At 45.4% G+C, this 67,820-nt stretch overlaps 1 protein-coding gene and 1 long non-coding RNA gene across 2 annotated transcripts; one reads left to right on the top strand and one right to left on the bottom strand.

Moving 5' to 3' along the window:
- The first annotated feature begins 7,080 nt into the window (after window positions 1-7,080).
- LOC124659868 (casein kinase 1-like protein 3) lies at window positions 7,081-13,514 on the top strand. Its single transcript, XM_047197689.1, has 13 exons — window positions 7,081-7,251; window positions 7,376-7,416; window positions 8,073-8,142; window positions 8,238-8,386; window positions 9,063-9,158; window positions 9,249-9,319; window positions 10,015-10,076; window positions 10,161-10,224; window positions 10,948-11,032; window positions 11,118-11,244; window positions 11,621-11,685; window positions 12,063-12,191; window positions 12,615-13,514. Exons 1-13 carry the CDS (start codon window positions 7,176-7,178, stop codon window positions 12,813-12,815), a joined length of 1,236 nt encoding a protein of 411 aa, XP_047053645.1. The 5' UTR covers window positions 7,081-7,175; the 3' UTR covers window positions 12,816-13,514.
- A 20,494-nt stretch (window positions 13,515-34,008) lies between these two features.
- Window positions 34,009-35,727, bottom strand: LOC124659003. The gene is made up of 3 exons (XR_006989413.1): window positions 35,650-35,727; window positions 34,300-34,396; window positions 34,009-34,193 (listed from the first exon to the last, which is right to left on the bottom strand). It is a non-coding gene; the product is annotated as an uncharacterized LOC124659003 (long non-coding RNA).
- Window positions 35,728-67,820: the final 32,093 nt, after the last annotated feature.

Here is a 67,820-nt window from a genome sequence, read left to right as displayed (position 1 = left end):
CTCTAATAATGTGTGTGTGCACTCAATCGATGATCCCTAAACCTGAAACCCTAAAACCCTAATCCCTAATCCCTAATTATACCCTAAACGTACACCCTAAACACGCTAAACACTAAACCCTAAACCCTATACCCTAAACCCTAAACCCTAAACCCTAACCCTAGACCCTAAACCCTAAACACTAAACCACAAACCCCAAACCCCAAACCCTAAACCCTAAACCCTAAACCCTAGACCCTAAACCCAAATTAATTAATCTTAACCCTAACCCTAACCCTAAAACCCTAGCTAGCTAATCCTAAACCCTAAACCCTAATTAAACCCTACATATATATATATAGGCCAACGACACTTAATTGCGCATCAAGCAGGCGACCAACTAATTAGCGCTGATAAATTAATTAACTTGAATCTTGACAAGTTCTTTCGAATGAAAACACATTTGATTAAGTTGCCTCATAATATATATACAATTAGTGTGCATGCGCGCATGGCGTACCTTGCACATATCATTTGTGCATATATTTCAATATATATCTGAACATATTCTTGGGGATAAATATATATATTTCAATCTTTCTCTCTCGATCTATATATATATCGTTGGTGGCCAAAAAACACACTTATATATACGCATGCACTTTATGCGCAAAGGCGCGGGTACCTGTAATAATGTGTGTGTGCACTCGATCGATGATCCCTAAACCTTAAACCCTAAAACCCTAATCCCTAATCCCTAATTATACCCTAAACGTACACCCTAAACACCCTAAACACCCTAAACACTAAACCCTAAACCCTAGACCCTAAACCCTAAACACTACACCCTAAACCCTAAACCCTAACCCTAGACCCTAAACCCTAATTAAACACTAAACCCCCAAACCCCAAACCCTAAACCCTAAACCCTAAACCCTAATTAAACCCTAGACCCTAAACCCTAATTAATTAACCTTAACCCTAACCCTAACCCTAAAACCCTAGCTAGCTAATCCTAAACCCTAAACCCTAATTAAACCCTACATATATATATAGGCCAACGACACTAAATTGCGCATCAAGCAGGCGACCAACTAATTAGCGCTGATAAATTAATTAACTTGTTGAATCTTGACAAGTTCTCTCGAATGAAAACACATTTGATTAAGTTGCCTCATAATATATATACAATTAGTGTGCATGCGCGCATGGCATACCTTGCACATATCATTCGTGCATATATTTCAATATATATCTGAACATATTCTTGGGGATAAATATATATATTTCAATCTTTCTCTCTCGATCTATATATATATATCGTTGGTGGCCAAAAAACACACTTATATATACGCATGCACTTTATGCTCAAAGGCGCGGGTGCCTCTAATAATGTGTGTGTGCACTCGATCGATGATCCCTAAACCTGAAACCCTAAAACCCTAATCCCTAATCCCTAATTATACCCTAAACGTACACCCTAAACACTAAACCCTAAACCTTAGACCCTAAACCCTAAACACTAAACCCTAACCCTAGACCCTAAACCCTAAACACTAAACCCTAAACCCCAAACCCCAAACCCTAAACCCTAAACCCTAAACCCTAAACCCTAAACCCTAGACCCTAAACCCTAATTAATTAACCTTAACCCTAACCCTAACCCTAAAACCCTAGCTAGCTAATCCTAAACCCTAAACCCTAATTAAACCCTACATATATATATAGGCCAACGACACTTAATTACGCATCAAGCAGGCGACCAACTAATTAGCGCTGATAAATTAATTAACTTGAATCTTGACAAGTTCTCTCGAATGAAAACACATTTGATTAAGTTGCCTCATAATATATATACAATTAGTGTGCATGCGCGCATGGCATACCTTGCACATATCATTTGTGCATATATTTCAATATATATCTGAACATATTCTTGGGGATAAATATATATATTTTAATCTTTATCTCTCGATCTATATATATATCGTTGGTGGCCAAAAAACACACTTATATATACGCATGCACTTTATGCGCAAAGGCGCGGGTGCCTCTAATAATGTGTGTGTGCACTCGATCGATGATCCCTAAACCTTAAACCCTAAAACCCTAATCCCTAATCCCTAATTATACCCTAAACGTACACCCTAAACACCCTAAACACTAAACCCTAAACCGTAGACCCTAAACCCTAAACACTACACCCTAAACCCTAAACCCTAAACCCTAACCCTAGACCCTAAACCCTAATTAAACACTAAACCCCAAACCCTAAACCCTAAACCCTAAACCCTAAACCCTAGACCCTAAACCCTAATTAATTAACCTTAACCCTAACCCTAACCCTAAAACCCTAGCTAGCTAATCCTAAACCCTAAACCCTAATTAAACCCTACATATATATATAGGCCAACGACACTTAATTGCGCATCAAGCAAGCGACCAACTAATTAGCGCTGATAAATTAATTAACTTGAATCTTGATAAGTTCTCTCGAATGAAAACACATTTGATTAAGTTGCCTCATAATATATATACAATTAGTGTGCATGCGCGCATGGCATACCTTGCACATATCATTTGTGCATATATTTCAATATATATCCGAACATATTCTTGGGGATAAATATATATATTTCAATCTTTCTCTCTCGATCTATATATATATCGTTGGTGGCCAAAAAACACACTTATATATACGCATGCACTTTATGCGCAAAGGCGCGGGTGCCTCTAATAATGTGTGTGTGCACTCGATCGATGATCCCTAAACCTTAAACCCTAAAACCCTAATCCCTAATTATACCCTAAACGTACACCCTAAACACCCTAAACACTAAACCCTAAACCCTAGACCCTAAACCCTAAACACTACACCATAAACCCTAAATCCTAAACCCTAAACCCTAAACCCTAACCCTAGACCCTAAACCCTAATTAAACACTAAACCCCAAACCCCAAACCCTAAACCCTAAACCCTAATTAAACCCTAGACCCTAAACCCTAATTAATTAAATTTAACCCTAACCCTAACCCTAAAATCCTAGCTAGCTAATCCTAAACCCTAAACCCTAATTAAACACTACATATATATATATAGGCCAACGACACTAAATTGCGCATCAAGCAAGCGACCAACTAATTAGCGCTGATAAATTAATTAACTTGTTGAATCTTGACGAGTTCTCTCGAATGAAAACACATTTGATTAAGTTGCCTCATAATATATATACAATTAGTGTGCATCGCGCATGGCATACCTTGCACATATCATTCGTGCATATATTTCAATATATATCTGAACATATTCTTGGGGATAAATATATATATTTCAATCTTTCTCTCTCGATCTATATATATATCGTTGGTGGCCAAAAAACACACTTATATATACGCATGCACTTTATGCTCAAAGGCGCGGGTGCCTCTAATAATGTGTGTGTGCACTCGATCGATGATCCCTAAACATGAAACCCTAAAACCCTAATCCCTAATTATACCCTAAACGTACACCCTAAACACCCTAAACACTAAACCCTAAACCCTAGACCCCTAAACCCTAAACACTACACCCTAAACCCTAAACCCTAAATGTGATAATCCGATTTTTCAAATTATTATTTAATTAGGGTTAAATGCTAATTTGTTTCTTATTGATGTGGCTTTTGCTAATCTCTAGTATTTAACTTGGCTGGTAATCTTTGCTTGCAACAATAATTAGATGAGTTCAGCATAGTGGCAAGTTGATTTATTTGTGCATGATCTGTAGTATAGTACGTATGCATGGATCAGTCGTTGGAGCTGCTTCGTGCGAGTGTATGTGCATGTGCACTGAACTTTGTATGCACGAGCGGTGCAAGTACTAAATGTACAAATCATTCTTGTAGTGGAAACGTGGCTTAATCAGAGGCCATAAGTGATGTGTTGGCAAGGTAAAGTAGCTTAGTCAGCAAACAGCTATCGTTGCATGCTGGCCAGGTTGATAGACTAATTTCCTTTGCTCACGTCTGGACGTCGATCGGCCAGTGACCTTGATCCACCTCGAAGGGTCAAGCGGCCGGTTGATATTTTTTAGCCAGCGTCTAGGCGGTACTGCGGCAGGGCGGCCTGATATTTTTAGCTGCCTCTGAAACCGACGACGCTCACTTATAAATAGGTCGTAGTTCAGCCGGCAGAGCTGCACTTTACACACACGACCCAGCTCTGAGAGAGAGATCGATCAACCGTGAGAGTATATTGTGCATGAGAGAGAGAGAGAGAGTTATTAGAGAGCTCGTCGCCGTTGAGAGAGGTAGAATCTGGTCGGAGGAGATAGTGGCGATTGGAGGTTTCGGCACACACATGTTGTATTCTTGGCGGCGTACGTTAGGAGAGCCGATGTGTAGTATGGATCGATACTAGTACCTACACTTCTATTGGATTATATTTTCTGGTATTCTCTTGGAGAACATATCATCAGAGTGATGATTCAGGCAAGCTGTTTATACCCTTTCATGTATTTTGTTAGAAACTTAGAATACACATTGCTGCTAAATATATGATACAATAGTTGGTAGATGGTATCGGCGATATTCGTGGGCTTATCCGCCGGTATCGGTACTCGGTGATGGATCCGCTGGAGCCACCGGTACGAATCGGGCATTAGCGCGAATATCGATAGAAAGTGATGAACTGAGAAAATAGTTGTTTTTATAAGAGAAAACTTGGTGTTACGAAGGTAAACATATTGTACCGGTCACAGTTCAGGTATGGGACTGACTGAGTTCTCCGCTAGGAACGGTCCTGTTGTGGAACGTGTCGATGATGGATCCGTAGGAGCGATCGACATCAGTAGGTTCAGGTGTCCGGGTTCTAGGGGGCCAAAGGGCTCTGCTCCTCTAGCGCCTGTGTGGTGCTAGTTGAGGCTGTCGATGTCGGAGTACCCCTCTGCAGAGCGTAAATGTGTGGATTTCACCCCTGTGATTTCCGGGTAGGGAAACTTACTTTCATGTGTGGCACCATGCGTTTTTAATATGCCTAATACTTTAATCACCTTTTGTTTTCAGAAAAACATTTCTGTTTTACAATTTATATGATTGTGTATAATCGGTTTGCTGAGTATGATTTATCGCATCCCAGCTTCCCAATGTTTTTATCAGAGTTGCGCAGCAGAAGAGTTCGTCGATCGGAGATTAGGCTGGACCAGCGGGTGGGAGGCGATTAGAGAACCTAGTTATAATTCTGATGTAATTGTAAAGAAATCTGTAAAGATGTGTAGTTGAGCTTCTCGTGATCCACTATGCTGGTTATCGCCTGCATTTTTAGCCTTGCGCGGGTATAAGCCTCTCGGTTTATAGGCGCGCGGCGGCTGTCTCGTCCAGGGCCGGTCTCGGGGCGTGACACTAAATCCTAACCCTAGACCGTAAACCCTAAACACTAAACCCCAAACCCTAAACCCTAAACCCTAAACCCTAGACCCTAAACCATAATTAATTAACCTTAACCCTAACCCTAACCCTAAAACCCTAGCTAGCTAATCCTAAACCCTAAACCCTAATTAAACCCTACATATATATATAGGCCAACGACACTTAATTGCGCATCAAGCAGGCGACCAACTAATTAGCGCTGGTAAATTAATTAACTTGAATCTTGACAAGTTCTCTCGAATGAAAACACATTTGATTAAGTTGCCTCATAATATATATACAATTAGTGTGCATGCGCGCATGACATACCTTGCACATATCATTTGTGCATATATTTCAATATATATCTGAACATATTCTTGGGGATAAATATATATATTTCAATCTTTCTCTCTCGATCTATATATATATATATATCATTGGTGGCCAAAAAACACACTTATATATACGCATGCACTTTATGCGCAAAGCCGCGTGTGCCTTAATAATGTGTGTGTGCACTTTATGCTCAAAGCCGCCAACGCTCTCGCCCCGCTCCCGCACGCCTCTCGCCCCCCTATCACCCCCAACGCGGGCGGCAGCCGGGCGGTAGCGGGCGCTACCGCCGGGCGCCCGCGCCACCGCCCTGCGCTGGCCTCTCGCCCCACTCCCGCCCGCCTCTCGCCCCGACGCCGCCGCTACCGCCCGTCCTCACGCCTGCGTTGGCACCAGGGTCCGAGCTCGAGGCCCCTCCTCAACCGCTCGCCGGCAGGGATTCTCCGGACCCGGCAGCCGGCGACGCCCTCGTGTGGAGCTACTGGTCGTGGCCTCCTCTCAACTCCCTGTTCAGCCGCTCGCCGGAAGTGATTCCCCGGACCCGGCGGCGGCCTCACGTGGAGTAGCAGCTCGCGGCCCCCTCCCCCCACCCCGTCCCTCGCCTCTCTGTTCAGTCGCTCGCCGGCAGGGATTCCCCGGACCCGGCGGCGCCCTCGCGTATGGAGCAGCATGTCGTGGCCCCCTTGGACGGCCTGCATCTTCTCCGACGACGACTTGGACGGGCCAGAGAGATTGAGCATGCGAGCGGCTGTTCTAGATCTCGAGGTGTTTTTAGTCAATTTTAAATTAGTATAAGGATTGTTTTGTAAAATGGCACTGTACTAACTGATCCGACACTTTTTGCAGATCAACAGGTTCGAACACGAAGTTAAACCATGAAGTTCTTGTTCAAAAAAAACATGAAGTTCAAATTACTATAAGGATTGTTTTGTAAAGAAAGTAGTTTTGTAAAGTAGAGATAAGCGTGACATGGAGAGCGATCACGCGCAAGACCGACACCGCGAGCAAGCAGCTACGCTAGGCGGGATCCAGCCAGGTGGCGTCCAGAACGTGGCACGTCTCCGCGTGGGAAACGCCGCGCGCTCGCGGCTGGATAACCCCGATCGATCGAAGCCGCCGTCGGCGCGTCACCGAACCCACACGGCATACCGCGGACGACCGCCCCTTCCCTTTGCTCGCCGCCTCGCTGCGCCGCTACGCACCAAACAGCTCCACCCTCGTTCTCTTCGCCGACTGCTCGACCCCGCGCCCAGAATAAAGCCCAGCGACCGGAGCGACAACCCCACCACCGACCCACCGTCTGTCCGTTCACTTCGCCGCGCGCTTCTCCGCCCGCCCGCGGCAGCCGGCAGCGACGTACGTCGGCTCCGCTCCAGCCTCCAGCCAACGGAAGCTCCCCACGAGACACGATTGCGTCCGCCGCCGCCCTCCCCTGTACCCGGACGCGGGGGAAGAAAGGGCTGGCCGGCGGCATGGACCGCATCGTCGGGGGCAAGTTCAAGCTCGGCAAGAAGATCGGCTGCGGCTCCTTCGGAGTCATCTACCTCGGTGAGCCGATCGTCCGGTTCCTTCCATTTCCGCCCGGCCCGGGGTTCCATTTCCGCCGCCGCGTTTGGTTACTCTCTTCGCTGTTCTGCTTCTAACTCTGTTAACGATGCTGCTGTTGTTGCAGGCACGGATATGGACACCTACGAGATCGTCGCGGTGAAGATTGTAAGTTCATACATATCCGAATAACCCTCCTACTTCGATTGATTGAGTTGCTGTTTCTGAGTCGGATGATTGGGTTGCCGTTGAGTTAAGCGGAGATGTGGGTGATTGGGTTGCTGTTGAGTCAAGACTTGTGCGGGGTGGACTGTTTGTTTGTTTCCCCTACTGTGCATGATTCGATTGCTCTGCTGAATTTTCTGAATTTGTCTGTTAGTTGGCGCTCTTGGTTGGTATATGATCGTGGATATGTTGTGATGGGACGAACCGCATTACAATGCTGCTAGTCATGCGGTTAGAAAGGTCGGAGCTTTACGCCTTTTTTTTTTAATTGTACGGCCACTTGGCCTGTTCTTTTCCTTTCTAGAACGCTACTTGCCTTGCTCTCTCTTATGATGATCGATACGCATACTGCTGGTGGTTGGTCCTTGCCATAATTGCCCTCCACGTAGCCGTATTGTATTGTAGCCCTGAGGGAAACTTGTGGTAGCAAGCATACTAGTGGGAGTCGAAAGTTTGTTTGTTATTGTCAAAGTCCCTGCTTTCCCCCCATCCTACTTCATGACTCACATTGTTATATGCACTCTCTAAAGAACCCTTTTTTCGTTTTTGCGCACACACACGTGTAAAAAAAATACTTACTTTGGCTACCTCACTGGCAGGAAAGTAGCAACGCGAAGCATCCCCAGCTGTTCTACGAGGCAAAGATATACAACGCCCTGCAAGGAGGAAGTATGTATGCCCTGTCATCCAAAAAACTCTTGATAGTACTACAGTGAACTTATTCAGATAAGATGCTGAACTGATGGGCAATATTCGGCATCCAGGTGGCATTGCGAATGTTAAGTGGTGTGGTGTAGATGGGGAGGAAAATGTTCTTATTATTGATTTGCTGGGGCCCACCTTAGAGGATTTGTTTGTCTATTGCGGCAGAAAGTTCACACTGAAGACTGTCCTAATGTTGGCAGATCAAATGGTAATTCATAACTCGGCATTGTCTATTTCAGTTTATTCAGTAGTCCAGTTTATTTTGTTACCTTATGCAGAATGTTGCAAATTATTACAAAATATGTTTACATTTGTCAGAAATTTGATCTCGTATGGAATTCGCAGAGAATTATATATGTTTCTGATAGTAACCAACCACTGAATTATATTGTTGATGACTTCCTTGGAGAGTTCCACTATTGTCTTGCTCAGTTCAATACTAGTTAATAAAAAATTCAGCAATAAAGTAAGGTAAATTTATCTGCAGACTACAGACCAATACAGAACTTCAAAAGCAGATATAAAAAAGAAACTTTAAAATCAAGATGATGCACAAAGAAATATGCATAACTGACGAGAAATAGAAAAGTTACATACCATATGAAATCATTACTGCCAGGACTACTATTGAGGATTCCACTAGCGGATATTTCCTCTTATGTGTTGGTTCTGTGCACTTCATGTTTATTTACATAGTTTCATATAATCTGCAAGTAATCTTGATATGTAGAGCTCACATTCATGATGTAGTTAAGTAACCACATGTGGAATGTTGTTGCCTAAATTTTGTCCTTTTCCGCAGTAAATATGTTTACATGCATGAATTGAGTTCTATTTCTGGTTAAGTAAAGCTAAATTTTCTTTTTGGTAAGTAATTTTAACAGATTACAAGGATAGAGTTTATGCATTCCAAAGGATACTTGCATAGAGATATAAAACCTGACAATTTTCTGATGGGTCTCGGTCGGAAAGCAAATCAGGTACTTGTATGGTATATCAAAGCTATGTATAAAGATGTTAATAATGTACTAAACAATCTATTCAATGGTATCTCTGCATGTGATTATTAGGTATACGCAATTGATTTCGGGCTTGCAAAAAGATACCGAGATTCTACTACGAATCGACATATTCCTTACAGGTACAAATATATTTCCTAAGATGTATTTTGTGGACAAGATTGTGCCTTTGGATTGCTCTCGTAGAAGTATTAGACTAAATGTAATTCTGGTTTCAAGAATTTATTTAAGCAGTTAGCTGACAAATACTTGTTATCTATTGTCGATTCCGTTACACCTAGTTTGCCTTTCGGCATGATGGAAGTTATAATGTACACTGGTAGTGCAATGACTTGGGCTTCAACTGTGACTCATCATTGACTCCACCTTGGCGGCGCACTTATTTTACAAATTTAGAGATGTCTTTTTTTTTCTGTGTGTTGCTTGACTATGCCTACTTTGTTCTTTATAGATGTCTTTTTTCTGTGGAGGTACTACAGTATTGTACCTATTTAGTCTTATAGGTTCCATCAACAATATTTCCTTTGCTATCATAATGTGTAACAGTTTGGACCACTCTGCATCATATAGTGTGATGGATCTTAAATGAAAAATTAGTATAAATTATATAACGCCAGAATTGGAATTCCTGTTATTTATATTGCCAAATCATGTGGGTTCTGACCTTCTCTTCCATTTTTCAACTTACTTTTACCATGAATAGTAGGGGAGCTCCCTATTGTATCTATTACCAAACGGATTATTTAGCACAGATAGATGTCCTTTGCTCAGAACTTTTGATTAAGCCATTTAATATTGAACTGTTGCTTTGCTTTAGAGAACATAAGAACTTAACTGGCACTGCACGGTATGCAAGTAGCAACACTCACCTTGGAATTGGTAAGTGGTGATCAGTTGATTACTTGTCAAATCATCATTTGAATTTGAATTTGGTTTTAACATTTTTGTTGCATTTACTGGCAGAACAAAGTCGACGGGATGATTTGGAATCTCTTGGTTATGTTCTCCTATATTTTCTCCAGGGGAGGTAGGCTTTATATTACTTTTCTGTAGAACTGTGATGTTGCTTGTGAGCACAACATCTGGATTCAGTGTAATAAAAACTAATGGGAATTATTAGTGCACTTAAATTTTTTTGAAAGATATTTCTTGTTTGGGACAAAAGGCTTGGTTGTTGACTTGTTGTTGTTGTTTAGTTTTTTTAAAAACTGTTCCAAGATGCAGTGTTAGTTAAGTTCCAACTGTTACTTCCTTCACATTTTTAGATATTCTATCTGTAGGTGTGGATTGAATTTGGTCAGCTCAAAATATGTCTTAGCGCAGGACCTTATTATGATGCTTGTTTTGTCAACGAGCACCGTTGGTGCGTCTGATCTGCACAAAGATTTCCCCAGAACGAATTTTACATATGGAACCCTTCACTACAAAACAGATTTCCTAGTTTCATCTGTAAATTTTACTAGTGAGTAGTTACTATTTGGAAAGGATGACTATATGCCATGTCAATGCGTAGGAACATTTCTGCAACTGGTTAATCAGATTATGCTCTCAAGTTCCACTATCAGGTTGTTACCATTATGTGCCTTCCTGTGCTATTATTCCTAATACAATATTTTTTGTGAGAAAAGTAACAGGGTTTTATACCAATCTCATATTAGTTTAGGTGTAATATTAGAGCTACCCTTTGAGACGTCAGTCTCCATTTGGGTAGTTTCGATCTAATTGTTGTGTTATGTATTGTCATTTCAAGTCTCCCCTGGCAAGGACTAAAAGCTGCAACGAAAAAACAGAAGTATGAGAAGATATGTGAGAAAAAGATTTCAACACCTATCGAGGTTTATATCTGCAAAGCATACTAAACCAAGCTTCTGGAAGAACATGTACTTTTGTATCTGTACCTAACGAAAATATATTTATCAGGTGCTATGCAAATCATGTCCGGTGGAATTTGCTTCTTACTTTCACTACTGTCATTCATTGACATTTGATCAGAGGCCTGATTATGGATTTGTGAAGCGCCTTTTTCGTGACTTATTTACCAGCCAAGGTATTCCCTGATTAAGTAGTACTATATACTATGAATGTCTGCTAAAATTTACAGCCTTGTTCCAGAATATACAACGGTTTAGAAATTTTGAGGTCAAAGTTCTCTATCTTCGATAACAAACTAATAGAAAAGCTATATAGGTAGTTTAGTTGCAAGTTGTACCATTCTGTTTCTCATGAAAAATTGATTCAAGTATAACATGTATAATTATCGATTGTTATTCAAACAAAAAGTAACTGTCAAAGTTGCATATTAGATATTGTGCAAAGTCAAAATACCATCTAACTTGGAACGGAGGGAGTATATTATTGCAACAGATTTTATATGAGTTCGTTTTTCCATATTATCACCCAGTGTTTTCCTCATCTTGCAACAGGTTATGAGTTTGATTACGTCTTTGATTGGACTGTATTGAAATATAAACAAGGCCAAAAGCCCCAGGTACTTCTTCACAGGTTAAAACATACAAGTTTTATGACATGTTCATTATCATTTATTAGTTTTGGACACTTTTTCTACGACATTTGATCCTGCTCTGCAATTCCCTTCTTATGGTTCTCTTTGCCATAAGTTATGATGATTCCTAAACATCAATACTTTCGATGGGACAAATTTAATTTTCATTCTTCATAATTACATTCCAGTACCATGTTCAAACGGCATTTCATTCTTTACACAAATGATTCAGTCATGGAAATTTCATTTCAGCGAAGCATTCTATAGACCAGTCAATTAGTTCAGAACAATTATTTACCTAATCTGTGTAGACATAGTGCGACTTTACTGTCTATTTAAAAAAATCTCTTTACTTTTTGTAGCATGTTCCTGGAGCAGCTATTACTCCAGAAAACCCAGAACATCTTGACAAACGAACGGGTGTCCATCCAAAAGAATCCCATGAACAGATGGGGCAAAGCCATATGACCGGGTTAGCTGCAAAGTTGCAGGTGAGATAGGCAACAGGAGAAAGATTCGGACCCTATCATACATCATAATTACTGACCCGCGACCATCCCCAATCAGTTTCCTTCTTACTTGTTTTTCTAATTGAAAATAGTCACATTGAACACTTGTTCACCCACAGCAAACCTTGAAATCATGTGTAGCCATCAACAAGACTTTCACCTGTTCGTTTTAAAAAAAAAAATTGTATTCATACACCTTTCTCCATAAGATTTATTTTCAGGATTAAACTGAGTCAAGAACGCAGCAGATAGTTCACTCCAAGTATTTTTGTTTCTGCAAACAAAGCTTTATGCCAAGAAAGCATCAAAATTGTTCAAGAATCATATATGTTTTTAGCAGAGGGCGTATATATTGTTGTTGCTTGAGCAGTTATCTTTTCTTCATAATATGGTTGGTTATTTCAGGGACAAAGTATGGCTGCCAGTGCCAGAGAAGAACCTCCAACAGCATCTATTACTCCACCTGTTGTGCAGGGGAGAAATGATGGTAATTCAAGGCACATAGTGCGTTTTGATGCTTTTCGTCAAAATCAGGGTTTTTTCAGCAATACTGGCTCATCAAGCGCTTGTTTTCCGACATTTCCGCACAATGCCCCAGCAAAGTGACAGGTCACACCTATCTTATGGAGTTAGCAATGAGAAAATGCTTAAGAAGAGACCCCAGTTCTTATAGAGTGGTTCAGATTCAAAAATCATGATGCATAATTCCTGCTGCTGACATGGCCACTGATGCGTTTGATTATTTTTCGAGAAAACGCAAAAGTCTTGCATCTCATGCATTGATAGAAGAAGAGTTATGCACAACACAACTCCCAGGGCCAACGCTCAAGAATTGCAATGTGACACCCTAAGTGCTAGAACCAGCGGAAGGAGCGCTGCCAGCGCGGCTGCCCCTCCTAACGCCCACCGTCTTGCAATTAGCCTGGATAGTGGCGAGCAAGTTGGCAACGTTGGGCTGCTTGTTGTCGAATACGACCATGCCCTGCTGCTTCCAAATCCACAAGGCCATGACAAGGATGAACGAAGGGGTGCCTAGCTTCATAGCCGGCGGGTTGGAAATGGTGACCTGCTGCCACCAGTCGACAAAGTCCTCCCCGACAACCAGTTTGATTATGACACTGCCTGCTAATTAAGCAAGGTTTGCTTACTATTCTGTTGGATGCTCCAACAGTTTGTTAAACTGTTGCTTAGATATGTTCCCACAGTGGCTGATGGCATCTAAGTTGTTCATATGTGTAGATAAGTATCATGGACACATTGCAATAATGGTGATGTGGGCTCATTCGGTGTCCTGTATCGATCCAATTTTTGCAAGAAGACTCTTTCGTGAATTTTCATCGTGATCTGAAATATTTTCAGCACTAGGTACTGAAGATGCTCAAGAACTTAACAAGAGTTGCAGTGGGCTAATCTAAGTTCATTCTTTCTGGATGGGGACCGGCAGGAAATTTTCAGTAGGTTATTTTTGATTGCCGGAGTTGTTAACTTTCACATAGTTACTTCTACATGTTGAGTTACTCATAGATAGGATTCATATGTAGCAGAGTTGTTTTTTGCTAAAAACGGCTAGAAAGCAACATAACCAAAGGGAGATGACTAAATGAACTATTGTAAGCCGGTATATCCTGTTGACATTCCTTGTTTTTTTTTTGCGAACACGCAAAAGCTTTGCGTGTCATTGCATTAGAAGAAAAGGAAGCGGACTACAGCGGTTCCGGCATTCTAGAGGGAATGCGGTACAAGGCGTGCTAAAATGGTAGGGCGACCATGAGCATGCCAAGAGAGTACAACGCCCGAAAAAGAGTGTAGAGCCCTATCTCCAAATGTTGCCCAGCCCTACTGCACCCGATAGCTTCCATAGCTCCACTTCTTCGGTGATGCGCTTGCAGATACCTCGAGCAGTTTCCGCCGAGCGCTCGAAGACGCGGTTGTTCCTCTCCTTCCAGAGTGTCCATACCATGAGGAGGACAAGGGAGTCAAACCCTTTCCTCAGCTGCTGCGGGACTCGCCGCCTGGAGTCGGGCCACCACTCGATGAGCGTGTCACCGGCCAAGGGTGTCAGGTGCGACAAGTTGCAGCGCTGGAGCGTGGCATGCCAGACCTCCCTAGCGAGGACGCAACCGAGGGCGAGATGATCCGCCGTCTCAGGGGCCTGCTCACAAAGAGGGCAGTTGGAGTGGGATTGCATGCCATGCCGCAACATGCGATCCGCCGTCCAAATGCGTCGTTGCATTGCAAGCCAGATGTGGATCTTGCACTTGGCTGGAGCCCATGTCTTCCAAATGGTCTTGCCGCAGGGGAAGAATTCCAGCCCGAGGAAGAAAGCCTTGTAAGCCGTGCTCGCGGAGTACTCAGCCGTCGAGCTCCACTTCCACTCAACTCGGTCAGGGGTGTCAGGGGCGAGGACAACGAGCTGCAGCGCATCCACGAGGCGAAGGAACTGCGTGAGCACTGGGACACTCAGGGGGCCAGTGATGTCTCGGATCCACTGCCGATTCAGCAGCGCGGATTCAACTGTTCGCGAGGTCTCTGGGAGACAGAGGACACGGCAGCGAAGAGCGCAGGCGCGGAGGCCCTAAGGGGAGTGCCATCGAGCCATGGATCAGTCCAGAAGAGTGCTGTGCGCCCGTCCCCGAGAACGACGCGGGTGGATGCGTCAAAGAGATCTTGGACCTCTGGCTCAACCTGGAGAGGGAGGTCAGTCCAGCAGCCTCGGCGCATCCTTCGCAGCCACAGCCAACGAGCGCGCAGGGCAAACCCAAGAAGCTTGAGGTTCAGCACCCCTAGCCCTCCATACTCCACCGGCCGACAAACCTGATCCCATGCCACAAGGCAGTGCCCGCCCGAGACCGCCTCTGATCCCCTCCAGAAAAAGGCGCGGATACGCTTCTCCAAGAATTGCAGGAGCCAAGCGGGCAGCTCCATCGCAATGGAGAGGTAGATCGGGATGGAGGTGATCACGGACTTGATCAGAACGAGGCGCCCAGCGGAGGTGTAGAAGGACGCGTTCCCTGGTGCGAGCCGGCGACAGATGGTGTCGACGATGGGCTTCAAGGAGGCCCTCGGCAGCCTCTTGTAAGACAGCGGAAGTCCCAGGTAAGTGCATGGGAAAGGCTTGATGCCGCAGGGGAAGTGCAGGGCCGCCGCGGCGAGGTGGACATCAGAGCATTGGATCGGCGAGATGGAGCACTTGTCGAGGTTCGTGCGTAGGCCGGTGGCACCACCGAAGGACTCCAAGAGTAGGCGGAGGAAGCTCAGGTCGCGGGCCTCAGGTGCGACAAAGATGACAACGTCGTCGGCGTACATGGAAGTCCGAAACCGCACACCTTGGCAAGGAAGCGGAGAGAGCACTCCAAGGGCTTCAGCGCGGCGCAAGGCAGCGTTGAGGACCTCCATGCACAGCAGGAACAACATGGGAGACACGGGGTCGCCCTGCCTGAGGCCTCGCCGATGTAGGATAGGCCTTCCAGGTACGCTGTTGAGAAGCAGCTTCGATGACGCGGTGGAGAGGATGATGCATATCCATTCGATGAAGCGGTCACCAAAGCCTAAGTGGCGCAGCACGCGTAGAAGGAACGGCCATGACACAGAGTCGAACGCCTTTGTGATGTCGACCTTGACGAGCATGGAGGGAACACGACTCAGGTGGAGGGTGCGGGTGGTAAGCTGAACCATCTTGAAGTTGTCGTGGATTGACCGGCCCTTGACGAAGGCGGACTGATTCTCCGCCACCAACTCGGATAGCCTCGGCGCAAGACGATTGGCGAGCATCTTGGAGAAGAGCTTCCCAAAGCTGTGTATGAGGCTAATAGGCCTGAAATCTTTGACATCAATCGCGCCGTCTTTCTTCGGCAAGAGGATGATCAGAGCGTCGTTGAGGTTTCGCATGCCCTTAGCTCGCAGCGAGTAGAGGTGCTGGATGGCGCGGAAGACATCATCCTTGATGATGGACCAGGCCGTCTGGAAGAAGCGTCCCGAGAAGCCATCCGGCCCTGGTGCCTTGTCCATTGGCAGATCCTTGACAGCAGCCCATGTCTCATCCATCGTGAAAGGCACGTCCAGGTCCTGTAGGTTGATAGTAGGCAGGCCAATGAATTGCAGGTCCAAGTCTTGTTCACGTGGAGAATCAGAACCAATCAGACTTGAGTAGAAGTTGGCTATCATATCTTCCTTGTCCGCGTGGCTGACTGCTGTGTTGCCATTGTGAGAGAGGGCCACGATATGGTTACCTCGCCGCCGAGCTCGAGCACGCATGTGAAAGTAGCGGGTGTTGGCGTCGCCTTCTGCCAGCCAAAGGATCCTCGAGCGGTGTCTCGCGATGGTGCGCTCCAAAGAAGCGAGCCCGAGCGCCTTCATCTTGAGCTCTCTTCGAAAACCATGCTCGGCATCAGATAGACTCCTGGACTCCTGCGCTACGTCGAAGCGGAAGACAAGTTCCTTGGCGAGGAGGAGTTCGCGGCGCACACTGCCAATACGGTTGTCGCTCCAAGATTGGAGGGCTTTAGCTGTGCGGCTCAAAAGGATCTGAAGACGCAACGGGTCAACATTTGTCGGCGCGTTCCAGGCCTGAGTGATCACCTCCACGTAGCCGTCGAATTTGGGCCAGAACGGCTCAAACTGGAACCGGAAGCAGCGCGGGGACTGGAGGTTGGAGTGGAGGATGAGTGGGCAGTGGTCCGACGCAAGCGAAGGCCCGGCACGCAGCAAACAGCTCGGGAACAACTCCTCCCAATCCACGGAGAAAAACCAGCGATCGAGCCGTACAAGCGTCGGCTCGCGGCGCTCGTTACTCCAGGTATAACGACGCCCATGCAAATGCAGCTCCGTGAGTTCAAGGTCATCCAGGAACCTTCTGAATCTGGTCATCCAACGTCTGTCAAGATTTTGGCTGTTTTTATCCTCAGCCTGGTATATGAGATTGAAGTCTCCTGTCAACGCCCAAGGGCCAGGATGATTGGCGCGAAAGGTTCTCAACTCCTGGAAGAACTTCATCCTATCTGGGGGTGGAGAACGGGCCATAGACCACCGACAACCACCAAGGCGGAGAGGGGTCGCAGCGCTGTTTGATGCGCACGGAGAGAGCGAAGGAGTGGAAAGCGACTCCATCAACCTCCCAGATCGATGTACGCCAAGCAACTAGGATTCCGCCACGAGTTCCCACCGCCGGTAGGAAGAAGAAATCGAACCCCGGACCAAACATCTGCAGGATCAGATTATCATCGATGGTAGCTAGCTTAGTCTCCTGAACACATATAAGGGAGGCATGCTCGTCACGGACAGTATCACGAAGAAGATCACGGCGCGCGCGGGAGTTAAGGCCACGCAGATTCCAGTTACACACATTTTCGTTAGGTGTATCCATAGAGAAACGGAGTCGACAAGGGACGGCAGCAGCGAGAGCCTAGCAGGCCACCTCAAGCCGCGCACGGTGCGCCGTGACATCTACGTTTCTAGGGGAATCCTTGGAGAAGAGCTCGCGCAGGGCTGTGATCCCGTGCTCGAGGACCTCGCTGCTGAAGAAGTCCTTGTACCGCTGGAGTGCATCATCATCGATTTGTTCCGGCCGCTCGGCAAGGCCCAGCTTGCGGATGATGGTCTTCGTGCCCGGGGTAGCGTGCCGGGAACCTCCTTGCCACGAGAATCGGCAATGCGGCCGCTGCGTCGTGGCACGTACGGCAGCGAGAGGCTCGCAGGTGCAGCAAGCAACGGCGGGTTGAGTGCTTGCTCGCAGGCGCGGAGGAAAGCCTCAGCGAGATAGCCGGCGCTGCGCGCGGGGAGCGGCGTGACCGGCACCTCGAACCATTGCTCTTCATCCTCGGCTTCAGCTTCGGTGTTCGGTGGGCAGGAGCCGAGCATCATCGGAGCACGGCCGGGACGAACCCACCACGCTATCACCGGACGGGTCCTCGGATCTGATGGCGGGCGGTGTGATCGCCTCCGCAGGCGCGTCAACCGGACGAGTTACGTCTACATCGTCATGGCCAGCGAGGAGCGGGGGTAGGATCCGAGCGCGTGGCGGAGACGTGGGTGCGGCTGGGCTCCTCCTCCGTGCTTTGGACATGGGCCACGAGCGTGGTCCCTCCGGGTCGGCAGCCGTCGGCCGCAGACAGACGCAGATCGGTCGCGAAGCCGACGAAGAACAAGCTTTTGACTGCAGGCCCACCGCGAGGAGATGGCAAGCGGCGTTGTCGGCCACCTCCAACGGGCAGGAGCCTACGGAGCGGCTGGCCGAGGCGCAGGATGGGCTCGTCTCGCTGTGAGGCACGTGGCACCCAACGGCCGGAAGCGGCGACCGGTGTAGCGCGGGCCCACCGGTTCGGCGCCGCCGCCGGCGACGGTCGGAGCGGCCGGTGCAACTCCGAGCTGCGGCCACGCCGGAAGAGGCGAGAGCCGCTGCGCGGCGCGCGACGAGCATCCGGCGGGGCGTCACCGGCGGGGGCGCCGGGGCCACGGCGACGACGACGGCGCCGACGGTTGGCACGGCGGCGTGGCTCGGGACCGTCACCAAGCGGCGGCTCATCGCGCGCAGCACCGGGACCGAGTCCTCCATCACCAGCCAGGGCCGTCATCGGGGCCGCCAAGGCGAGGACGTGCAACACCACGCAGGTGCACCTTGACGTCGTAGTGAAGCGGGTGCCTCTCCTCGATAGGGGAGGGGCCCCCGGAGGAACCTCGTCGGGGATGGCCGGGGTACGCGCGGCGGGGATGAGGCCTAGATTCGCCGTCCAGGCAGAGAGGCGGAAGCGGCGGAGGTCGTGGCGAAGGATGGTCTCGTCGGCAATGGAGTCGATGCAGCAGGAGTTCGACAGCACAGAGCTAGCAGTCGAGCGGAGCCATGCGTGCGCGGGGATGCCCTCGATGTCCAGGTCCACCTTGTACCTCATGACCGCGCTGGTTGCCTGAGACTCGCGGCGTCCATGGCTTGAGCCGAAGCTCAAAAGACATGGAGGGGATGACGGGGTGGGCGAGGGCCGGGTCCCTGTCCTCCATCCGGTCGAACAGCACCAGGCAGTCTTCCGGGGCAGCGGCGTGGACGGAGAAGGCGGAGATGGACACCTGGAGAACCTCTGCAAGGAGCGCCGCGATGACGGAAAGGCTGACGCTTTCGCCGACGACGGACACGAGGATCGCGCGGCGAAGCCGCAGCACCTCCGCGTCGATGACAGGCGACCGCTCGATGATGCACAGCTCTGGCACGCGCTCCTCGGGCGGAGGGTCGTCGCGGGGCGGGGAGGGAGCCACAAGCAGGGACCTGGGCGGCGGGAGGTCGGGGGTGGACTCGCGCGAAGCCGAGGAAGTGTCCGGAGCAGCCGCGCGCGGCCGGCGCCGCACGACGATTCAGCCCAGCACCGGCACCTTGGGAGGGAGGTCGCGGGCGCTTGCAGTCCCGGGCCATGTGGAACCAACCTTTGCAGCGCGAGGCAGCGTGTGGGCTTGACATTCCTTGTTTGCTGTGTAAATTATTAGGTGCTGCATTGTGTAGTTTCTTTCCTCTTTAGACGACCAATATTTTACTTATGTTGAGGTGAATTGTTCTTATATACTATATGTGACTAGTTAAATGCCCGTGCGTTGCCACGGTCTACTAATTTCTCACACTTAATGTCAATATAATACACATGAAATTCATGTGTATATAACATTAGTCACATAGTTTTTCAAAAGTCTTTAAATTTTTATATTGATTCAAGTGTAATAGTTCAATAAATGTTACCATATAATGTAAAACCACATGAATACAAATGAAAACCTAAATTATTACCCCTTCCATCCCACAATGACAAGTTCTTACTACAACCGAGTATATTTTTTATTATAATATATTATATTATGAAACAGAGAACTATTCCCTTATGAAACCAATATAAATACAAAGCAAAACCTGACTAATATCTCTTACTGAACACAAAGAACAAATCTAGTAAGATATGCGTGTCAAGGAGGACTCCTCACGTGGACACGCCTCCGAGCATCATCAAGAGCATCTGACGTTCTAGGATACCCCGATCTGGTGATGGCGGAATGCTATGAGTGTTCCGTGCAGGTGTACGGCGGCACCGTTCCTTTCGAGGACGCCCTCTGGCTGTAGCAGGCCAGCTCTCCAGCCGATGCGTGCACTCGGGCGATCTCTACCAATGTGCGTTCGTCCGTTGCCGATGTCCTACCGTGCCGGCCTCGGCCGAGAGGTGCGAGCGAGAGGTGACGGTGGTGGCGGAGCATCACCTGCCACCACAATCTTTGGATCACCTTCGTCGGGTATGTAGTCCGGGCAGTGCCGGCCAACAGCTTACGAAAATAGCTACATACAAAAAATAGGCTGAACTTCATTCCGCTATCAATTATCTACACTTTAACATGACTGTTATCTGCTACGATCAAGGTTTAAATGAATAAGAAAAGAAAAAAAGAACAAAAATAACATGTAGTTCATGAAAAAAAAAATTTAAGGGATTTGGTGGTGTGTCGCCACGGAATAACGATTTGGTGATGAACTTGCCGTTTGTTTCAGACTAAGGTATACCATAAATACATTTTTCTTGAACTTGTTAATCGCAGAGATAATGGTTGAAGTCTGGCCTTAAACATTTGACCTAGATTAACATTTGGAGCTGTTCTTTATATTCTGCAACCAAGGATGATCTGAAGATATGGAGATGAGACAGAGCAGTACAATTAAATGATCGGAGGGCAGAATTCTATCTTTATTCTATTATAGTTGCAAGGTTAAAAAATCTTGGACTATATCTTGAATATCTTTGTTACTCAGAACAACCCATTCTATAGGTTGCAATGTTTCCGTATCGATTTAAGAACAAAAGGAATCAAACACATTACAATCAACTTTTAATGTACCTTCCAAAAAAAGTAAGATACAAATTGTACGTATACAAGTGTCAAAGATCTTGATATACCTTCCAAAACCAATCTCAAAGAGTAGTTCCAAATTGAGACCTGCAGTAGCTAAGTACACTTTCCCTAGCCGCGTGATATTACCTGACAACATATTTAGGCGGCACTGTATGATGACTTTCCTGCAAAACATACGAATAGAAAATATTCGAAATCAATTATCATCCTTGATTGCGAGACAGGTACACTCTGCTATGATTCAATAACTATTTATTCTAATGTAAAATGTGTTGTCCTAATTGCACAGGCTGTCGCCAAACTTCAATAGGATTTACTGGAAGAAATGCAACATGGAGCATGAAACCAAGTAATGGCTTGTTTGACATTGACACCAGAGTAATCACCTATATGGTTGGGCATAATGGAGTTTTTAGCCAAATAGATCTTCGGTTATTTTCTAGTGGTAGCTACAAAAGCAAAATACTTGCCTTACCCAAAAATATCCAGTTCAAAGTAGTAACCGATTGGTCATTTTCTTCCAAAGAGGTGGGTGGGGTATCTCAGACTCAAGAGTGTAATCCAGGGTCACTTGGTGAAGAGATGTGATCAAGAAATCATATTTTTTTTGAAAGTCCAAGAAATCATAATTGTTCATGCTCATAGAAGCATATGCCATAAAATGCTGCTATGATCATTAATTCACGTAAATTCCTTCTGCAGGAACCTATTAGTTTGCCAAGTTATTGTTTCCATATACCATAGTGGACAGTACTTCTGGTATCCAGGTTTATATTTTGCATCACATAAAAGTATAATCAACACTTGTCACCTTCAAGCGCTATGTATTATCACCTCCTTCTCTGTCGCTGCAGCCTAACAGCGACGCTAGGAGCGCTGCCAAGAAGAGGAAGACCAGCGAGTAGAACATATGGTCGAAGCCATGCTGCTGGGGCCGGCTTGAGGATCCACCTCCACGGGAGTATGTCAAGGCAGTCTCACCCCTACCTGCAAGTGCAATTGATCAGAACGAGGCGCCCAGCGGAGGTGTAGAAGGACGCGTTCCCTGGTGCGAGCCGGCGACAGATGGTGTCGACGATGGGCTGCAAGGAGGCCCTCGGCAGCCTCTTGTAAGACAGCGGAAGTCCCAGGTAAGTGCATGGGAAAGGCTTGATGCCGCAGGGGAAGTGCAGGGCCGCCGCGGCGAGGTGGACATCAGAGCATTGGATCGGCGAGATGGAGCACTTGTCGAGGTTCGTGCGTAGGCCGGTGGCACCACCGAAGGACTCCAAGAGTAGGCGGAGGAAGCTCAGGTCGCGGGCCTCAGGTGCGACAAAGATGACAACGTCGTCGGCGTACATGGAAGTCCGAAACCGCACACCTTGGCAAGGAAGCGGAGAGAGCACTCCAAGGGCTTCAGCGCGGCGCAAGGCAGCGTTGAGGACCTCCATGCACAGCAGGAACAACATGGGAGACACGGGGTCGCCCTGCCTGAGGCCTCGCCGATGTAGGATAGGCCTTCCGGGTACGCTGTTGAGAAGCAGCTTCGATGACGCGGTGGAGAGGATGATGCATATCCATTCGATGAAGCGGTCACCAAAGCCTAAGTGGCGCAGCACGCGTAGAAGGAACGGCCATGACACGGAGTCGAACGCCTTTGTGATGTCGACCTTGACGAGCATGGAGGGAACACGACTCAGGTGGAGGGTGCGGGTGGTAAGCTGAACCATCTTGAAGTTGTCGTGGATTGACCGGCCCTTGACGAAGGCGGACTGATTCTCCGCCACCAACTCGGATAGCCTCGGCGCAAGACGATTGGCGAGCATCTTGGAGAAGAGCTTCCCAAAGCTGTGTATGAGGCTAATAGGCCTGAAATCTTTGACATCAATCGCGCCGTCTTTCTTCGGCAAGAGGATGATCAGAGCGTCGTTGAGGTTTCGCATGCCCTTAGCTCGCAGCGAGTAGAGGTGCTGGATGGCGCGGAAGACATCATCCTTGATGATGGACCAGGCCGTCTGGAAGAAGCGTCCCGAGAAGCCATCCGGCCCTGGTGCCTTGTCCATTGGCAGATCCTTGACAGCAGCCCATGTCTCATCCATCGTGAAAGGCACGTCCAGGTCCTGTAGGTTGATAGTAGGCAGGCCAATGAATTGCAGGTCCAAGTCTTGTTCACGTGGAGAATCAGAACCAATCAGACTTGAGTAGAAGTTGGCTATCATATCTTCCTTGTCCGCGTGGCTGACTGCTGTGTTGCCATTGTGAGAGAGGGCCACGATATGGTTACCTCGCCGCCGAGCTCGAGCACGCATGTGAAAGTAGCGGGTGTTGGCGTCGCCTTCTGCCAGCCAAAGGATCCTCGAGCGGTGTCTCGCGATGGTGCGCTCCAAAGAAGCGAGCCCGAGCGCCTTCATCTTGAGCTCTCTTCGAAAACCATGCTCGGCATCAGATAGACTCCTGGACTCCTGCGCTACGTCGAAGCGGAAGACAAGTTCCTTGGCGAGGAGGAGTTGGCGGCGCACACTGCCAATACGGTTGTCGCTCCAAGATTGGAGGGCTTTAGCTGTGCGGCTCAAAAGGATCTGAAGACGCAACAACGGGTCAACATTTGTCGGCGCGTTCCAGGCCTGAGTGATCACCTCCACGTAGCCGTCGAATTTGGGCCAGAACGGCTCAAACTGGAACCGGAAGCAGCGCGGGGACTGGAGGTTGGAGTGGAGGATGAGTGGGCAGTGGTCCGACGCAAGCGAAGGCCCGGCACGCAGCAAACAGCTCGGGAACAACTCCTCCCAATCCACGGAGAAAAACCAGCGATCGAGCCGTACAAGCGTCGGCTCGCGGCGCTCGTTACTCCAGGTATAACGACGCCCATGCAAATGCAGCTCCGTGAGTTCAAGGTCATCCAGGAACCTTCTGAATCTGGTCATCCAACGTCTGTCAAGATTTTGGCTGTTTTTGTCCTCAGCCTGGTATATGAGATTGAAGTCTCCTGTCAATGCCCAAGGGCCAGGATGATTGGCGCGAAAGGTTCTCAACTCCTGGAAGAACTTCATCCTATCTGGGGTGGAGAACGGGCCATAGACCACTGACAACCACCAAGGCGGAGAGGGGTCGCAGCGCTGTTTGATGCGCACGGAGAGAGCGAAGGAGTGGAAAGCGACTCCATCAACCTCCCAGATCGATGTACGCCAAGCAACTAGGATTCCGCCACGAGTTCCCACCGCCGGTAGGAAGAAGAAATCGAACCCCGGACCAAACATCTGCAGGATCAGATTATCATCGATGGTAGCTAGCTTAGTCTCCTGAACACATATAAGGGAGGCATGCTCGTCACGGACAGTATCACGAAGAAGATCACGGCGCGCGCGGGAGTTAAGGCCACGCAGATTCCAGTTACACACATTTTCGTTAGGTGTATCCATAGAGAAACGGAGTCGACAAGGGACGGCAGCAGCGAGAGCCTAGCAGGCCACCTCAAGCCGCGCACAGTGCGCCGTGACATCTACGTTTCTAGGGGAATCCTTGGAGAAGAGCTCGCGCAGGGCTGTGATCCTGTGCTCGAGGACCTCGCTGCTGAAGAAGTCCTTGTACCGCTGGAGTGCATCATCATCGATTTGTTCCGGCCGCTCGGCAAGGCCCAGCTTGCAGATGATGGTCTTCTGTGCCCAGGGTAGCGTGCCAGGAACCTCCTTGCCACAGAATCTGGCAATGCGGCCGCTGCGTCGTGGCACGTACGGCAGCGAGAGGCTCGCAGGTGCAGCAAGCAACGGCGGGTTGAGTGCTTGCTCGCAGGCGCGGAGGAAAGCCTCAGCAGATAGCTGGCGCTGCGCGCAGGGGAGCGGCGTGACCGGCACCTCGAACCATTGCTCTTCATCCTCAGCTTCAACTTCAGTGTTCGGTGGGCAGGAGCCAGCATCATCAGAGCACGGCCAGGACGAACCCACCACGCTATCACCAGACAGGTCCTCGGATCTGATGGCGGGCAGTGTGATCGCCTCCGCAGGCGCGTCAACCGGACAGTTACGTCTACATCGTCATGGCCAGCAGGAGCGGGGGTAGGATCCGAGCGCGTGGCGGAGACGTGGGTGCGGCTGGGCTCCTCCTCCGTGCTTTGGACATGGGCAACAGAGCGTGGTCCCTCTGGGTCAGCAGCTGTCGCTGCAACAGACAGCAGATCAGTCGCAGAAGCCGACGAAGAACAAGCTTTTGACTGCAGGCCCACCGCAGGAGATGGCAAAGCGGCGTTGTCGGCCACCTCCAACGGGCAGGAGCCTACGGAGCGGCTGGCCGAGGCGCAGGATGGGCTCGTCTGCTGTGAGGCACGTGGCACCCAACGGCTGGAAGCGGCGACCGGTGTAGCGCGGGCCCACTGGTTCTGGCGCCGCCGCCGGCGACGGTCGGAGCGGCCAGTGCAACTCCGAGCTGCGGCCACGCCAGAAGAGGCGAGAGCCTGCTGCGCGGGCGCGACAGCATCCAGCGGGGCGTCACTGGCGGGGGCGCCGGGGCCACGGCGACGACGACGGCGCCGACGGTTGGCACGGCGGCGTGGCTCGGGACCGTCACCAAGCGGCGGCTCATCGCGCGCAGCACTGGGACTGAGTCCTCCATCACCAGCAGGGCCGTCATCAGGGCCGCCAAGGCGAGGACGTGCAACACCACGCAGGTGCACCTTGACGTCGTAGTGAAGCAGGTGCCTCTCCTCGATAGGGGAGGGGGCCCCCAGAGGAACCTCGTCGGGGATGGCCAGGGTACGCGCGGCGGGGATGAGGCCTGGATTCGCCGTCCAGGCAGAGAGGCGGAAGCGGCGGAGGTCGTGGCGAAGGATGGTCTCGTCGGCAATGGAGTCGATGCAGCAGGAGTTCGACAGCACAGAGCTAGCAGTCGAGCGGAGCCATGCGTGCGCGGGGATGCCCTCGATGTCCAGGTCCACCTTGTACCTCATGACCGCGCTGGTTGCCTGAGACTGCGGCGTCCATGGCTTGAGCCGAAGCTCAAAAGACATGGAGGGGATGACGGGGTGGGCGAGGGCCAGGTCCCTGTCCTCCATCCGGTCGAACAGCACCAGGCAGTCTTCCGGGGCAGCGGCGTGGACGGAGAAGGCGGAGATGGACACCTGGAGAACCTCTGCAAGGAGCGCCGCGATGACGGAAAGGCTGACGCTTTCGCCGACGACGGACACGAGGATCGCGCGGCGAAGCCGCAGCACCTCCGCGTCGATGACAGGCGACCGCTCGATGATGCACAGCTCTGGCACGCGCTCCTCGGGCGGAGGGTCGTCGCGGGGCGGGGAGGGAGCCACGAGCAGGGACCTGGGCGGCGGGAGGTCGGGGGTGGACTCGCGCGAAGCCGAGGAAGTGTCCGAGCAGCCGCGCGCGGCCGGCGCCGCACGACGATTCAGCCCAGCACCGGCACCTTGGGAGGGAGGTCGCGGGCGCTTGCAGTCCCGGGCCATGTGGAACCAACCTTTGCAGCGCAGGCAGCGTGTGGGCTTGACATTCCTTGTTTGCTGTGTAAATTATTAGGTGCTGCATTGTGTAGTTTCTTTCCTCTTTAGACGACCAATATTTTACTTATGTTGAGGTGAATTGTTCTTATATACTATATGTGACTAGTTAAATGCCCGTGCGTTGCCACGGTCTACTAATTTCTCACACTTAATGTCAATATAATACACATGAAATTCATGTGTATATAACATTAGTCACATAGTTTTTCAAAAGTCTTTAAATTTTTATATTGATTCAAGTGTAATAGTTCAATAAATGTTACCATATAATGTAAAACCACATGAATACAAATGAAAACCTAAATTATTACCCCTTCCATCCCACAATGACAAGTTCTTACTACAACCGAGTATATTTTTTATTATAATATATTATATTATGAAACAGAGAACTATTCCCTTATGAAACCAATATAAATACAAAGCAAAACCTGACTAATATCTCTTATTGAACACAAAGAACAAATCTAGTAAGATATGCGTGTCAAGGAGGACTCCTCACGTGGACACGCCTCTGAGCATCATCAAGAGCATCTGACGTTCTAGGATACCCCGATCTGGTGATGGCGGAATGCTATGAGTGTTCCGTGCGGGTGTACGGCGGCACCGTTCCTTTCGAGGACGCCCTCTGGCTGTAGCAGGCCAGCTCTCCAGCCGGTGCGTGCACTCGGGCGATCTCTACCAATGTGCGGTCATCCGTTGCCGATGTCCTACCGTGCCGGCCTCGGCCGAGAGGTGCGAGCGAGAGGTGACGGTGGTGGCGGAGCATCACCTGCCACCACAATCTTTGGATCACCTTCGTCAGGTATGTAGTCTGGGCAGTGCCGGCCAACAGCTTACGAAAATAGCTACATACAAAAAATAGGCTGAACTTCATTCCGCTATCAATTATCTACACTTTAACATGACTGTTATCTGCTACGATCAAGGTTTAAATGAATAAGAAAAGAAAAAAAGAACAAAAATAACATGTAGTTCATGAAAAAAAAAATTTAAGGGATTTGGTGGTGTGTCGCCACGGAATAACGATTTGGTGATGAACTTGCCGTTTGTTTCAGACTAAGGTATACCATAAATACATTTTTCTTGAACTTGTTAATCGCAGAGATAATGGTTGAAGTCTGGCCTTAAACATTTGACCTAGATTAACATTTGGAGCTGTTCTTTATATTCTGCAACCAAGGATGATCTGAAGATATGGAGATGAGACAGAGCAGTACAATTAAATGATCGGAGGGCAGAATTCTATCTTTATTCTATTATAGTTGCAAGGTTAAAAAATCTTGGACTATATCTTGAATATCTTTGTTACTCAGAACAACCCATTCTATAGGTTGCAATGTTTCCGTATCGATTTAAGAACAAAAGGAATCAAACACATTACAATCAACTTTTAATGTACCTTCCAAAAAAAAGTAAGATACAAATTGTACGTATCCAAGTGTCAAAGATCTTGATATACCTTCCAAAACCAATCTCAAAGAGTAGTTCCAAATTGAGACCTGCAGTAGCTAAGTACACTTTCCCTAGCCGCGTGATATTACCTGACAACATATTTAGGCGGCACTGTATGATGACTTTCCTGCAAAACATACGAATAGAAAATATTCGAAATCAATTATCATCCTTGATTGCGAGACAGGTACACTCTGCTATGATTCAATAACTATTTATTCTAATGTAAAATGTGTTGTCCTAATTGCACAGGCTGTCGCCAAACTTCAATAGGATTTACTGGAAGAAATGCAACATGGAGCATGAAACCAAGTAATGGCTTGTTTGACATTGACACCGGAGTAATCACCTATATGGTTGGGCATAATGGAGTTTTTAGCCAAATAGATCTTCGGTTATTTTCTAGTGGTAGCTACAAAAGCAAAATACTTGCCTTACCCAAAAATATCCAGTTCAAAGTAGTAACCGATTGGTCATTTTCTTCCAAAGAGGTGGGTGGGGTATCTCAGACTCAAGAGTGTAATCCAGGGTCACTTGGTGAAGAGATGTGATCAAGAAATCATATTTTTTTTGAAAGTCCAAGAAATCATAATTGTTCATGCTCATAGAAGCATATGCCATAAAATGCTGCTATGATCATTAATTCACGTAAATTCCTTCTGCAGGAACCTATTAGTTTGCCAAGTTATTGTTTCCATATACCATAGTGGACACTACTTCTGGTATCCAGGTTTATATTTTGCATCACATAAAAGTATAATCAACACTTGTCACCTTCAAGCGCTATGTATTATCACCTCCTTCTCTGTCGCTGCAGCCTAACAGCGACGCTAGGAGCGCTGCCAAGAAGAGGAAGACCAGCGAGTAGAACATATGGTCGAAGCCATGCTGCTGGGGCCGGCTTGAGGATCCACCTCCACGGGAGTATGTCAAGGCAGTCTCACCCCTACCTGCAAGTGCAATTGGAGAAATGTAATACATGCATGAAATTATATAATCCACTACCTCGTGATCCATTCATAGCAATACCTGCACTATCGTGATTCACAACTAACCGTACCTAGGGAGGTTGGACAGGACTGACAACACCCGCTTGATCATGCGCCTCAACATTCGCAACGACGCACCGTTCTACTTCACCGCCATCTTACCTTCTCGCTATTCTGCTGCGGAGAGTCCACCCGCGTGCCGGTGTTAGTATACTTGTGCGACTACTCCGGAGGCCAGCAGCGCTCGGTATAAAAGTGAGACGGCGACGCTCTGGTCGGCCAGCGGCAGCGACAGTCGTGTGGCTGAGCCCAGGGGCGTCCACACTCGCACGATAGAGTCTGCATGGAGGCGGAGGAGCGGCCGCGCTCGCACGCTGGAGTAGCCTAAGAGGCGGTAGAGGGAGGTGATCCGAGTGGAGGATGTCATGGACTGCTTAATAGGAGTACTCGTAAAGATTGGCATGTAATGCCTGATTTTTCGTGAGGAACATTCGTCGTAATTCGTCGTAACTGATAAGAAAAGATCTTATGTAATTAGTTTTTTTAATTATAATTTACTACCGTGGGGAAGGAGGGTTGATTTCCCTAGAGATTTCTCTCCTAGTGGAAACGAGGGGATCACATCTGTTCTGGAGAGAAAGACCTGCGTTAAAAGGAAGGTGAGATCATGTTCCGATTTTTATTTTTTATGGGCGTGTGGAATTGCTGTGATACAGTACTAATTTCTGATGGGATCCCCTGCACATATTGCTTTACCGTCCTGATTGATTTCCATATATTCATTCCGTGATTGATGCTGAATGGGTTTGTTTCCTTATGAACATAATTTTAAATATCCTTGATTGATGCTGAATGAGTCTCTTTCCTTACGTGTGCGTGATTGACGCTAGATGTAATTTGACGTTGGATGTGATGATGAACGGCTGGGATCTTCCGAATGTTTGATGTCAAAGTGACACCATCCCCAACTCCAATTTTAATAGTAAAGAAGATAGTATAATGTATGAATATACTTGATAAAAAAGACCTTTATATATTTCTTGGTTATAAAACTTGCAGATATTACGGAGTTATGATGGATTTATGTTTTCTTATAATAATCACCTGTGATATCTGGAACCTCGCGCAGATAATACTGATATTGGGGCGCTCGCGCAGAGTTTCCCATCCAGTTCATAATGGTGGGACAATCTCATTATGGGAAAAGCTAAAAAAAACAAGCAACAGAACTTTGCTCTGACCTTCCCCATTTTTAGATATACCCTGCGTCAGGCGGCTCGGGCGGAACCCTAACGCCGCCACCACTTCCTCCCCCTCCTCCGATCTCCCTCCTCCTTGCCGACGCCGGCGGGCGCATGCGGGTAAAGCTCGTGAAGCTCTTGGCGGCGGCAGGTCCCCCTCTCACGTCGCATGCGCGGAGGCAGCGCTGGATCAGCGGCGGTGACGACCGGCCGATGGCGGGGCTGGTCGGTGGCCAGCGTGGTGGGATCCAGGGTAGGATCCGGGGCGGCGGCCTCGGGCGGTTGATCTGCGTCGCGGCGCGTCGGCTGCCTTGGCAAGGGCTGCGGTAGCCAGGTGATGGCTCGGCGATGCGGCTGGCAATGGGGGTGACCCCGTAGACTGCGGATCCAGCTTCTTCGGTGTCGTGGCCATGCCTGGTGGTGGCCGATGAGTCCTCTGCGCCCCCTCCTTCTGGAGGCTCACGTTGGTGGCCTTCTTCGGTGTTGGGGGTGGCGGCGGACAACTCGTCGAATGGTCTGTGGTCGGTGGCGGCCTCCTCTTCCGCTGATGAGGTCGACTGGCGGGCGGCGGCGAGGGGGCTTGCCGATCTGCCTAATAAAGGTGGATGTCCTAGGGTGTCTCTCGCGCCAAGTGAAGATCGGTCGGAAGCTTCTTCCCACCGGACTGGCTGGATTGTTGTGTTCCGGAAGGTCCTGCCGGCGAAATTCATTGTGCGATCAATGCATGAAGATTGCTGGATTGGGTGTTTTCGGTCAAGCGCATCCATGTTTTTTATATGACCGTTTGGTTTCAGAGGGAGCGCTTCGAAACTCTGCTGGCTATTAATATCATGGAGTTCGTTTTCTTTCCATGGTGCTAGCGGAGAAGGTCATGAAAGCCGAGATCGGTGGAAGAGCAATGGTGGTCGGATCTTGGTGGTGAGGTGGAATTGCCTTGGAGCTTCGTGACTTCAAACATCGACTTGTATGTGGGGGCGACTGCACATGAGAAGTTCAGAGTTTTATCTTTTAGGGTAAAAATTCAAGGTCTGGTCTTAATTGGTTGTGTCTGGCAAGTTTATGTTGAAGGCATTGTTTTGAGAGGGATGACTTTCTTCAGGGTGAAAACCTAAGATCTATGATCGGGCGATGACATCGTTTGTTCACTGTTTTCTTCTTGGAGGCGTCGCTTATGAAAAAACTGGTTTTCTGCTGTTATCTTGGTGGTGTCAGTGTTGCTGTTTCAAGTTTTCGATCTCTGTAGCGGGACTTTTCAAGCAACACCTTATCCGTCTCCTCTATGTTCTTCTGCTCGCTTACATGGAAGTGGATTCAATTGTTAGAGAGGACATCCTCCTCCAAAGAGAGCGAGCTTTCACGGCACACGCGCCGGCTATTCCAGCCGAGCCAGATTAGTGGTTCTTGGTGGTTTTTTCGTGCTTCATCATAATATAAAAATGCCCTCCATATATAGAGTGCGATTTTCCGAAAAGTCTCTTTAGCACATGAGCACCAATGATCCTAGTATTTAAAAAACATATTTCTGTAATTCCAGAAAATCTAAAATTAAATGCGTACATATATATAAACATTCTGAAGGTATGCTGTAAATTTTGGATGAAAATATGTTGTATTTTGAGCCATACGAAAAATAAAAATTTCTGACAAAAATCTAAAGTTTCCTTCCCTACAAATTTGTTATTTTTCCTTAGCTTAAAATACAACGCAATTTCTACCAAAAATATACACGAGTATTCAGAACATGTGTATGTATTTGTGGAATAAAACTTATGATTTTTTTGAAACACAGAAATATAATTTTTAAATATTAAAAAAATCAGGAGCACTGGCACCTAGGTGCACCAAATCTTCTCTCGCGATTTTCCTCTTTCTATATGGAAAAACAGTGCTCTTGCTGGTTGCTCCAAAAAACAAATCATCTATCCCTTGTGCAAATAATGTTTTACCTTGTATCTATCTGCATAAGTTTCAGATAAATATATGATTTTGAAAAGGTTTTTGTACTCGTGAGTTTTTTGCCGCTGTTTCCAAACTTGTTGTTGTAACTTGGTACTTGTATTTTCTTTAACTCAGGAGCTTGAATGAGCTTGTGCGTTTCCTTCTGTTTTTTTGGTAATCCCCTTTCGTAGTTGCATGCGCCTATTGTGTTTATCCTCTTCTGAATTCAGAAGAGCTAATTACACCAAAGGTCCTATAACTTGTTCATCATGTCAAGATTTAGTCCTACATCTTGCAAAACGTGAAATCGTAGTCCTACAACTTACAAATCATGTGAAGGTTTGGTCCTCACTCAATGAAAAGCTGACATGTGCCGATATAGTTTTTGCAAAAAGACCCTTCATTTGTTTAATTGGTGCATGTAACCTGTTCTAGCGACTTACATGCGGGTCTCACCTGTCAGGGGCTACGAAGCAAATAAAATTTTGGGCCTATTGTGTTTATCCTCTCCTGAATTCAGAAGAGCTAATTACACCAAAGATCCTACAACTTATTCATCATGTGAAGATTTAGTCCTACATCTTGCAAAACGTGAAATCGCAGTCTTACAACTTACAAATCATGTGAAGGTTTGGTCCTCACTCAATGAAAAGCTGACATGTGGGGTTATAGTTTTTGCAAAAAGACCCTTAATATTTTTTAATTGGTGCATGTAACCTGTGTTGGCGACTTACATGCGGGTCCCACCTGTCACTACGAAACAAATAAAATTTTTGAGCGCGCAACGTGGTTCGAACTTGCCACTGGACCAAACAAACCTTTTGTTCAATTCTGAAGAAGTAACATATGTATAGACAGATTAGATGAATTTTTCACCACCTTTGCCGAAGCAAAACTACTCGATTTTTCCTTTAGCAGCACGCACATTTTTTTGGGTGGGAAGTACAACATTATTAACTATATCAAGGCTAACCCTTTCTGCCGCAAGGAGATTACTTTGGGTACTGTTGATGGTCCCGTTTCCACCAATCAGACTTTGGCACGATTGCTTTTTCCCCTGTTCACCCGCTGATAGTCCTGGATATGTGGGAGTTCCTTTCCCTTTTTTCTCACGTGAAAAAATCAGATCTGACCGGCTTCTTCCAGTATTACTGCTTATAATTTCCGGTTGCCCCTCCCTTCTTTACACGTTTCTCTCTCTTCTATCCTCACGATCTCCGGTTTTCCGGTTTACAACGTGGGACGGTCAAAGCGGTGCGGAGGAGCCCACATCGAGCAGCCATCGATCTACACGTCTCCACCGCTTCAATTCACCATGCCCAGAAAAATTAGGAATTGACTGCTCTCCTCCTTTCCAACGCCGCCGCCCACATCCTTCCCGGCGCTCTCCTATCCCTGCCTGGCCTTCTCTCTGCCGCTGGCGCCATGGAGGAGAAGGTCGGACCCCTCCTCTCCTTCCCAAGGGGACTAGCGGCACGGAGTAGCATCGATCACCCTCTCCGCGCACCGCCGTCACAATAATGGAGGGTGTCGTCCGAATATGTCCAGAACGGCCTTCGGCACCGTCCTGTAGATGCACACAGCGGCGAGCCGGACCTCTCACCGTCGTTCGGCTTCCGCTGGAGGACCAGCTGTTTGCAGTGATGCGCGACCAGATCTCGCAGCGCTGCCCTAGATCCTTCTGGATTGCGAGCTGTGCGGTGATGGGATTGGTGGTGATGGACCTCGCTGGCTCTGGATGCTCCATGGTCGGATGAAGAGGGAAAGCTTCCAAGGCGGTGTAGCGGAAGGCTCATAGAAATATACCAGCAATATCATGTTGTTTACCGATTGATTGATGTTGTAGGTTGCCATGCTGCTGTTGATGCCATGGTCGGGAGGCATTCCTCAGTGGTTCCATCTTCTGCTTTGCATGCTCCATCTCCGCTTGGAAGATGTATGTCTGCTGCTTCCATTGGTACTTCTGATGGGAGAGTTGTTGGATCATTTTCTGGTGGATTGTTTTCCTCTTCTGCATGGAATGTGAGTCAGCTGGTAGTCCTGCTGGTGCTATCAAAAGCGAAACATGACATGGTTATGAAGAACTTGCATCATTTTATTTTATCATCATGGCTTACCTTTGGTGAATCTGATCTGGGAGCTTCATGGTGCCAACAATCTAGCACTGCCGCTTATTCCTTACGAGAGAGGGATTCAGTTATTATCTTGGAAGCTCTGCTTGCACCGAAAGAAATGGGAAATCTAATATTAGCTGTCTTGATATTTGGATTGGCGATTTCATATTTTACTTTGTGAAAGATTAATGTTTTTTCAGTCCAACATGTCTTCATCTGTGATAACTCCTGTGATATTTTCCATGTTCCTCTTTTAGAGGAGGCCTGCGATGCTCCTATTCTACTATTTCCAACAAAGCCTTCGTCTCGGAAAACTTCAGGTTTTAGCATCCCGAAGGTATTATAAAGTTCTCCCATAAGTTTTCATTTGCTATGAAAATCATACAGTCAACTAAACCGTTGTTGTTCTAGCTTTTACTTATTGATAGGCTTACATGAGGCCTGCTGCAGCGTTAGAATATTTCTTTAGAAGATAATAGATGTGGATTTTGCAACAACTCACAATTAAGACACGAGATTATTTATTTTTCCAATACATGTTTGGTTGGACATGCTGGAAATGTCTTTGTTTAGGTTTCGCAACTGCAGATTCTATTCATACTACTATTTGATATATGTTGGCGGCACGTTTCATATGGTTATCATCATACATAGGCTCATATGGAAATGATTCTGCTTGAGGTGGATTGATGTAGGCTGTTAGGTTCGGATAACTTATAGACATGTATTATGGCCTATTGCTTTATATGCGGTGTGCAAATCATTTGTTAAGATACCAGCTAGCTTATAGATAATTTTCTTTTATGAGTTCAGTATAATTTTTATAAGGTTATCGTCATACAAAGGTTCAGTGTTGTGAGAATCATTTGTGTGTTCTCACAACTTTCTCTGAAGACATACTTCCCGAATCTTCATTTTGAGAGTCCAATGGTCAGCGGAGTGAGACAGATAATTAAAACCATTGCGGTTATTCAAACTATTATGTTTGCTTTAAAGATGAAGGTTAGCAAGTTACTCCCATATGCTCAGAATTTATGTTCTCTCATTACCCTTTCCGAGTGCATTATAAATTTGTTTGAAGTTTTGGTAAAAATTGATCTGACCTATCCACACGAGCTTTTGATTCATTTGCTTGGTCATGATGGCTCTGGTATGATGCTACTATGTGGATTCTTGAACACTGAAGACCTCACGGCATGCGCGAGCAGTAAAGATAACCCTATGCACTGGTTTAAATTGATCATTGTTGCGGTGGTTTGTTTGCTCAATCAGTTCACACTTGATCTCCACACTTATCTTGCATGAAACTTAAGAAAATAGAAATGCAGGCTGCTCCAGTAAAAGATGTCTCACCTCGATCTCAACGGAATGCTCTTTTGCATCTTCCACGGATCTTGGAGAACAAGGACCACGAATATAATGTGTATGAATTGGGGTTCACTGTCGTTGACCAACTGGTATCTCCTGAACATTCAGTTTCTTCATCCTCCATGCTGACCTACACATGAGATTCATGCAGTTAGCTTACCCATCTCATTCAATTATCTGCCGATATTTACTCAACCTTCAGATGATGAAATCTATGAAAATATACTTCATCTGAGCGTCTGGATTTTTAGTTTCACTGTTCATCTTCATATGGAACGCCTAAAATTAGACATGTTCATCTTCTTTTTACTAGCTGACATTACATATTCCATTTTCGGTTTATTGTGCCAGTGATTATTTACAATAAACGTGTACTTAGACTTAGTTGATATTGCAGGGCAACGCAATAGAAAGGCTCCCTGCTAGCCAACCAAATAGATCAATTCAGAGAGAAGCTAAAAGAGATCTACAGGCTCCAACCTTTCATGGTTGTTGGTCCCTAGAAAAAAATACATAACAGCAAACCACCCCATAGAATCAGTATTGACTCAGAATACAAAGGTTATCGAGGTTGCGCGGCAGCCTGAAAACTTCCCCCTATATGCATACGACACAAAGTCATTTGATGCTATTCTGCCACGCACAGGAAACAATGTGCTCTTATCAGGTTTCCATAAAAAAACAGACTACTTATTACAACCTGTATTACCTACCTCTCATGCTCATTCAGTTCTCTCCTTCACTGTCAATTTTAGATATCGTTGGAGTAGTGACCAGGTTAACTTAAAATACTAGACTGTTGAAGCGCTTGGGCAGAAGTTCAGGTGCTTTTATCCTTTTCATCCTTTCAGAAACCACACTGTCTTTTTATTTTATTTTCAGAACGGATCAGTGTTATTGATTAGCTAATAATGGGAATATCAATGAATGAGTGCAAATCCTGATGGTTCCTCAGAACAACCAGACGGCAGTATGTATGTATAGTCATAAATGATGGAACTAATTAAACGAGTAAAAGAGAAAGAAGAATCACCGGTTCTTCATGCAAGTGCCATGCTATGAAAAAAGAGTGCCAGGTTTCTTTATTGTACTTTCTACCTAGGCTCTGCTGTGGTAAATTTTATAAATTTCTCACCATTCTCGTTCTTTATTAGTATGAACTAATAGAAGCTAATTGTTTAGATTTTACTACAGGAGCAGATATACAACCAGGAATCTAACTCTGAAAGTTAGCACAGAGTGCTCAGGGAGCTGAGCTTTAGGTATCTACATATAACAACAACAAGTTTTGACTGCTCAGACTACTATCCACAGTTGCTGCAGATATCGACGCAACTTAGCATACATGTATGCATATAACAACAGTAGCTGTTGGATGTTCAAACTACCGCTTATGGCTGCTGCAGCCATGAATGCAGCTCATTTGGCGCACATCATATTAGTATACGCTTGCTATTGCCATCTGGTTCTGTGAGATGGCACCGTCAATAGCTTTTCTGTGTGTATTTATACAGCTCTTCACAAATTTAATGAGTATGTTAAAGGCTATCTTTTGTTTCCCCTATCTCTATATGACCTCTAATTTCTGTGATAAGTCGATGTGATAAAGGGTTATAGCGTCCATCTATTTTCTTTTTAGTTTTGGTTCTTCGGTTACAACTTATTTGGGCAGGCAGAAAAGGAAAAAACATGATCTGCTATGCAACCAGAAAGTAATACTGAAGAAAGGAGGAATTTCATGAAACTAATAAAGGCCTAATATGAAAAAATTAGTTCAAATGGTTCAGAAAAGAGGAACATAACAGGTCGTAGCACATCACCTCAATTCGTTTTCCAGTTATTTTTGTGTACGGTCTACTAGCTTAAATCAGCTTACATGCCTTTTTATTCCATGCCATCGCTTTCCACTGAGCACCTCCTTTCTACCTCTTACCTAGAGGCTCAGTGACAAAATCAGTGCTCCCAAAGAGATAGATCTTGATCAGAAACAAAATCCTATCGCTGCATGTTCCAGCAGAATGAAGCTTCAGTTGATTTGAACAAACAAAAAGAACAAATCCGAGCATGCTGCAAGATCTAAAGACAGAGCACTCAGAGCATGCTTACCTATTTAGATAACGCATAGGAATAAGATTGAACATCAGTGCCCCTGGAATGACGGACATACCGCAAACACCCCGGCAGCCCTGGCACCAACACGTCCTCCGCGTCTGCGACCTTGCTCACCGCATCCGCCTGATGCGTCCCACGCGGACGGGTGTAGCACGGCCAGGGATACGCATGCAGAGATGACCGGAAAGAGGATAAGCCAGACCCGATGTCGCCGCGTTACCGGCGACCCCGCGACGCACTTCTGCCCGCTCAGTCCCTTCATACCCCTTCCGGCTGCCAGCTCCTCACCCCTCCCGGCCAAAAAAAAGCTCATAACAGCAAAATCCAGTGGCGCAGCGCAGGTGGCTAAGATTGGAAACGCCAATCCGGCGTAGCCTCCCGGAACGATCTGCTTGCTTTCCATGTTGACTGCAAGTGGACGTGATCAAGTTTGCTCAGCATTTCACAAGCTCTAACCTTGCTAACTTTTCCCCTTCGAAGCACCTTCTGGAGAAGAAGACAGATGTAGGTGACAGCCTGACAGCTACTCTCCACCGATCAACTCACCCACGCAAACCACCTTTTTTTTATTTAGAAGCACTGCCTCCTATCTGTTGTTCTCTTTACATCGGACAGCAGCCCACCAGTAATACTAAGTTATGGCCTAGATGGGCCGTAAAGTGGTCCGGCTCATGTCTTCGAATTACATACTTAATATGCCTGTAACTCTGAATTTTTCTGAATAAAAGGCATATGAGTTTCTAAAAAAAAACATACTTAATTGCACAATTCTGGAAAAAAAAGAACTTCTACCTTTTTTTGACAGACAAAAAACATTTACCTGTTCCAGCCATAGATTACACATGTTTGTTTAGCAAATTTTGAAAAAAAATCTACAGCACCCATTTGCTCACTCTTGGCATTAATATTTTTTCCTTCGAAATATCTTCTCTTGATTATACTACCATATACGTTTCTGAATTTGCAAATTATCTACAAAAGCAGGTGTACATATTAACAAAAATAAAACAGCCTAATGATACAGCAGATGATGCCACAATGACACAGCAGACGGTGCCACTGAATTCGGCCGTATGTCTCCTTTTCCATATTCTCCAAGCCCATCTATTTATTGCTATCATTTTGGATCTCCTTTTTACACCTTCAGTTTTACACGGACATCAGTTCAACAGTAGCCGTCATTAATGAGATTGGGCTTACATATATTCTTCAGATCCATACAAAAATATATAGACTAAGCAAGAAACAATGCCACAACACTACAAGGCACAAGTTCAGTTTGCTAAATAGCAACACCTCGAGGAGGATGCCCTTACAAATCCCCGCATTCTTCTGCCAGCCCCAACACAACTCTGCCCGCTGCTCGCGTGGATCCTATTGCAAAGATTCATCCTCCTAGGAAGAAGCCAGTGGTAGGTGACAGCAGCTTCATCCACTCTTTTTTCCGCTGAAGCAACGCACAGGCCACTCACTGACTCTCCCCTCCGCCGGCTTCCTTATTTCGAACACCAGCAGCCCATCAGCAGTGCCACATTACAATCTAAATGGGCCTTGCAAAGTTCATGTAGATTCGCACTCCCGGCCCTCCCGGCAGCGGACTCCTCGCCACTCAGCCAATCCTTTGCCGAGCCCAGTCCATTCCCGGCGAGGCGTTCATCCCTTAGACAGGCGGTCTTAATCGACATCGCGCCAGCATCCCTTACTGATGTTGCCATGGATTTCGCAAATTTCCTAACCATGGCGACAAAATAGTTTGTTATGTTCTCTGCTTAATTTCCCATTTATTATGTGGGTACATATTTTACCTTCAAAATAAATTCTAACATGTATTGATACACTATATACCTTAGTTTTGTCTTCTCTGTCAGAAGTTCAGCTCAGATGGTAATACCGGCATATCCAAATTGACAAGTGAACTCCACCAAAATAATTTCAGCAAGCTTTATGAAACCTGATCGGTTATCTCATACAAGAAGTAAGTAGATTCCACAAAAAGATCAATAAGGTATAATATGCCATCAACGGATATTATTTATGACTCCTAAAGTCTTATGTCATGTAGTCAAACAATCACTTATACCGACCAGCCCCATCTAGCCTCCCTTCTCAAACTATTCAACAACCCACCAGCATGCTGTCAAACACAAACTACACCTCCCACACCCTAGACAGTACGGGCGCGGCGTGCGCCGCGCCGCAAACTTCCTAGTACTATATATAAAAGCCGACCCAGTTTGCTCTCACGAGAAGCCCCCAGGTTACTGTTCATGCGCGGATGAACAGTGCCCCGCATGAACAGTGTACTGGGATTTTTTTCTGCTTTTTTCACATTACTTTTATTTTTATTTTTCCCCACCAATTTACTTGATAATTTTTACAGTAAGTTATGCATTAAATCTTTAGGTTACGCAATAATTTGCTTGCATCGTCCATGATTTTTTTACGTTAGCTATTTAACAGTGTGTTTTTTAGGGTCATTAAGTACCGATTTTTTTAAGTAATTTAGCTGTACAAATCTTCATTTTTTTAATTTTAGTACACAGACGTCAGCTATCTAACAATAATTTCCTAAGGGGCGTTGCTTATCTAATAGTAGTTAACACCGCTAATTTCGCAACAGTAATTTCTCAAAAGCATGTCTTCAACAACGTTTCAATCCAATTCTCTGGCGTTAGGTCTTCGTAGCTCTACTCTAAAAAAATAATTGTTTTATCATTCGTAGATTCTTTTATCCAGAAAATTATTAATGCATACTCTTCAAAATATTTATTTTCTCGAGAATACATACTATTGCTTTTTCGGGAAATAAGTGCTCCAAAATTCGCGGCCTATTTTACCTAGGAAAAATATTACCATGTTTATCCATGGTACCACCAAGAAAATATATTTTGTCCACCGTCCATTGCCCATTTTACATGGGGAAAATACTATTGTCTTCTTCTATTATATTCCAAAAATCTCTAATTCCCACAAAAGCACTCCACCATCCGCCGCCTATTTTACTGGCACTTCTGGGGTACTTCAGTAACCCAGATATTGTTTTATTTCTATAATATTTTAACCAACCATCTAGAAATAAAAGCACTTAACCATCCGCCGCTTATTTCACTAGCACTTCGATGGTACTTCAGCAACCCAAATATTATATTATTTCTACAAAATTGTAACCAACAATATGGATACCAAGGGCGGGATTAAGTTTTAGATGTTTCTTCCGCTGTTTCTAAAAAGGAATCCCACAATGTTAAACCTAAAAAATGTCATTTTTAAAAAATAATGCCGCACCATAAACAGCACAGGCGCGGCGTGCGCCGCGCCGCACACTTCCTAGTGTAATTTACGAAGAGTGATGGTTGCCTGTTGTCCTTTTCTCTTTGATTTGTATATATAAGATGGATACCTGATTTTTTTTTCTTGAGAGCTTTTATGCATCTATCCTAACCAAATTAAGGATATGGAAAATAAACTATTCCAGTAAATGATTCTTGGGTCGAGTGTGAAATACAAATGCATGGCCCTTTGTTCTAAATTAGTTTAGTGTATACAATTTCCGCGACAAATTATTTGTTTTTTGAAAATTTCATAGTGCACGATCTGCTATTGCAGGCGCCATAAATAGATATACTTTCCTTGGCCTCAGAGTATTTTTTTCTTGGCCTCGGAGCTGTCCATAAAAACTACGTAATGTACACCATAATTTTGCCAGATCTAGAACATGTTTTTTTTAATTTCATAGTGCAAAATTTGTTATTGAAAGCGCCAGAAATAGATATATTTTCCCTAGCCTTGGAGTATTTTTTTCCTTGGCCTCGGAGCTGTCCATATAAAAAGTAATGTACACCCCAATTTGGTTCGATCTATAACATGTTTTTTTAATTTTCATAGTGCACTATTCGTTATCGCAATTCTAGATTTCATAAATAGATATATTTTCCATGGCCTCGGAGTATTTTTTTTTTTACAAGTTCTCTTCTTCCTATGATGACTGAGAAATAACTAATTTTAAGTCGACGCTAAAGACCATTTTTTTGGAAAAGAATTATATTTATACGTAAAATACATGAGAATATGTCACATGATATATAACACCACTCCTCTTGTAAACTAGTTTATAGTGTACACAATTTCCACGATGAAGCATTTGAGCTTTCCATAACAAAATTAATTATCATATACCCCTATTTAATTAGATTTGTACCATGTATTTATATGTAAAATGCGTGAGACTATATTACATGTGAACTTTACTGAGAAAAATTTATAACTAACTTCTATAACTTATTTTTAAATCAACGGTGAAATCATCACCGTCTTTAATATATTGCCTAAATGAATTCTAGGTGTTTTTAGTTGTGTATTTCATTTTTGCTGCAACTCATGTAGTAAGTAAAATCCAGCATAACATGCACATGTAAATTTTCTAAAAACATCTGTAATATATATTTTAGAGATATATAGTAGATTGCAAATACAATTCAACATATATAGTATGTTATAAGTATAATAGAGTATTTTGGCTTTAAACGTTAACCTAGGAAATTGAGTTTTAATATACATGTAGTAAATATTTTTAGAGATTGTATTCTTCTACTATTTGTTGCCTCTTACTAGTGTCCAAAAACAAAGTCTTGTTCAAATCGAAACAAAAATGGTCAAGCCGCAAATATTAGTTTTAAAGAGGATAACGTCCACAAGTTAGACATAATAGTTTCTTAGCTCCAGTGGCAAACGTAACCTAACACCTAACCTGAGATCAATAATTCGAACACTGAGCTCTTCGCGATTTAAATTTTGTTTTCGCCACCCGCACTCACAGGTGGGTCCCGCACGTAAGATGGCACCAATGGTTCTATGTGCCAGTTAAGAATATTAGGGGTTTTTCCGCAAAATTGGTAAAGCCACGTGTCAGCTTCTGATTGACTGAGGACCAAAACTTCACATGGCTAACAAGTTGTAGGACTTGGTAGCAGGTTTTGCAAGATCTAGGACCAAATCATCATGTGATGAGCAAGTTGTAGGATCAAAAGTGTAATTAGCTCAATTCGACGCGAGCCGATCGATCGTTTCTTCTCCCCACGTACGCTTCAGGTGACCTAACCCTCTCTCCCCCGAGGCGGCGGCGCCGCCCGCCGTCCCCGGGGAGTTCCCCTCCACACCGCCCTCCTCCCCTCCCCTACAGGCCCCCCTCCTCCGCCGCCGTCGCCGAGGACGCCACGGGGCAAAGCCCATGTGGTGAGGCGGCGGTGGCGGCTCGCTCCTCCGTCGGCAGAGCGCAGCGCGGCCTACGGGAGCGTGTGGGGGCGGCGTCCTACACCCTCCTCCTCCGTCGACTGAACGCAGCGGGATGGCGGTGGCCAGCGGATCTCCGGCGGCCGGCGGCGGATGTTGGCTGCGGTGTGGTCGGATCTGGGCCCGAGGTTCGGATCGCGATCCATTGCGGCTGCGTCTCGTCAATGGCACGAGGAGGCTTCGCTGGGTCTTCTTCGCGGCTTGAGGACGTCCGGGTCTTCGGCCCGGGCATGGTGGTGGTGGCTGACTTCATCCACCGAAGGCAGTCGACCAGGCTGGTTGTGTTGGATTTTTGATCCCACTTTCAGCGCCGGCAGCGAGACGGGGAGGCATAGTAGCCGGTGAAAACCGAGCCGACTCCGGTCATGGCGGGCGATGGCGGCGTCTGCGCCGTTATCTTGTTGAAGGCATCGTCAAGCAACTATCGCTAACCTACTCATTCCGGCGGCGAGATGGAGGAGCTTGGAAGCCGGCGATGGTGTCGCCGGTGGAGGGTTGGAGTGGCCAGCCCGGGATGGTCGCCGACGTGGGGGTCCGACTTGAATAAAGGTGGCGGTCCTAGGGCCTCTCTTGCGTGAAGAGGAGGACCTACCGGAGGCCTGGACTCGTGATCTGGCCGGAGTGTTGAGTTCCGGAAGGCTCCGCCGGTGAATGTAACAGTGCTTTTGCCTGGAGTTTGCTGGATCGGAGGTATTCGGTCGTGCGCACCCATGTTTTTATTCCGACCGATTGGTTCTGGAGGGAGTGGCGCGAAGCTCTTTTTCTTTGTTGACATCAAGTGACTATGGATCCATGATGAAAGTCGGAAGAAGAGAATTTCATGAAGGCCGGAGGGGAGGACTAGCTAAGGGAGGTTCAAGTCTCAGCGTTGTTGAGGGACTTGCTTGGTGTTCCGGGCTTCACAACAGCGGTATGAAAGTGGGAGCGACAACACAGGTGAAGTGCAGAGTCCTACCTTTCAGGGTGAAAACCCAAGGTCTGGCCTTAATTGGTTGTGCCTCGCAATGTCCTTGGTGGAGGCATTGTTTTGAGAGCGGGGACTATCTTCAGGGTGAAAATCTAAGATTTTTGATCGAGCGACGACGGTGTTTGAGCACTGTTTCCTTCTTGGAGGCGTCGTTTTTGGAGAGTCTGTAATTCAGGTGTTGTCTTGGCGGTGGATGTACTGCTGTTGTTAGGCCCGAGATACTGTAGCGGGACTTTTGTTTCTTAGTTTTCTTTTCTTGCTTTTGGCTGTGTGCATCCGTAGTGCCATTAGGGTGGTGCGTTGTTGCAGAGGCTGGGTGTAATTGATATCTTCTTGATATTAATATATTCCCTTTATCGAAAAAATTAGCTCAATTCAGAAAGAGGGAGAGAAAGAGGCAACCCCCCAAAATTGAGCATTTTGTCCAGCGAAATGCATCTTCCACTACCGACGCCTCTATCTTTTCTTACACGAACGGCAATGATGCCCATACTTGCTTTACGAATCTTTCAATCTTGTTACTAGTGCAAAAAAAAAAAAAGAGGAAGAGAAGCACGCATCTTTTGTCAGGTGTTAGGTGCATCGCCGCTACATAGTTAAGCGCAAGTTACATTACTTTTGCCGGCCACGCTAACAGAGGTACGCTGACAGTGCGGACACAGCTAGGAAAATATCAAAGGTTTCGACGTCTCACTGACACGACTAATTCTTGATCTACCTAGTTAACTTAATTTTTTATCAGATGATATCATTCGGTTTTATGTGTGTATTTGGCAAATGTTGGTTATATCTTCAACACCATATGCAATTGCAAGCACATTCTAAATTTAAAGCGAAAGAATCACGATACAAATCTAACTGCTCTAGAGTTGACCTGACTCTAACTTATTTCTCGGTCGACCTAAAACTATCAAGACCACCTCACTTTAACGTGTGCGATGTGTCATAACACTGCACATGTGTACTAAATAAACATAATCCACTGAGCTTGGATGCGCTAAACTGAACGGTGTATATCTTGCTATATGATTAATAATTTACTACTCCCTCTGTTTTTTCTTTAAAAAAATCCTAACTTTATCTAAATATGGATGTATCCGTGATATTTATTTTAGAACAGATGTAGTAGGCTACTAGATGGCCCATCAGTATGATGTACTTCACTACATCTCCTGTTGTGATGTCACAGGACCGATTCGATGACAAAAAATGCCCAAATGCACAACAGGTTTTGTCTTACGACACTGGATGTCAGAGAGCACTGAATGGACTCGGCGTCATAATTCGTTGATCACGAAGAGATAAAAGAAGAGCATTATTTTCTCCTTTCTTCGCCAAAAAAAAAGTGGATTATTCAACTCCATATCGTTTGTTTGAGCTTTGAAGAGGCTTTAGCTTCGGCGAGAACCATTAGTCTGTCCCCGCACGGCCAGATTAGGCAATGATGGAAAGCAAAGTACAGCATTCGGTAGTGGATCGCATCATGGCCAAGCAACCCTATCGTTTGTCACAAAACAGTCCGCAATTCTTTTTTTTCGCAGATTTCTTTTTGGAAGAACCTGGAAGCATTGTCCATCCGCGACCCGTACCACAGCAAGCATGGTGGCATACAGTTCAGATAACTGTTATTTTCTTAGCCCTTGGAAGTAACCTAGAGACGACAATACAAAGATGGTGTCCAACAAGTCATGTTTAGTGTTGCATTTGATCTCCATTTGTATGCCTCGAAATTATATGGAGGTGAAATTTTGTTAGAGAACATGCCACTAAGAGATGACATCATGCATAAGTAAGAAAAAAACCTTCTCTTGAGTGCTAACATATCATGTGTATATTCATTAAGAAAGCCATTTTTATTTTCTCATTTCGCTCTATTCAAGCCATCAATTATCTTATGTGGCATCTCCAAGTGAAGGCAGATATTTCCTATCATGTCCAATGTCTACTACGGCTGGCATTCTCTTCCCGGCAACATATGTCTAACTTCTGCGGAGTTGGAAGAGAGAAAATAAAAGTGAGTTCTCACACACAAAAAAAGGACTCAAATATGTAGCGGACCTTCAGATCGAACGCGCCAAGGAGTTTATGTGACAATGGTCCACTGGCCCAGTCTATCAGTTGCCATCCAGCATCCATCAGAAAGTTTAATTGCTTGCAACTTGTTTGCTCCATGTGCTAAAATCTAAACGTCTGCTCGATATAAATTTTCAAGAAAAAAAGAGAGTTGAAATCTCTGTGTGATTCTTTATTACTATGTACACTAGATTGCATCGTTTGGTCGCATTTTCTAATTAAATTTATTTCCTGCTTACTTTTTGCACTCATCTAGCATATTTTACTATAGAGATTACCCAGTAATTTTCTTTTATGTCTAGATGTGGAGGGGGATATAGAAGGAGTTTTTCTTCCCAAGAGGATATCCTTCAACTCTAGTATAATTCTCTTCAATTCCTGACTGGACAGTCACTTAGAGCATCTCTAGCCGCGTTCCCAAAGCGACCCCAAAGATTTTTGAGACGTGTCGAACATTTTTCGTTCACAACCATACATCCGAAAGCCTCCTTCCGTCCGGCGCGGTCCAATACGGTGTCCGGCGCCCGAGCCCGTCCCCAATCCAGAGGGGACGCTATGGGCACACCGGATACAACGAGAAGCGAGGTGAGGAGTGGCGGGCCCGACGCGTCATCGGCTCATTCAAGTTTAACCTAACCGTCGCCTACCTCGCGACGGAAGTGATCGGCGCGCATCGACGGTGCAGTTTCCGCAGAGGCGCATCACATCTCGTCGCGCCTAGCTCTCCGTGCGGGCGTTAATCAGCGCCACCGCTCCCCCGCCTCCCTCCGGCATATAAAAAAGGACGCTCTCGCATCGTCCCTCACACACAAACCCTAGCGCCTCTCTCCCCAACCCTAACCGCCACCATCTCAAGAGTCGAGGGCCTTTCCATGGCTGGTAGAGGCAGAGGCCGAGGTTGCGGCCGTGGTCGTGGATGCGGCTGCGGCCGTGCTGGAGCAGCAAGGGCTGCACGGTCGCTGTCGCCTGCGACGTCGTCGTCTTCCGAGGGGGAGTGGGAGTTCGAGTTCATCGTCATCCTCAATGACGACCCACTCGGCATCCAGAGGCTGCCGCACAAGTTCGCCGAGTTCGTCGCCGGCAACGAGCCGGCCGCGCTGCAACTGCGGGAGGCTGGCTGTGGCTTCTGCCGGTGGACGTGCTCTTCGACGGGCGCGGCAAGATGTACCTCCACAGTGGCTGGGAGAAGTTTGCACGCTTCCACGACCTTCAAGCTGGCTGCGTGCTCACATTCTCGTACCAAGACAATGAGGAGATTGATGGGATTCGTAGCATAGAAAACAAAAAATTTCCTACCGCAAAAACGAAAACCAAGCCAAGATGCAATCTAGAAGATGGTAGCAACGAGGGGATCACGAGACTAACCCTTGAAGATTTCCAAAGCCTACGAGATTAGATCTCGTTGTTGCAGAAGATGATCACTTGCCGCTTTCAAAAGCGCATAGAAGATCTTGACGGTGCCACAGTCGGGCAGCACCTCCGTACTCGGTCACACGTTCGGTGTTGATGAAGAAGTCCTTCTCCCCGTTCCAGCGGGCAGCAGAAATAGTAGATCCTCCTCGGAATCCCTGCAGCACGACGGCGCGGTGGCGGTGGTGGTGGAGATCTCCGGCAGGGCTTCGCCAAAGCGTATGCGGGAGAGGTGGAAGAGGAGAGGCGGCTAGGGTTTGGGGAGAGGGGGGCGCCGGCCACTATGGGGTGCGACCAAGGCTTTGGTGTGTCCTGGCCCCCTCCCCTTGCTCCTCATTATATAGGTGGAATCCCCAAGAGTTTGACTCCAAGTCTTTGAATAAGACCCCAACTCAAAACTTGCCATAAGGACGAAACCTACCCAAGGTGGGACTCCTACTCAAGATGGGACTCCCACCCCTTCCTTGGGGGGTGGCCGGCCACCATGGGGTGGAGTCCACCTGGGACTCCTCCTCCCTTAGGCTGGCCGGCCATGCTAGGTGGAGTCCCTCCGGGACTCCACCTTCCATGGTGATTTCTTCCGGACTTTTCTAGAACCTTCCATAAATGCACCGGATCATTTTCAAACTTAGAAAATGACTTCCTATATATGAATCTTATTCTCCGGACCATTCCGGAACTCCTCGTGATGTCCTGGATCCCATCCGAGACTCCGAACAAAACTTCGAACTCCATTCCATATTCCATATCTACTTAAACGACATCAAAACCTTAAGTGTGTCACCCTACGGTTCGTGAACTATGTAGACATGGTTGACACTTCTCTCCGACCAATAACCAATAGCGGGATCTGGAGATCCATAATGGCTCCCACATATTCAACGATGACTTAGTGATCGATTGAACCATTTACATACGATACCGATTCCTTTTGTCACGCGATATTTTACTTGTCCGAGGTTTGATCATCGGTATCTCTATACCTCGTTCAACCTCGTCTCCAACAAGTACTCTTTACTCGTACCGTGGTATGTCATCTCTTATGAACCATTCATATGCTTCAAGCTAATTAGACGACATTCCACCGAGAGGGCCCAGAGTATATCTATCCGTCATCGGGATGGACAATATCCCACTCTTGATCCATATGCCTCAACTCATACTTTCCGAATACTTAATCCCACCTTTATAACCACCCATTTACGCAGTGGCGTTTGATGTAATCAAAATACCCTTCCGGCATAAGTGATTTACATGATCTCATGGTCGAAGGACTAGGTAACTATGTATCGAAAGCTTATAGCAAATGAACTTAATGACGTGATCTTATGCTACGCTTAATTGGGTGTGTCCATTACATCATTTATCAATGACATAACCTTGTTATTAATAACATCCAATGTTCATGAGCACGAAACTATGATCATCTATTAATCAACAAGCTAGTTATACAAGAGGCTTACTAGGGACTCCTTGTTGTTTACATAACACACATGTATCAATGTTTCGGTTAATACAATTATAGCATGGTATGCAAACATTTATCATAAACATAAAGATATATAATAACCACTTTATTATTGCCTCTTGGGCATATCTCCAACAGTCTCCCACTTGCACTAGAGTCAATAATCTAGATTACATTGTAAGGTACATAACACCCATGGCATTCGGGTGTTGGTCATGCTTTGCCCTAGGGAGAGCTTTAGTCAACTGATCTGCCACATTCAGATCAGTGTGTACTTTGCAAATCTTTACTTCTCCATCTTCGATGTACTCGCGAATCGAATGAAAACGCAGCTTGATATGCTTCAGCTTCTTGTGTGACCTTGGTTCTTGTGCATTGGCGATGGCACTCATGTTGTCACAATAGATGACTAGTGGGTCCAATGCACTAGGAACCACACCAAGCTCAACAATGAACCTCTTCATCCATACCACTTCCGATGAAGCCTCCGAAGCCGCTATGTATTCCGATTATGTTGAATACTTCGCCACCGTGCACTGCTTCGAGCTGCACCAGCTTACTGCAGCACCATTCAATATAAACACGTACCCAGACTGAGACTTAGAGTCATCAGGATCAGTGTTCCAACTTGCATCGTTGTAACTGGTTACAACGAGCTCTTGGTCACCGCCATAACAAAGAAACATATCCTTAGTCCCTTTTAAGTACTTCAGGATATTCTTGACCGTTGTCCAGTGTTCCATTCCTGGATCACTTTGATATCTGCTAGTCAAACTAACAACATGTGCTATATCCGGTCTAGTACACAGCATGGCATACATGATAGAGCCTACTGCCGAGGCATAGGGGATCTTGTTCATCCTCTCTCTTTCTTCTGCCGTAGCCGAACCTTGAGTCTTACTCAAGATCTTACCTGGCAACATCGGTAAGAACCCTTTCTTACTTTCATCCATTCTAAACTTCTTTAGAATCTTGTCCAGGTATGTACTCTGTGAAAGCCCTATTAGGCGTCTTGATCTATCTCTATAAATCTTGATGCCTAAAATGTACGCTGCTTCACCAAGGTCTTTCATTGAAAAACAATAACCTTTTACACTGCTTAATAGTTCTATATCATTCCCAATCAATAATATGTCATCTACATATAATATCAGGAATGCTATAGAGCTCCCACTCACTTTCTTGTAAATACAGGCCTCTCCATGACACTGTATAAACCCGAAGTCTTTGATCACCTTATCAAAGCGTCGGTTCCAACTCCTGGATGCTTGCTTCAGTCCATAAATGGAATGCTGAAGTTTGCATACCTTGTCAACATTTTTAGGATCGACAAAACCTTTGGGTTGTACCATATACAACTCTTCCTCAATGTCACCATTAAGGAACGTCGTTTTGACATCCATCTGCCAAATCTCATAATCGAAAAATGCAGCTATTGCTAACAAAATCCTCACAGATTTTAGATCCGCACAGGTGAGAAGGTCTCATCGTAGTCAACTCCTTGAATTTGTCGGAAACCCTTTGCGACAAGTCGAGCTTTATAGACAATAGCATTACCATCAGCATATGTTTTTCTCTTGAAGATCCATTTATTCTCGACAGCCTTGCGGCTATCAGGTAAGTCTACCAAAGTCCACACTTTGTTATCATACATGGATCCTATTTCGGATTTCATGGCTTCTTGCCATTTGTTGGAATCTGGGCTCATCATCGCTTTTTCATACGTCGCAGGGTCTTCATCATTGTTGTCCACAATCATGACATTTAGACAAGGATCATACCAATCAGGAGTGGTACGCTCCCTTGTTGATCTGCGAGGTTCAGTAGTTACATTGTTCGAAGTTTCATGATCATTATCATTAGCTTCCTCTGTTATCGGTGTAGGCTGTACAGGAACATCTTCCGGCACTGGGCTACTCTGATCTACGAGAGAAGGTTCAACAACCTCGTTGACGAGGGAATACCTCGGCAATGCCTACGTATTGTAGACTAGGGTTTTCGGGAAGAGCGACGATGGAGATTCCGGGAGCGAGATTAGGCACACGACGTACCCAGCTTCGGGTCCCCTCGGTGGAGGATCCCTACGTGCTGCTAGCAATCCAGTATATGATCATAGATTTCTTTACAGGGTGCCGCCGTAGGCGGAGCTATGTTGTCTATATTCTGTCTATCTGTTGGCCTCTCTATTTCGGGTGCCCTGGCTAGCTTTATATATGCAACCAGCCTAGGGTTTTACAAGAGTCCTAGTCGACTACTTCTTCGGGTTGCCTTGCTGGGCCTTCTCCATATTGGGCCGAGCCAATCCAGGTATACCAATGATGGGTACCCGAAGGGTATACCCATGTCAGTAGCCCCCGAGTATCTACGGAAGTCGAAGACTTGCGTAGAGACTCCAAGCATAATCTTCCAAAGTCGAAGAAAATACAAGGCGAGGTCCATGTCGTAGATCATGTGTAGCGTAGATGATGTCGACGATTCTTGAAATTATCGGGTGCGCGGCAGCGCTCCCGATGGGAGTAGCCCCCGAGTCTATGGGCAAGTGCTTGCACTTAGGCATAGACTCAAGTTGTACCACTCGATGAAGAACTTAACTATATTTCTGGAAGACTTGATGAAATCCATGAGCTCCCGATGGGAGTAGGCTCTACTCGAGTCGTAGAATCGAGTTGAGTCTACAAACCTTAATTGCCGTAGATGCTGCCGAAGTTATCTTTTTATCGGGTGCGCGACCAGCGCTCCCGATGGGAGTAGCCCCCGAGGCTACAGCCAAGTGTTTGCACTTGGGTGTAGGCTCAACTTGCTTTTAATCGACACCATACTTTTTCCTCTTTCTTGTATCTTATCGGGAGGGTGAACAATACTCTCGATAAGAGTAGCCCCCGAGCCTATGGGCAGGTGCTTGCACCTAGGCATAGGCTCAAGTTGTACTACTCGATAAAGAACTTGACTATATTTCTGGGCGCAACCCCTCTTTTTATCGACTCCAGGCCGTTGCTATTTTTATTTGACATCCATATCTATATTGTACAGGGATAATGGTAATTGGGGCTAGTTCATCTGACGGATCAGGTACTAGTTAACTGCTCTAGTGGCAATCCGCGAGAACCTACTTCAAGATCACGTCCCTGGACATGATCCCGGGATACTGGTGTTAACTCGACAGGTGCCGCTTAAGGTCTTACCATTCTGTCGAGTCCCGGTCATGTTTTATCGGGTACCTAACGCGTCCGTTAGGATTTTTCTTCGTATCTGTTGATACGGATAAAAGTAGCAGAGCGCAGTCTTTGGCGATGCCACGCCACACAGAACGGATCTGGGGTCTTACCTTCGCAGAGTTTTGCGGCATTCAGAAATTGTTCGCAACTTTGGCGTTCTGAGAATATATTGTCGAGTGCCTTGTTCGGCTGATGCAATGACCCATTTTGCGGGTTCTTCTATATTTTTCTCGGGCGTGATGAGACAGCCGTGGGTTCTTCTATATTGTCGTCAGGCACATCGCCGATGCTCTTGCTCAGAACAAATGACGAGTCAATGGACCCGAAGATTTGTCCATCCCTTTTTTTTCTCCTCCTTATTTTTTTGGTTTCTCCTTGATGATAATTTCGTCGAGTTCCTCCTTCAGGAAAATTTCTTCGGGTCCTCTTTGAGGACAATTCTTCGGGTCCTCCCTGAGGACAATTTGTCGGATCCTCTTTTAAGATAATTCTTCGGGTCCTCCCTGAGGATAATTCTTCGGGATCTCCTTGAAGATAACTTTTCGGCACCTTCTTAAGGATAATTCTTCGGCACCTCCTTAAGGATAATTCTTCGGCATCTCCTTGAGAATAATTCTTCGGCATCTCCTTGAGGATAATTCTTCGGCATCTCCTTAAGGATAATTCTTCGGCACCTCCTTAAGGATAATTTTTCGGGATCTTCTCTTTTTTTGAAGACAATTTCGTCGAGTTCTCCCTGTAGACAATTTCGTCGGGTTCTCTCTTATATACTTTGAAATTTTCTATCTCTTTTTGGACACGACGAAGTCGATGCATGATGAAGTCTTCGAATGTAGATAAGAAGTCTAGCCAAAGTAGAAACCACCAAATAGCAAAAGTGGATACCACCAAATTGTTGATGAAGAGATAGCCGAGCCCCCGAGCACTGCTGGGGTGATGTCATGATTGTTGCTTAGACACCGTGTCACAGTTGTTACTCGAGGCGAAGTCGTTGTCGAGCCCCCGAGTATTATCCGTGTCGCCGAAAGAAGGCCATTAAGGATGAAATCCTGAAGATGAAGTCCGAGATGAAGTACTTGAGATGAATCCATAATAAAGATTACACCATCATATATTGAAGATGAATCCGCCGATATAATAGAGGATGAATCCATTGAACCGAAGAATCCAGTAGTAACCATAGAAGATGAATCCATTGAGCCGAAGAAAATAGTTCCAGTAATAACCATAGAGGATGAATCCATTGACCCGAAGAATCCAGTAGTAACCATAGAAGATGAATCCATTGATATCATAGAGGATGAATCCATTGAGCCGAAGAAAATAGTTCCAGTAATAACCATAGAAGATGAACCCATTGACCCGGAAACGCATCGGGTAATATTGTATAAGTGAACCAATAATAACCCAAAGAAAACCAATCCAGTAATCCGGAGAGAATAAATCCACTGAGCCGAACAAGATAAATCCACTAAGTCGAAGAAAATAATTCCACTGAGCCGAAGAAAATAATTCCACTGAGCCGGAGAAGATATATCCAGAGCCGAAGAAAAGAAATTCACCAAGTAACCGAATATATTTGTGGTAACGAAGTAATGGCGCAGCCCCCGGGTATTTTGGGTGTAGCGAAAGTAAATAAATAGTTGAATCATGGAAGATAAAAAACTTAGCTTTAGTCGGGTGCAAGTCTTGCCGCGAACGCGGTCTGTAGTTGTGCGGCGCCTGGCCAGAAGTAGTCGACGAAGAAGACATAGTTGATATGGCGGATCCACGACTGATGAGCACCCGAGTATATCGAGTCCACGACAGGCGACGAGTGCGCGATGGCGGGCAACGCCGACCAAGCAGAGTAATCAAAGCTTTGTTTCAATCTGCAGTCATACTGTAGTGCGCAAATTTGCGCGCAAATAATAGCACGAACTAAAAATATTTGGTCAAAATAAAATTTTCAAATAGTAATTAGTTGGAAATATAGCACCTGATTTTTTTTTCCTCGGATGGTCACCGTCGATTAACTTTTTGATGACGAGTGTATGGAACCGCGACGGACACCGTCGCCTGTTGTCCGTGACCGCGTCTTCTTCTCCAGATAATTTTGGTTCTTGCTTTCGTCGCGGATAATAAGTTGTATGGTTCAAGATTTGTTTTTTTTTTCTCTGGCTTTACGCCGGGAGCTTTACTTTTGCCTTGATTCATGTGGACAAGATCACCTTGGACAGTCTTCTCTTCACGCATAATCCTCAGCCGAGTCAAATAGGTAGAGCTGTAGACTATCACGCGGCAGTAGATGGCTGGTATTGGTTTGGCCGTGACGTATGTTGGATGTCGGCGAAAATACTCTTCTGCCTTCAATTGATTAGATGTAGGAATCTGCTGCTTGAATCACGTTGAGGCTTTCTCCTTGGAACTTGAGGTTGGTTTGATTAATGCTCAAATTCATGTGTCTGGCTGCTGGTTGCTTTTTCTCCTTGAAGTGTGCTGAACTTGAACTGCCAATCTATCGTATCCATCGTGGAATTAACTTGTATGCATGTGCCGATGTGCAGTCGATTGTTGTTTCTTGTAAGACGCGATAGAGCGTGCCTCCACTCTGCCGGGTGCCGGCCGATACGCACGCGATGTAGAGACGTGCCCAAGATGAACTCGCTCATGTCCTGCAACCGTGCTGAGAGGCGATGTTGCCAGTGCCTTGAGTTGGATCCAATGCTCTTGCCGCGATCGAATCTGAAGAATCCGATAGAATCCGCTAGATGTAATTTGGTTGTTGTTGATGACGGACTTGATGGATCCCGCCCGGATAACGAAATCCAGTCGCCGCGATACCCATGTCACTCGTCGAGTTCTACTTTTCTTCCAGTCACTTCTTTAGTGAGAAACTCCTTCTCAAGAAAGGTTCTGTTCTTAGCAACAAAGATTTTTCCTTCGGATCTATGATAGAAAGTATACCCAATAGTTTCTTTAGGGTATCCTATGAAGACGCATTTCTCCGCTTTGGGTTCTAGCTTGTCCGGTTGTAACTTTTTTACATAAGCTTCGCAACCCCAAACTTTAAGGAACGACAACTTAGGTTTCTTCTTAAACCATAATTCATACGGTGTCGTTTCAACGGATTTAGATGGTGCCCTATTTAAAGTGAATGCAGTCTGTCTCTAATGCATAACCCCAAAACGATAACGGCAAATCAGTAAGAGACATCATAGAACGAACCATATCTAAGAGAGTTCGATTACGACGTTCGGACACACCATTGCGCTGTGGTGTTCCTGGCGGTGTCAACTGTGAAAGTATTCTGCATTTCTTTAAATGCATGCCAAACTCATAACTCAGATATTCGCCTCCGCGATCAGAACGCAAAAACTTAATCTTCTTGTTACGTTGACTTTCTACTTCACTTTGGAATTCCTTAAACTTCTCGAAAGTTTTGGACTTATGTTTCATGAAATAGATATACCCATATCTACTCAGATCATCTGTGAAGGTTAGAACATAACGATAACCACCGCGCGAGGCTACACTCATTGGTCCGCATACATCGATATGTATGATTTCCAATAAGTCTATAGCTCGCTCCATTATATCAGAGAATGGAGTCTTAGTCATTTTTCCCATTAGACATGCTTCGCATCTATCAAGTGACTCAAAGTCAAGTGGCTCAAGAAGTCCATCGGAATGGAGTTTCTTCATGCGTTTCACTCCAATATGACCAAGACGACAGTGCCACATATAAGTAAAATTATCATTCAATTTAATTCGCTTAGCATCAATGTTATGAACATGTGTATCACTACTATCGAGACTTAACAAGAATAAACCATTCATCTCAGGCGCATGACCATAAAATATATTATTCATAAAAATAGAACAACCATTATTCTCAGACTTAAATGAATAACCGTCTTGCATTAAACAAGATCCAGATATAACGTTCATGCTCAACGCAGGCACCAAATAACAATTATTGAGGTTTAAAACTAATCCCGAAGGTAGATGTAGAGGGAGCGTGCCGACAACGATCACATCAACCTTGGATCCATTTCAAACGCGCATCGTCACTTCGTCCCTCACCAGGCTTCGTTTATTCCGTAGTTCCTGTTTCGAGTTACAAATGTGAGCAACCGAACCAGTATCAAATACCCAGGCACTAGTACGAGAACCAGTAAGATAGACATCTATAACATGTATATCAGATATACCTTTCTTCTTCTTGACAAGGCCGCTCTTCAGATCAGCCAAGTACTTGGGGCAATTACGCTTCCAGTGCCCCTTCCCATTGCAGTAATAACACTCAGTATCAGGTTTAGGGCCACCCTTAGGCTTCTCAGGAGGCGCGACAGCTTTCTTTCCGCCCTTCTTGACGTTGCCCTTCTTGGGTTTGCCTTGCTTCCTGAAACTGGTGGTCTTGTTGACCATCAACACTTGATGTTCTTTCTGTATCTCAATCTCAGCAGATTTTAGCATGGAGAAGAGTTCAGGTAACTCCGTGTTCATGTTCTGCATGTTGTAGTTCATCACGAAGTTCTTGTAACTTGGTGGCAGTGATTGGAGGACACGATGAATACCCAGCTGGTTAGGAATCACTATCCCCAAGTCACTGAGCTTCTTCGCATGCTCGGACATAGCGAGCACGTGCTCACTAACGGAGTTGCCCTCTTCCATCATACAACCAAAGAAGTGCTTTGAAGCCTCATAGCTTTCCACGGCCGCATGAGTTTGAAATATCGTTTTCAGCTCATTGACCAGCACATAAGGGTCGTGGTGCTCAAAACGCTTTTGGAGCTCCGCTTCTAGGCTGCATAGGATGGCACACTGAACTTGAGAGTACCGAATCAACCGAGTCTCGTAAACATTCTTTTCTTCCTCGGATACTGCAGGTGGTGGTGGGGGACCTAGCGGTGCATCAAGCACATATTGCAGATTTCCGCCATTGAGGAAGATCCTCACATGACGGAACCAGTCGGTGAAGTTGCTACCATTGCTTTTAAGCTTTTCTTTCTCTAGGAACTGGTTAAAATTGATTGATGGGGACGTGATAACCCACAAGTATAGGGGATCGCAACAGTCTTCGAGGGAAGTAAAGCCCAAATTTATTGATTAGACACAAGGGGAGGTAAAGAATACTTATAAGCCTTAACAACTGAGTTGTCAATTCAGCTGCACCTGGAAAAGCACTAGTAACAGGGGTGATGTGAAAGCAGCAGTAATATGAGAGCAATAGTAACAGTAACACAACGAGCAGATACAGTAACACAGAGGCAATGGCACCAGAAAATAGTTGATACTACTTCCAATGACATATAGAACGAGTATATGATGATAAGAGATGGACCGGGGTTCCCAGCTATCTACACTAGTGGTAACTCTCAAATAACAAGTAACAAGTGTTGGGTGAACAAATTACAGTTGGGCAATTGATAGGATTGAAATAGCATTAAGACGAGAACATCAAGTTTATTAATCATGTAGGCATGTTTTCCATATATAGTCATACGTGCTCGCAATGAGAAACTTGCATAACATCTTTTGTCCTACCAGCAGGTGGCAGCCGGGCCTCAAGGGAATCTACTGGTAATTAAGGTACTCCTTTTAATAGAGCACCGGAGCAAAGCATTAACACTTGGTGAAAACATGTGATCCTCATATCTAAGCCTTCCCCTCTAGTTATCCCGATTCTGCTGTCACTGCGGGGCCTCGGGTTCCGGACATAGACATGTGCAAACAACTTGTAGATACAATCTAAGCAATAATTATAGAGCTTAAATCTAAGATCATGCCACTCGTGCACTAGTGACAAGCATTAAACACAACAAGATTGCAGCAACAATAACTTCACAAACTTATATAGATAGACTGATCATAATGTAACAATTCATCGGATCCCAACAAACACAACACCGATTACATCAGATGAATCTCAATCATGTAAGGCAACTCATGAGATCATTGTATTGAAGTACATGGGAGAGAGAGTACCAACTAGCTACAGCTAGAACCCGTAGTCCATGGGGGAACTACTCACGGACCATGATGGAGACGGTGGCGTCGATGGAGAAGACTTTCGGGGGCACTTCCCCGTCCCGGCGGCGTGCCGGAACAGAGATTCTGTCCCCCGAAACGGAGTTTCGTGATGGCGGCGGCGCCCTTGGAGTCTTTCTGGAGTTTCGTCAATTGGTATCGAGTTTTTAGGTCGCGAGGGATTTTATAGGCGAAGAGGCGGCGCAAGGGGGTGCACGGGGGCCCACCCCATAGGGCGGCGCGCCCCCCTCTTGGCCGCCCCAGCCTATGCTGTGGAGGCCCTGGGCCTCCTCTTCGTCTCCCCTTCGGTGTTCTGGTCCGTCTCGGTGAAATAAGATGTTTGGCTTTTGTTTCGTCGAATTCCGAGAATATTGCCCGAACAGCCTTTCTGGAACCAAAAACAGCAGAAAACAGGAACTGGCACTTTGGCATCTTGTTAATAGGTTAGTTCCGGAAAATGCATAAAATCATTATAAAGTGTGAGCAAAACATGTAGGTATTGTCATAAAACTAGCATGGAACATCAGAAATTATAGATACGTTGGAGACGTATCAAGCATCCTCAACCTTAGTTCCTGCTCGCCCTCGAGTAGGTAAACGATAAAAAGAATAATTTCTGAAGTGACATGCTACCAACATAAACTTGATCATACTATTGTAAAGCATATGGGATGAATGAAGTGACTCAAGGCAATGATATATAGTTTGCTAACAAATAGATAACATATAGCAAAACTTTTCATGAATAGTACTTTCAAGACAAGCATCAAAAAGTCTTGCATAAGAGTTAACTCATAAAGCAATAAATTCTTAATAAGAGGTTTGAAGCAACACAAAGGAAGATTTAAGTTTCAGCAATTGCTTTCAACTTCAACACTCATTCCTCATGGATAATTGTCAACACAAAGTAGTATAATGAGTGCAATAAGTAAGCATGTAAGAATCAATGCACAGTTGACACAAGTGTTTGCTTGTAAGGTAGAAAGAAGTTGGTAAACTGACTCAACATAAAGTAAAAGAAAGGCCCTTCGCAGAGGGAAGCATGGATTAAATCATGTGCTAGAGCTTTTCAAGTTTTGAAATCATATAGAGAGCATAAAAGTAAAGTTTTAAGAGGTGTTTGTTGTTGTCAACGAATGGTAGCGGGTACTCTAACCACCTTATCAACCAGACTTTCAAGAGCGGCTCCCATGAAGGACGTTATCTCTACCAGCAAGGTAGATAATCCCTCTTCTCTTTTGTTTACACATGTATTTTAGTTTCATTATTGATGACACTCCTCCCAACCTTTTGCTTACACAAGCCATGGCTAACCGAATCCTCGGGTGCCTTCCAACATTCACATACCATGGAGGAGTGTCTATTTGCAAAATTAAGTTGCTTACTGATAGATCAGGGCAAAACATGTGAAGAGAATTATTAATGAAAGTTAATTAATTGGGCTGGGAACCCCATTGCCAGCTCTTTTTGCAAAATTATTGGATAAGCGGATGAGCCACTAGTCCATTGGTGAAAGTCTTTCAGAAGTAAATGACAAGATCGAAAGATAAACACCACATACTTCCTCATGAGCTATAAAACATTGACACAAATAAGAGATAATAGCTTTTGAATTGTTTAAAGGTAGCACATGAAGTATTTACTTGGAATGACAGAAAATACCACATAGTAGGTAGATATGGTGGACACAAATGGCATAGGTTTTGGCTCAAGGTTTTGGATGCACGAGAAGCATTCTCTCTCAGTACAAGGCTTTGGCTAGCATGGTTGTTTGAAGCAAACACAAGTATGAACCGGTACAGCAAAACTTACATAAGAACAAATTGCAAGCATTATAAGATTCTACACTGTCTTCCTTGTTGCTCAAACACTTTTACCAGAAAATATCTAGACCTTAGAGAGACCAATCATGCAAACCAAATTTCAACAAGCTCTACGGTAGTTCTCCACTAATAGGTTTGAACTACATGATGCAAGAGCTTAAACATGATCTACTTGAGAGCTCAAAACAATTGCCAAGTATCAAATTATTCAAGACAATATGAAGCATTTTCTGTTTCCAACCAAATAACAATAAGTGCTGCGGTTTTCAGCTTCCGCCATGAACACGAAAAATAAAACGAAGAACACAGTGTTCATATGAAAAAGCGGAGCGTGTCTCTCTCCCACACAAGGATTGCTAGGATCCGAATTTATTCAAACATAAACAAAAATAAAAGCACACAGACGCTCCAAGTAAAGCACATATGATGTGACTGAATAAAAATATAGTTTCACTAGAAGTGACCTGATAAGTTGTTGATGAAGAATGGGATGCCTTGGGCATCCCCAAGCTTAGACGCTTGAGTCTTCTTGAAATATGCGAGGGATGAACCACGGGGGCATCCCCAAGCTTAGACTTTTCACTCTTCTTGATCATATATCATCCTCCTCTCTTGACCCTTGAAAACTTCGCCACACCAAACTTCTCATAAACTTCATTAGAGGGGTTAGTACTCAAAAAAAAACTTTAATCCACTTTGGTCCTGTAGTGACACATTGCAAGAACTCGGTAAAACATTAGCTACAGACTCTCCACGTCTAGAAAGCCTAACTTAAAGTCCACAAGAGACAATGCAAAAAACAGAGACAGAATCTGTCAAAACAGAACAGCCAGTAAAGACGAATTTTTAAGAGGTACTTCCGTTGCTCAAATCAGAAAACTAAAAACTAAAAACTAATGAAAGTTGCGTACATATCTGAGGAACACGCATGAAAATTGGCAGATTTTTCTGAGTTTCCTACAGAGAGACCTACTCAAATGCATGACAGATAGAAATCGTTTCGCGCGAAATCCAAATCTAGCATCAACCTTCTATTAGAGACTTTACTTGGCACAACAATGCAATAAAATAAAGATAAGGAGAGGTTGCTACAGTAGTAACAACTTCCAAGACACAACAAAACAGTAGCAAAATAAAGACATGGGTTATCTCCCAAGAAGTGTTTTCTTTATAGCCATTAAGATGGGCTCAGCAATTTTAATGATGCTCACATAAGGATGAGAGTTGAGGCAAAAGAGAGCATCAAAAAGCAAGTTCAAAACACATTTAAGTCTAACCCACTTCCTATGCATAGGAATCTTGTACACAAATAAATTCACGAAGAACAAAGTGACAAGCATAAGAAGATAAAACACGAGCAACTTCAAAAGTTTCAGCATATAGAGAGGTGTTTTAGTACCATGCAAATTTCTACAACCATATTTTCCTCTCTCATAATAATTTTCAGTAGCTTCATGAATAAAGTCAACAATATAACTATCACATACAACATGCTTTTCATTATCTACAAACACATAATTTTTATCAAGCTCAAAAATAGTGGGATTAAAACTTTCAAACCCACTTTTATCAATAATATAACAAGATGATTGATCAATCTCAAAAGATATGGGACTACTAGATGAAGTCAAGACTTTTCCAATCCCATTTTCATTAGTGGTATAATTAATATTATCAAGTATCATAGGACCATCATCTAGAGCTTTATCATAAACATTTGCTAAGCAAAACTCTTTAGTACCATGCATTTCGATATCAGGCACAAACAAAGCATTATCACAAGATTTATCAAAATAGCATGGATTATCATAGATAACAGTAGCATAATTATTCTCACAAGTTTTACTCATAGGGAATATTTCAAGAGAATCCACAGGAACATAACACTCATCCTCCTTTGGTAAGCACGGAGGACAATCAAATAGTGTAAGAGATAAAGAGTTACTCTCATTAGAAGGTTGGCATGGGTAGCTAATCCATTCTTCCTCCTTTTCTTCATCACTCTCCTCCTCTTTTTCATCCAATGAGCTTTCAGGTTCATCAATTTCTTCTTTCACAGGTTCCTGCAAATTGTGAGTGCATTCTTGTGCATTAATGAGTCTCTCTTTATAATCAATGATATAAGGATTATCACTATAACTTTCTATGCAAAAATTAAGGATAGAAGAGACATAATCCTTAAGGTCCTTACAAGCAACACAAGTTTCATAATTTTTAGACATGAAGGATTCGATCTCAGAAGCTCCCATAAATAAGACAAATTGTTCTACCTCTTCGAACCCAAAATGAATATAGTTATTCCAATTATAGTTCTTAATTAAAACTTCTTCACTAAAGCCACATTGGAATTTCAGATGTCTAGTATCCTGTTTAGAGCAACAGTTTATATCATGGCGTTTAAGCAATATTTTAGCAATTGTATTCAATTTTTCTATCGCAACACTCATGACTTTACCCGTTCTTGATTCTCTATAATTCATATATATTTCAATAAGCTCCAAATAGGTTGTGGGTTCTCCCATAACAACAGTTTTTAATTTTTTGGTTTTTCAAATTTTTATGGATTTTTGGGTATATAAGAAAAATAAAACAAGACAAAAACAAACTAGGCAAAAGTAAACTAAGCAAAATAATACTAGACAGAAATAAACTAAGCACAAATAAACTAGACAAAGGTAAACTAAGCAAAACAAAATAAAATAAAACAGAGAGAGAGGTAGAGTGTACTCCCCAGGTGAACTTATGAGTAGAGCTATGCCTCCCCGGCAACGGCGCCAGAAAATAGTCTTGATAACCCACAAGTATAGGGGATCGCAATAGTCTTCGAGGGAAGTAAAACCCAAATTTATTGATTCGACACAAGGGAGGTAAAGAATACTTATAAGCCTTAACAACTGAGTTGTCAATTCAGCTGCACCTGGAAAAGCACTAGTAACAGGGGTGATGTGAAAGCAGCAGTAATATGAGAGCAATAGTAACAGTAACACACCAGCAGTAATAGTAACACAGAGGCAATGGCACCATAAAATAGTTGATACTACTTCCAATGACATATAGAACGAGTATATGATGATAAGAGATGGACCGGGGTTCCCAGCTATCTACACTAGTGGTAACTCTCAAATAAGAAGTAACAAGTGTTGGGTGAACAAATTACAGTTGGGCAATTGATAGGATTGAAATAGCATTAAGACAGAACATCAAGTCTATTAATCATGTAGGCATGTTTTCCATATATAGTCATACGTGCTCGCAATGAGAAACTTGCATAACATCTTTTGTCCTACCAGCCGGTGGCAGCCGAGCCTGAAGGGAATCTACTGGTAATTAAGGTACTCCTTTTAATAGAGCACCGGAGCAAAGCTTTAACACTTGGTGAAAACATGTGATCCTCATATCTAAGCCTTCCCCTCCAGTTATCCCGATTCTTCGTCACTCCGGGGCCTCGGGTTCCGGACATAGACATGTGCAAACAACTTGTAGATACAATCTAAGCAATAATTATAGAGCTTAAATCTAAGATCATGCCACTCGTGCACTAGTGACAAGCATTAAACACAACAAGATTGCAGCAACAATAACTTCACAAACTTATATAGATAGACTGATCATAATGTAACAATTCATCGGATCCCAACAAACACAACACCGATTACATCAGATGAATCTCAATCATGTAAGGCAACTCATGAGATCATTGTATTGAAGTACATGGGAGAGAGAGTACCAACTAGCTACAGCTAGAACCCGTAATCCATGGGGGAACTACTCACGGACCATGATGGAGACGGTGGCGTCGATGGAGAAGACTTTCGGGGGCACTTCCCCGTCCTGGCGGCGTGCCGGAACAGAGATTCTGTCCCCCGAAACGGAGTTTCGCGATGGCGGCGGCGCCCCTGGAGTCTTTCTGGAGTTTCGTCAATTGGTATCGGGTTTTTAGGTCGCGAGGGATTTTATAGGCGAAGAGGCGGCGCAAGGGGGTGCCTGGGGGGCCCACCCCATAGGGCGGCGCGCCCCCCTCTTGGCCGCCCCAGCCTATGGTGTGGAGGCCCTGGGCCTCCTCTCCGTCTCCCCTTCGGTGTTCTGGTCCGTCTCGGTGAAATAAGATGTTTGGCTTTTGTTTCGTCGAATTCCGAGAATATTGCCCGAACAGCCTTTCTGGAACCAAAAACAGCAGAAAACAGGAACTGGCACTTCAGCATCTTGTTAATAGGTTAGTTCCAGAAAATGCATAAAATCATTATAAAGTGTGAGCAAAACATGTAGGTATTGTCATAAAACTAGCATGGAACATCAGAAATTATAGATACGTTGGAGACGTATCAGGACGCCATGATCTACAACATATATTTGCAAGAGTTTAGACTAAGTTTATGACAAAATGAGTTCAAATTTTAATTCTACAAAATTAAACTAGGTGAACTCCCACTCAAAACAATATCCCTCTCATTGTCTTAGTGATCACACGAACCAAATCCACTACACCAAGTCCGATCATCACGAGACAAGATGTAACTTCAATGGCGAACACTCAAGTGTTCATCATATCAATCATATGACTCATGCTCTACCTTTCGGTATCCCGTGTTCCGAGACCATGTCTGTACATGCTAGGCTCGTCAAGGCAACCTTAGTATCCGCGTGTGCAAAACTGGCTTGCACCCGTTGTATGCACATGTATAATCTATCACACCCGATCATCACGTGATGCTTCGAAGCGACAAGTCTTAGCAACGGTGTATACTAAGGATGAACACTTTATTATCTTGATATTTAGTGAGAGGGATCATCTTATAATGCTACCGTCGCGATCTAAGCAATATAAGATGCATAAAAGGATTAACATCACATGCAATTCATATGTGATATGATATGGCCCCTTTGTCTTTGCGCCTTTGATCTTCATCTCCAAAGCACGGACATGATCTCCATCATCAACGGGCATGATCTTCATCATCGTCGGCGTAGCGTCAAGGTCAATGGCGTTGTCTTCATGATTGTTCTCCCATGTAGCAACTATTACAACTACTTTGAAATAATGCTCAACATGAAATTTAAAGACAACCATAAGGCTCCTGCCGGTTGCCACAATACAATAATGATCATCTCGTACATATTCATCATCACATCATGGCCATATCACATCACCAAACCCTGCAAAAACAAGTTAGACGCATCTAATTTGGTTTGCATATTTTACGTGGTTTAGGGTTTTCGAGTAAGATCCAATCTACCTACGAACATGAACCACAACGGTGATACTAGTGTTGTCAATAGAAAGAGTAAATTGGATCTTCACTATGGTGGGAGAGACAGACACCCGCAAAGCCACTTATGCAATACAAGTTGCATGTCGAGCATGGAGCAAATCTCATGAACGCGGTCATGTAAAGTTAGCCCGAGCCGCTTCATCCCACCATGCCGCAAGATGCAAAGTACACGAACTAAAGACAACAAAGCATCAACGCCCACAAAACAATTGTGTTCTACTCGTGCAACCAATCTATGCATAGACACGGCTCTGATACCACGGATGGGATTCGTAGCATAGAAAACAAAAAATTTCCTACCGCAAGAACAAAAACCAAGCCAAGATGCAATCTAGAAGATGGTAGCAACGAGGGGATCACGAGACTAACCCTTTAAGATTTTCAAAGCCTACGAGATTAGATCTCGTTGTTGCAGAAGATGATCACTTGCCGCTTTCAAAAGCGCATAGAAGATCTTGACGGTGCCACAGTCGGGCAGCACCTCCGTACTCGGTCACACGTTCGGTGTTGATGAAGATGTCCTTCTCCCCGTTCCAGCGGGCAGCGGAAGTAGTAGATCCTCCTCGGAATTCCGGCAGCACGACGGCGTGGTGGGCGGTAGTGGTGGAGATCTCCGGCAGGGCTTCGCCAAAGCGTATGCGGGAGAGGTGGAAGAGGAGAGGCGGCTAGGGTTTGGGGAGAGGGGGGCGCCGACCACTATGGTGTGCGGCCAAGGCTTTGGTGTGTCCGGCCCCCTCCCCTTGCTCCTCATTATATAGGTGGAACCCCCAAGAGTTTGACTCCAAGTCTTCGAATAAGACCCCAACTTAAAACTTGCCATAAGGACGAAACCTACCCAAGGTGGGACTCCTACTCAAGGTGGGACTCCCACCCCTTCCTTGGGGGGGTGGCCGGCCACCATGGGGTGGAGTCCACCTGGGACTCCTCCTCCCTTAGGCTGGCCGGCCATGCTAGGTGGAGTCCCCACCTTCCATGGTGATTTCTTCCGGACTTTTCTAGAACATTCCATAAATGCACCGGATCATTTTCAAACTTAGAAAATGACTTCCTATATATGAATCTTATTCTCCGGACCATTTCGGAACTCCTCGTGATGTCCTGGATCCCATCCGAGACTCCGAACAAAACTTCGAACTCCATTCCATATTCCATATCTACTTAAACGACATCAAAACCTTAAGTGTGTCACCCTACGGTTCGTGAACTATGTAGACATGGTTGAGACTTCTCTCCGACCAATAACCAATAGAGGGATCTGGAGATCCATAATGGCTCCCACATATTCAACGATGACTTAGTGATCGATTGAACCATTTACATACGATACCGATTCCTTTTATCACGCGATATTTTACTTGTCCGAGGTTTGATCATCGGTATCTCTATACCTCGTTCAACCTCGTCTCCAACAAGTACTCTTTACTCGTACCGTGGTATGTCATCTCTTATGAACCATTCATATGCTTGCAAGCTAATTAGACGATATTCCACCGAGAGGGCCCAGAGTATATCTATCCGTCATTGGGATGGACAATATCCCACTCTTGATCCATATGCCTCAACTCATACTTTCCGAATACTTAATCCCACCTTTATAACCACCCATTTACGCAGTGGCGTTTGATGTAATCAAAGTACCCTTCCGGCAGTGATTTACATGATCTCATGGTCGAAGGACTAGGTAACTATGTATCGAAAGCTTATAGCAAATGAACTTAATGACGTGATCTTATGCTACGCTTAATTGGATGTGTCCATTACATCATTCATCAATGACATAACCTTGTTATTAATAACATCCAATATTCATGATCACAAAACTATGATCATCTATTAATCAACAAGCTAGTTATACAAGAGGCTTACTAGGGACTCCTTGTTGTTTACATAACACACATGTATCAATGTTTCGGTTAATACAATTATAGCATGGTATGCAAACATTTATCATAAACATAAAGATATATAATAACCACTTTATTATTGCCTCTTGGGCATATCTCCAACAGAGATGAGCGTGAAGGTGTTCGACGACACGTCCTATCGCCAGCACTACCATGGCGACGATAAAGAGGAGGACGATTGCACACTGTATGTTCTCCCTGCAAAGGACTAATAGGGCTATCATTACAAGCTGAATTTTCCAGTTTGAGTGCCTGAGAGTGTCCTTTCTTGGCAGCGAACATACAAAATTTGCGAGGCCTACTCCTTTCCTCATTTTGCAATGTTTTAATTTGTGGAAACCATGTTTCAAACTATGTCTTAGTTTGTGGAAAACCATGTTTCCAATTATGTATTAGTTTGTGTAATGTTCCTCCTCTTTATTAAAATGAAAATGCAAAAAAGAGTATTTTAATGTAAAAACAAGTTTGGGGGCCGCGTTTTGGGGGGTGGGGGTGGCTGAGGAGCGACGTTCCCCAAATACGGCACGAAGAAAACATATCTTCCAAACGCTCGATCCGGCGCAGTTTGGAGGATGCTTTGGGGGACGCGGCTGGAGATGCTCTTACGGTCTTA

The sequence above is a fragment of the Lolium rigidum genome, chromosome 6 (genome assembly GCF_022539505.1).
Source record: "Lolium rigidum isolate FL_2022 chromosome 6, APGP_CSIRO_Lrig_0.1, whole genome shotgun sequence".
In the NCBI taxonomy this organism is placed as follows: domain Eukaryota; kingdom Viridiplantae; phylum Streptophyta; class Magnoliopsida; order Poales; family Poaceae; genus Lolium; species Lolium rigidum.
The sequence above is the reverse complement of the archived record's forward strand: the minus strand, read 5'-3'. Positions and strand labels throughout refer to the sequence as shown.

Bases quoted from the DNA above. Each gene is read 5' to 3' on its own strand.
- LOC124659868 (XM_047197689.1), top strand. From the start codon at position 7,176: ATGGACCGCATCGTCGGGGGCAAGTTCAAGCTCGGCAAGAAGATCGGC. The intron at 10,225-10,947 runs GTAGGCTTTATA...TGTCATTTCAAG, and splicing joins CTATATTTTCTCCAGGGGAG to TCTCCCCTGGCAAGGACTAA. The intron at 11,686-12,062 runs GTACTTCTTCAC...TACTTTTTGTAG, and splicing joins AACAAGGCCAAAAGCCCCAG to CATGTTCCTGGAGCAGCTAT.